The sequence below is a fragment of the Chaetodon auriga genome, chromosome 2, assembly GCF_051107435.1.
Source record: "Chaetodon auriga isolate fChaAug3 chromosome 2, fChaAug3.hap1, whole genome shotgun sequence".
In the NCBI taxonomy this organism is placed as follows: domain Eukaryota; kingdom Metazoa; phylum Chordata; class Actinopteri; order Chaetodontiformes; family Chaetodontidae; genus Chaetodon; species Chaetodon auriga.
In genome coordinates, this window is record NC_135075.1 from 3,962,545 (window position 1) to 4,033,891 (window position 71,347).

A 71,347-nucleotide genomic window follows, 5' to 3' on the forward strand; every position below is an offset into this window, starting at 1 on the left:
GAGTTTGGTGTGAAAATACACTCAGAGGCCTGGATACACAACAGCGACTCCAATGGAGAGCTCTCAGCCAATCAGTACAGACACACACACACACACACACACACACACACACACACACACGTTATAATTATAATCTGCATGATGGATATGGAGCTCCTGGCCACACTGCAGAGTACAGAGAATCCTACTCACTGCCAAGACGCTGTATACACAACAAACACATTTAAATATATGTACTCAACTATTAAGAGATGAAGAGGAACACAAGCAATAGTCCAAGTCTTGGCAACCAAGACATGTTTTTACAGTTGAAGTTTAACATTTGCTCAAGTTGTGAAAACCTGAAGAAATAACTTTTTTCACCAATATCTGAGGAATATTTGTAAACCTCCTTTAATGTGGTTGAATATTTACTGTCAAACACACATTATGGAGAAATTTATCCCAATTCATTCATCTCATTGCTCAGATAATTAGCATGAATGAGACACTTCCAATTAATTTCTCAGAAATGTTCACTTTGCATTCTACAGCTGATAAGTGGAAGACGTTTAAATGAAGTATGGAAGTGATTTTCCACTTTTAGTAAAGCTGGACTCTAACACTAATTTAGTGTTATACTTTCATATAGTTGGGAGACTCACAAGAAGTAGACTTGGTGAAAGTTCAAGCGGCAAACACAGAAACATCCTGACTTTAGTCCATAGTATGGCTAAAGCTTCAGAAACACTGAATCCTACGTTCCCTGAATGCAACCATTAACATGTTTTTGTTACTGCTCCTTTCGTGATAAATGCCTCCTTACCTTAAGTTTGTAACACAGGCTTTCTGTTAGAAATGTGTCTTCAAACCCAAGACCAAATGACCCTGCTGACATTATCAATGTTACTCAAGCTTAGCTAACTAGCTTTTTCTGAGCTTTCAGCCATATCACAGGGTCTCCATCAGCAGGTGGACTTTCCTCGGTTGACATGGAGTTGATTTTTTGACATGTGAACACAGTAACTATCATGAGCTAGCAGTTTTATGACTTCTTCTCAGTGTTCACTTAAAATTCAATTAAATGACAATTGAGTGTATTCTATATGATGATGAAGATCATGTGATATGACTGAAAGCTCCAGAAAAAGCCAGTATGTGTATCTTTACTTGGGATTGTTTTGACAAAAGGTTATTTCCAAAACGGACTTTTCATTCATCATTTATTAAGACAAGTACACTGAGTTTCATGTGAACAATCTGTGGATTGCTCCTTTAAAGTTGCCTCATCTGAGGCCAGCTGTAAGAGTTACTTCACTCACAAAAACACAATAGTGTTATTGTTCAAATACAAAGGGGTGTTATCGATAGCTCGCCATCTGCCCATTTTAATCCAAAACTGCACATTTTGTTCCAAATGAAAATCTCTCAGGAACTGCAGACGGATTGTCATGAAATTAGATTTGGATATTCTTGGTCCCCAGAAGATGATACCTAATGATCATGGTGACCCTTGTGATCTTTCTTCTTAATGGCATCATCATGCCAAAATTTCCTGCTTGTGCTCAACAGATCTGACAGACTGCTTCAACAACTAAAAGACACTGTGGCCTTTGCAATATCGCCACCCTCAGGACAAACGAAATATTTGTAGCCCCACAAGTGGGAAGACTCCAAGGAGCAGCTGAATCATCCATGTAGTGGTCATCACCTTCGACATGTCTCAAACAGTTGTTCATTAATGGAAACTTGAACTTTGAACATGAGATAGGCAAATTCAGATGTCTGAAAATTCTCTAGTTCACTACCAGAGTAAACTAAATTAAACTACTAGAGCACCAAAAAGTAGTTAAAGTCCGAGCCCTCTTGAACACAGGAGCTGCAGTCTGAATGGCAGCTGTTTTATGGTTGAGTGCTGCCCCCTTGTGCATGAACAGAGGAGAGCCTATAGAGTGATGTAAAGACAGTAACTTCTTACTTCTCTCCTTTAACTCTTTGATGCAGTTTGAGAGGATTCAATAAATAACCAGATAACACGAAATTAAAATATTCTTCAGAAAAGAAAAAAACAAGATGAAAAAATAAATAATAGAAAAAAGATACATATACACACACACGCACACACATGCATGCATGCACACACAGACACACAGACACACAGACACACTTCCTCAGAAACCACTATCCAACGTCAGTGTTTGCAGTCCTGGTCCGATGATCATCCTACTGAGTGGATCATTAACATGTGTGATAACTGAGGACCAGAATTAACCAGTTCAGATTAAACTAAGGTACAGGCACTCGCGCGCGCACACACACACACACACACACACACACACACACACACTGAGGAAACAGCACATACAGTAGTTGCAATAGTTCTTTAGAGGGAGGTCTAGAGATGCTTCGTCTTGTCTGGCTTGATGATGATTTTTTTTAATACTCAGTCATAGGTTAGGTTAAAGCTGCAGCTATTGGGACCAGATCTGATCATTCAGAGTTGATATTCTCTATGCTCAGTGCAGGAGAGGACAGAGCCGACTGTACTTTTTCAGAAGGCTGGCGTCCTTCAACATCTGCAAAAAGATGCTTGCATTCTGTTTGCACTGGACATTTAAACTCCGGACATCTCACTTAAACTCATTTAAACTTGAATTCTGTTGCATTTGACATTTTCACTTTTAATTCTAGTTGCACTGGACATGTGGACATTTTTACATTTTTTGCTTTTAACTTGTAATTTTTTGCTTGCTGTGCTTTTAGATAATTTATTGAATGCCTTTTGCTTAAAATTTGTGGAAAATGCTGGAACTTGTGAATTACCCTTGTGGATCTATCTGTCTATATTCTTTCAATTGCTGGTACTGCAGAGGAGAAGACAAATTAATGCTGGCCAGCTGAAGAAATGTTGTTCCTGAGGTTTGACTTTTTTTTTTTTTTGTTGTTATGCAAATGTCCACATACCTGCAGGCTCAGTCTAGAAATCAGTAATGAGCTTTCTCACAGTACACTATTAACTTTTGACCTTTCATGTCACTAAAGGCCTCAAAAATGAGAATCCACTGACAGGAAAGAATTCCATTGGGTCAAAAGCAAGCAAGACTGTCCTAGTGAAGAGCTGTTAAAAACAAAAACGATCCACTAACAAATGACATAAAAGAAAATCAAATGCAATCTTTGAGCCAAAATGCTTAGAAATAGTCTGAACAATGTGTGCTGTTATATGAGGAGTCATGAGGAGGGGTAAATACCATTTGGCTGAGAGAAGCCAAAATGACACAAAACACAGCAGAGAGAGGTTCAGAGAACTGCCTGGAAAACACCTTAAACTGACAAGTGAGACTAAAGGTAGATTAAGAGCTGATGAGAAAATACAGAAAATGACACAAACTGAAAATGTAAGTGGCTTGCAACGAAATGCAGATGGCAAAACTTGACCATGACAAAAATCTCACTTTCTCCTGTGTGAAGCATTATTTTCGGTGTTGCACTGAACGTCTGCAGGTTACAGTGAGTTGTTTTGCTGCCCTTTGCTGACTCTCAGACTTTGACCTTCCTGTCCTCTGACCTTTCTGAAATCTCTTAACAGGAGCAACAACACCCACAACAACCATATGAGTTAGAGAATTTTTCTTTTTCAGCACCTTAGGGAGCTATGAGCCTGTGTTATGAGTTATCTTTTATGTTAAACCTTCTGATCATTTGAATGATGTGTTTGCATTACTATGGCAATAGCGTGAAAGTTATTTAACATGAGTCACTTTCTATCTTGTGGATTTTTGAGCAAATGCTAATGAACCTTTTTCGGGTTTATGGCTGCCGAATGACCTACTGTGACCGTCTGTTGCAGCCTTATCTCTGTGTCATTGTAAAATACACTTTTATGTGCACACTGCTGTTGAGAAAGGATAGAAGTTCAATACTGTGGTCTCATTTTAAATGGAGCACGTCTTTCATGGAAATTCAGCTGGAAAACAACAGCTGCTTGCTTTTGGTCTTTTCTCTCCTGATATTGGTTTTATCTCATTTTAATAACTTTGAGATGCATTTCTCATTTTCCTTTATTAACCATTTTTGATTCAAAAATATCACAGATTACTGCAGGAATTGTTGTTCTCATAGCGTGGAGTACAGAAACACTGTAAGGCCACAGCAATACCTCCATAATATTCAGAATACTCCCTTGCTATTTGAACACGAAAAGGCCCTGTGGGAACTGCAAAAATGATGGTTATATCATAGAGAAGTCATGAACACACATTTCACTGTTTACAAAGGTAAACTTGCTTTGCTGGGAAAACACAGCCCTGAGTGATTTGTTGTAGTGATTAGTTTACTTTCCATGTGGTTGGGCTCGTTCAAAGACATTGGCAGCTGATAGGCCGCCCCCTGCAGCCAAGGCCGTGCTGTCCAATCGCTTTGTTTATCTGCTTGTTATGTAATAGGGCGTCCTGCATGTGTGCCTTGGGGGGAGGAAATTAAAGCAACGGTTTGCGTCGGATTGCGCTTTCCAGGCAAAGGAGTAGCACCGGGTCTGCAGGCGGAGGTAAGGACGCACTTAACTTTTCTACTTCTGTTTCAAAGTTCTATGCATGATGCGTAATGAGAGCGCAGACAGCGGATTGGTCGCCCACACACATACACAGACACGTGCACGCACATTGTATTTGAATTAAGAGCCTGTTTGTATTTGCAGCGACCTCCAGAGATGTTGAAAAATAAAAGTTCCACGTTATGGCTGCACATGTCTTCTTAACGGGTGGCGGGATACTGTGCGGTTACTGCTACTCATGTTAGTTTGTTCTTGAACTTTCTTCAAAGTGTCTGTCTCAACTCGAACCTTCAGTGGGCTCTCAAAGCCCTTCACCTCCTGCGTGCTTTTGATTGGTCAACACCAGAAGCATGAGCTACACTTAGGGATTCCATTGGTTGACAGGGCGATAAGGCCCGGTTCCGTCTGTTCAGGGTCAGTAAACTGTCAGACAGTCATGATTACTGAGCACTTTTTTGTTCTCATTTACTTATTTATTAGAAAATGCTGTGTATTACTGGCGCGGTAGGAATCATACTAGTGTTTTTATGCTGAGTTTATTTATATGATGTTATATAAACATAGGCAAACTAAAGAATGACAAACATAATATGCAATACATCTTGAGGAATATATTCCAAAAATGTGCAAATCTATTCAAAATACTACTATAGTGGACATATAAATACATTCTTGCAAGTGCTTTTGATAAACCATCTCCAACCACATCTAAAATGCATTTTATTCATTTTCTGACAATTGATTTTAAATTGCTGGTCATCTACATGCACACATACATTCTGCCTGTGTAACATATCTGTACACAGTCATATTCCTCAAACTGTTTCATTCCATGGTGAAACCACCACAGAGTTTGGTCTTTGGACCTACTCATAGGCTACAGGCGAGACTTTGGCATGTTTGCATAAAGTGTGAGGGAGTGTCTTGTGACTTTGCAGTCTTTTTCAGAATTACCAAACAGACAACACAGAGCTTTATTATGAAATACCTGCACAAACACACATTTGTCAGAAGCACAGGTGTGTCTTGTCTGAACGTTGCTGGGTGTATCCTGAAGTCAGTGTGCTGTCTGAATGAAGGTGATGGTCTCTTGAAACTTTTCGTGCTCTGTAGCCAAATAAAAACTGGAACAAATTAATATGTGTCAGTTGCATCATAGTTACAAAATATGTGACATAATCCAGAATTGCTTATACTAATTCCTAAACTTTTTGGTTGTCCTGGCCTGTTTCTGTCTTTCAGAACACAGTGAGGTGTGAGGATGAAGATTGCAGTGATTGGTCAGAGTCTGTTCGGCCAGGAGGTTTACAAGGAGCTGAGGAAGGATGGCCACACCATCGTCGGAGTCTTCACCATTCCTGACAAAGATGGCAAGGCTGACCCACTGGGTGAGAACATTACTGGGTCTGGAACATCCAAACTTCAGTTCTGACATAAGAACATGGCTGTAAGACCAGTTAGAATGAATATTAATGGAAATACTGTCACTGTTACTAAAGCCTGATTTGGTGTGTTTTTCTAAGCAAAGTGAGTCAGGTGTTCAGGCACACCTGCCATGAATAGACTCACAATGGTGCCAAATGAAATTTGGACTCCTCGCACCACTGGCTATATCACTTTGGTACCCTAAACTCCAAAAAAAGGTCAATGTAGCTCTCCTGTCAAAGTTGCAAAGTCATTGTTGTTGGTGTCCAAGTGCAGTGTGTCATCACCTGTTCACTATCTTTATATCTGACAATATCAGCAGTAAAATCTCTATATCTGGATTTACAGCCCTGTTAAAAAGCACAAGGAAGAGCTAGAAACAAGTGTAGTTTTGATTGGCTATGTGTTAAGGAACTGCAAATTCCAGCATTCTCCTTGATGTAGAAAGTATACTACATCTAAATGTCTAAATACTGAACTATGATTGTTCAGTTTGAGCTGGATGTGTTTACTCCTCCAAGTTTCTAACAAAGGTAGAGATAGCTGAGAGTGAAGACAATATGAGGCAAGCTGATAAAGGGCTCACTGTCTTATCAAAATCCTATTGCAACACTTGATGAGCTCTGGTCAGTGGTTTCCTCCTGTACGTCCTCACACACTCAAAACATTCCAACGTCAAGGCCATTTCAGCCAAAGAGACACTACTTATTTTTCATTGATTTCTCCCTGTTAATGTGAGAAAAAGTTACATTTTGGAGCTACACAATAACTGCAGATTTAGTTTTCATAACTTGTACAAACGTGCACACTGGTCTCTCACACTGATATCTCGAGGAATATACTCCACATACAGTCATGAATGATAGTAGATAAAGGACAGCAGAATCGATGACTGATTAATCATTTATTTGCTGTATGATTTCAGATTTTCTCTGTTTTCTCATTTATGTCAGTGTTTATTTTTATAAATTGAATGTCTTTTGGGTTTTGGACCCATCAGTCAAAACAGCAATGTGAATGCATTACCTTGAGGAATGATCAGTGGTCATTTTTCACTACTCTGATTACTTCAACAAATAATAGAGATTAGAATTGATGATTTTAATCATCTTTAGATTTCCTAGTGTCTGTGTATAGTTGTGATTAAAACCACTTTTGTATGACACACTTTAAGAGTTTGATTATTCTTTTGCCTGACAGCAACTGAGGCGGAGAAGGATGGTGTTGCCGTCTTCAAATTCCCCCGCTGGCGGGTGAAAGGCCAGGCCATCCCAGAGGTAGTGGCTCAGTACAATGCCACTGGTGCTGAGCTCAATGTCCTGCCCTTCTGCTCCCAGTTCATCCCCATGGAGGTCATTGACCACCCCAAACATGGCTCCATTATCTACCACCCCTCCCTGCTGCCTCGTCACAGGGGAGCCTCTGCTATCAACTGGTGAGTGATGCACGGGTTAGGTTCATCAGGTTGGGGTAAGCATAGTCCAGTCTTTTACCTGGTTTTTCTGACACACAGGACCCTGATCCATGGTGACAAAAAGGGCGGGTTCACAGTGTTCTGGGCTGATGATGGTCTGGACACCGGACCAATCCTGCTGCAGAGGGAATGTGACGTTGAACCCAATGACACTGTCAACACAATCTACAAGAGATTTCTGTTCCCAGAGGGAGTCAAAGGCACAGTAAGTGCAGTGATGGGGCAAAGCATTGTGGATGGAGAAAACACAGGCAGTGTTGAGGTGGCATTGACTGAGTTAGTTGCTAAAATAAAGTGGAAACAATAAGGTATGCAGGAGGCAGGAGTGTCAGTGTTTGTGTTTAACTACAAAATACATATATTTACATTAGTGAAAAAGCATTCCAAGCTCTCATGCCTTTATCTAACAAACTGTTTTTACTCTCACCTACTATAGTTAACCTTCAACCTCTCTTTGTTTAGCCTCAGGTTAGAGCAGGTCATCTGGTTTTGTGTATTTTTACATCTGGTTCTCAGTCTGCATAAAAGGGGTGGTGGGAGTCTACACAGAAAGTAGCTACTTGATGACTTTCCTATCTATCTTTATGTACATTTAATGCCACTGGGGCAGACATTCACAATCACCTGAAAATCACATTTGTTTGATATTATTATGGCCACACAAAGTTCATATAGCTAACATATTCGTGATTTATTGCTCTTGCAGACATGGTACAACTCTGATATTCAGTCTCCTTTTGTCGTCTTGGCCATCTCCTTAGAATGATAATATATGGGATGGTAGTGTACAGTCGCTTCATCAGAGCTTTTCTGACAGAAAAACTGCCTGCGGTTGTAAAACTAGTTTGATGAAAGCTGTGAGGGTGAATGAAAACATTAAAGTTATGTGTCATAAAATGAAAATTCTATTTCAATTCAATGTATTTATTTTGCCCCAAATCACAACAAAGGTAATCTCATGACACTTTCATTATTGAGGTCTAGACTGTTACTCTACAGAGAGCCAGCAGTTCCCCCATGAGCAAGCATGTGGTGACAGCTGTCAGGTAAAAATTATTTTTAACAGGCAGAAGCCAGCAGAGCCAGGCTCTAAACATCTGCCACGGACAGTAGGGTGTAGAGAAAGAGAGATATGCACAGCAATTAAAATAATAATAATAACAATCATGATCATAACCATAATATTAGAAATATCACCACTAATAAAATAATATATGATGGTATAAGTATATGGTATGTATATGATAGTATATGTATATTACAGCAATTCTATTTATATAATGATAATAGAAATATGACTAATAAAAATAACACTAGCAGGGAGAATCAAGCAGGGCCACAGCAGTTGGCACAATCATGATCCACAATCCAGGCTCAGCCATGATCCATGGATGCATGGGAACCTACGAGATGAGACAGTACAAAGACTTCAGGGAAGAAGCCCAGTTAGTAACCAGTTAATGGGACATGAGTGTATACAGATGGAGAATGAGAAGAGAAAGAGAGAGGAGCTCAGTGTGTCATGGGAAGTCACCCAGCAGTCTAAGCCTATAGCAGCATGACTAGGAGCTGGTCCAAAGCAAGCCTGAGCCAGCCCTAACTGTAAGCTTTATCAAAGAGGAAAATAATAATTTAGGCCTAATGTAGAGAGGGTGTCTGCCTCCCAGAAAAGAGACTGGAAGATAGTTCCATAGGAGAAGATCTTGGTAGCTTTTGGAGACTTTAGGAACCTCAAGTAAACCTGCAATCTGGGAAGGCAGTGTTCTAGTGGGGTAATACGTTAAATTCTGATGAAGTGAAAACCGCGACGGATGAGATGAACCAAACTTATTGTGATAGTTTAGATGAAATTATGAGAGGGAGGTACAAACAGAAAATCAGAACATATGTTGGATGTGACCATTACGTTATGAAGAGGAGCAATTTTTCAACTCAACTGAAATATTTGCCTGCTGTTGAGGCAGTAGATATGACAACTACCTGGTCATTCAGATGTCGCTCTACTCTAGAAAACAAATGAAAGCATATAAAAATATGGAGGCTTACAACTTTCTTGTTAGCGGTTGGGTCCACGACCTCGGGACCAGGGTGCTCCAGGATGACTCATTTAGTTTTTGCAAGGGTGCGTAGCTTTTAATGTCCTGTGGATTAGCCTAGCAACAAATGTGCAACGCCGCAGTGCTGAATGTTGACATTTATGTTTGCTACATTAACCACTTGGAAAAGTCCGGTGAAACTGATTTTATAAGGGAAATGCTAATGGCTCTTACCTATTGGTGAATCCAGTTGAGACCCATTAGCATTTCCCTTAGAAAATCTGTACCACTCAAAATGACAACATGAAGCTGAAGAGAAGTTTACAAGTTTTTTTAAATAAATAAAAGAGTGCATGATGTAGTGGACCATTCTGTGTAACAAATGGCAAAGATAAATCATAAAAACAGCACACGTTTTACTTTGACTTGTGTGCAACTTGAGTGCATTGTCTTGTTTCCAGGTGGAAGCAGTGAGGCTGATTGCAGAAGGGAAGGCCCCGAGGATCACCCAGCCAAAGGAGGGAGCCACATATGAGTGTATTCAGAAGAAAGATAATTCTAAGGTAATATACAAGGACAAAAAGACACATCACTTCTCTCTAATTCATAATCCAGCTCAGTAGAAAAAAAAGTCATCTCTAAGTGTACATTTCATGAGGAAAAACTGTATTTCCTTAAAATGACTTTTTATTGCTTTGAAATTGTCTTTAAACTGCTTGGAGAAGGTCACATAATTCAGATATTTTAAATATTATTGTAATGATACTAAGAAGTAGAGGAAGAAGAAGATGGCCCCTTTCACAATTGGGTTGCTCTACACAGGGATGCTGAGATCTACTATAATTGATTAAAGGCCAAGATAAGGACAAAAAGACAACAAATGGGATAAGAAGACACTTGGAGCCAAATGCATTCAAGATAAATAGAATACTTAACCAACAGAACAGTAAAACGCTACAACTGAAGTTGAGTGGGGGGCATTTTATTTCTATTACACAACAAAGAGCTGGCTGGAATTAGGGGGAGAGATAGGAGCTGGCATGTAAGAAATGTCCTCAGCCAGATTTGAATCAGGAGTGTTTGGTTACATTGTCACCATATTAGACCTCTAGATCAGGAGGATTCCCCATAAGAACAATGTAAGGTGTAAGTAGAGCTGCAGAGCTCAGTCGATTAATAGTTTAGGCGACTGACAGAAAATGTATCAGCAAATATTTGAGAATAGAATAATCATTTTACTAATTGTTCAAACACAAACTGGCTCCAGTTATTCAAATATGAAGATTTGATGTTTTTCTTTGTCATTTATGATGGTAATCTGAATATTCTTGCTGTAGTTTTAGGCATTACCAAAATTATTAATAGATTAATCAAGAAATAACTGACTGATTATTCAATAATGAAAGGAATCATTTGTGGTAGACATAGGTTTAAGGTGTAAAATAGGATTTGAAATATGTCTTTGAATCTGCAATCTCATATTCAGATCAGGAGCTCCAGAGCAGAGGGCCTTTAGATACCTTTACTCCTTCATTTAGGAACTTTCATAAGAACTTGATATAAAGAATCAGATACTGAAATTGTCTTAGCAAATATTATTTGACAATTCAGTCAGAAAGCAACAATCACACTTGGAGTTTTCCTCTTTTGTGACCCAGCTAACAGAGATGAGGAGGAATGTCTTGTTGATGCCTTCACACAACAGAAAAATGAGAACTGGGTGTTAAAACCACGAGTAGTTATAATACCAGATACATTAATGCTGATGTAAAACATTGTATAATATGTGCTAACTTAATTAACTGAAATGAATATCTGATCTAATTATAGCAAGAAGTTATGTGATCGTTGGTTGTAGTTATGCTAAGTCTGTCTACTCTCTGTCAGAGTTTATAGCAATTGTTGCTAGTGTTAACAACAGCTTTCTATGAAATCATGTTTAACTTGGCATGGTTTTCTATGAATGTGGTGATTGACTATGGAGGCAAAGACAGGGATGTCCCTGAAGTACCTCATATTGTAATTTAAGCACCAATGAATGTATAACATTGAACTTTTACCTTGAAAACCATCTATCTGAATTATTGATTTTATGTTTTGCAATTTCAAAAATGTGATTTCAAGTTTTTTTTTTATTCACAAATTGAGATAACAAGTGTCCAATCTTCATATTCAAGATAAATGGCACCACTGAGGATATGCAAACAAGCCTGAATGGAATCTTATCAACCACCTGTGCTATCACCTTGGATACCTGAATATTTGATTTGAATTTGTGAACCTGCAAAAAGTTAATGCTTTATATTTTTGTGCATTGCACCTTAACACACAATGAAACAGACTCCTCCATGTTTTGGCAGATTGACTGGAACCAGTCTGCTGAGGCTCTCCACAACTGGATCCGAGGTAACGACAAAGTGCCTGGTGCCTGGGCAGAAGTTGATGGACAGGTAACAGAGAGCAGCAGATCATTCATCTACATTCTTTGTTTCTTTGTCCCTTGACTGGACTGTATTTCTGAATGCTCAGTAATGTCCTTTAACCTAGATAATGGTGTCAGTTAAGAGATGATCCAACTGGATATCTTTGATAAAAATGGTTTGTTCTAATTGGCAGGATAGATATTACATCTCAGCCTGTTAAAACAAAAGGCCTCCTTGTGGCAGATTCTAAGTTAAAATGATCTTATTTGAAGGTATTGATGGGAAGAACTTTGCATTGAAAACTGATTTTCTCAGTCATCTTACTGTGAGCGATGGAATCTTACATGAAAGTCTGCTAAATTTCAAATAGTTGTGGCTTTAAGAGGCCAGGAGAGATTACTGTATTTTTCTCTATGCTCTTCTAATTATTTGATGTGGGACTTATGTGCACCAGTCAAAGCATTGTTACTAATTTACTCATGACTATTTGATAATTAAGATAATAATATCAGAGAAGAAGAAAAATTAGGATTTTGGCTGCTGTCAAACAACACACACATATTTCCAGTAACAGTAACAACTGTTGAGTTCTACTAGCTCTGCCTTCATCAAAGTTGTGCTTTTGTGACTCTCTCCCGGCAGAAAGTGACTTTCTATGGCTCCAGTCTGGTGGATAACGGCACCACGGCTAACGGTCAGCCCCTGGAGATCCCCGGAGCCTGCAGACCCGGCATCGTCACCAAGGCAGGCCTTGTGCTGTTTGGCAATGATGGCAAGACGGTAAGTCAATTTATAAGGCTGGGAGGAATTCTCCACTAAATTTCACCAGAAGTTAAAACCAGTAATTGATGATGGGTACCAAAGTGCAATATACAAGGAGTTTATTATTGTGTATATAGCTGCTCCAGAGTCAGTGATGTCATAGGTCTCTCCTCTGAGAGAATGATGTCATTTTTCAGATTCAGCTGGTCAATTTTGGAAAACAGTGATCGATTTTTACCCTGTTGTGTGGCTGATGCATTGAAACATGTTCCTATAGCATGTTCCTACACACAGTTGTCAGAGTGCAGTTTAAAGCTGTGGTAGGATGAACAACCAGGCTTCATATCAGTTAAAATTACAAGATGTGGCGATAAGAGATGCCATAGATGGAGGCTGTGTTCTGAAAGGCCTGTTGTTCTCTTACTTTTATTCTTATTTTCCTTACACTAAAGCCCTTTGAGAGTAACGTCATGGAATAGGTGACATTGCTGGCTTGGTCTGTCTGTTCTTACAGTCACAGCATTTTGTCATTGAGACAAAAGGTGTCTTTTATGTTAATGTTTCTTACGTCTTCATTCAGACTTCACAGAACATTTAAGGAGAGAGCTGAATGTTTGTGAGAGAGGGAGAATAGAAAGAGTGACAAATTAAGACTTGACCTGGACTTCGGCAACTAAACCCCTTCATCACCATCACTCCACCAGATCACATGGTCTCGGTCATTGTATTGGAATGTAACCCACAGCTGTTTTTCTTTCTCTCTCTTGTTGCTCAGACAAAATCTCTACAAGTGACAGACACACTTCAATAAGTCTGAAGCTAATTTCCACACCAATGCCATATCTAAATCTAAATGTAATCCTTCCTAAAAACTGGGGTTGCACTGCTACATTACATAAATATGTGATGCAGAAAGAACAATAGATGACAGTGATGTCTTTGTGGCATACATTTTCACACCTGTGTTTCTTCAAGCTTTATATTTTCATGTTCACAGAGCTGGTTTACAAAAAGTTCAAAGCACGACTGAACTTTGGCAAAAAAAAGAAAAAAATTACAACTGATCTGTACAATGTATATAAATATATAAAAGAATTTGACAGCGGAACATAGGTCTCACTAGTTGACAATGTACCACAGCTGTATGCTATTGTGGTGCACATGAATTCATCTGGAGTCGAGAGAGGCAGTATTTAAAGTCCTCCAGTGCAGCTGCTCCCACAGCAGCATGGAGAGTCACATGACCTCTGCATTTGGAGAGTACAGATAGTGCTCCATTGTCTGTCTGTTTTAAGTGGATTTCCCATGTTTGCTTTCATCTACTGAGTCTCTATGAGGGCTAGAGTTTATTGAACCTTAACACATTTTGGTACAGACCAAACTTTGTGTAGCACAGAATATGGAAAGCTGTTAAGTACTGAAAGTTGTTATCAGCTGCCTCTTCAGACTCATTATCTTATTTACTTATTCTTCAATCAGATTTATATTTCCTGATTTAAAGGAATAGTTTGGGAGTTTGGAAAAGTGCTCTCTTGCCCAGAGTTAGAGATGGTTGATCACTCTCATGTGGAGTGAGTGTGGAGGTAGAGCCAAGAAAATGTTTGCCTAGCTTAGCATAAAGACCGGAAGGAAGGGGAAACTGCTAGCCTGGTTCCATCCAAATTTCAATAATATGCCTATCAGCACCTCCAACTATTATCTATGATTCTGTTACATACCTTGAACAGTGACGTGCGGTGAGGTTCATGACTGGTGAGGCACTGACTCCTCTGGAGTCAGATGTAAAAATATATGAAGCCAAAATAGAAGCTTATGTTTCAATTTTGATCTCAATTGAAACATTTAGTTGTTTTAAAAGCTTTTAATTATGCTGTAATCAATTCCACACTGATAGCAAGAGGAACAAAAGAATATTTCATATTGGGTCAAATTCGATTTTTTTTTTTTTTATTTAAATTTTTTTGGGGGGGCTGATCTCTCTTTTTTTAATTAAAATTGAACACTATCGCCCTCTGCGTAGGAGAGCATGCAGCGACGTGCATTGCGCCAATGGAGCTCAGCGCTGCCACCTATCAGTGCAGCACAGTACTGTCTGCCTCACCAGGAGCATTTTCACTGCGCATTCATGGCCGATATAAAGAGAGAGAGAGAGAGAGAGAGAGCAACCAACTGCCTGCGTCAGTCAGTGTGTGTGGCACAGCGCCGTCAGAAGTGAGCCTCACCTCGCCCTTCTCCCATGTATTTGAACAGGAAATGCATAAATTTAGCGATTTTGGCCATAGAAATGTTGGAATCATACAGAAAACAAATTCATAGAACAGTCATGAGCTTAAGTCCAAATTTTCTCCTTTTACTGAATTTATAAACCACAGCAAGTTTTTTTTAATTATATTTTAACAGGTGAGGCACTGCCTCCGCTGACCGCACATCACTGACCTTGAAAAACAACAGTTTATCCCTCAGCAACGCTCCAGGAAGTCACTGTGCTCAGCTATTGTTCACAAAAACAGTTACAGCACATAGCTTTCTGTAAAGCTACAACTTCAGGCAGGACCACTCTAGTCTTTTTACTAAGCTAGTCTAATCACCTCCTGGCTCAAGCCATGAGAGTGAGATCAATTTTCTCTTCTACTCAGTCAGAACGTGAAGAAGCATATTTCCCACAGTGTCACACTATTCCTTCTCAAATCGTAACTTTGCTGATTCCAGACTGTATTTTATTAAAGTAAAGATCTCATATGGCTGTTTGTTATACAACATTTAGCATCTGATACGTTTGGCCTCATGTGAAACAAGAATTCTGTAGTATAATTAAAATCCTCAAAACAACAGTTTGAAAGACGTATCGTATCTGATAATGGAATGAAAGTCACTGGCTTTAGCATGGACAGATTTCGCCCATTTTCTGCTCACATGCATCGTTAATGATGTCTGTTCTGAAGTTCTAGGCAGGACTTTGACTTGTGGACAGTTTGACACCGTGCACTTTTCGCATGTGCCTCTTCATCAGCAGCCTTTCGGTGAATAGCTCATCACAGTTCCCACATTTGTACGGTCTCTCCTCTTTATGTTTGGCTAAAACATGTTTCCTCAGAGTGGAACCTCTGTTGAAAGATTTGCTGCAGATGTGACAGCTGAAAGGCTTCTCTCCTGTGTGGGTTCTTATATGTTCTGTCATGTGTCCTTTCAGTTTAAAACACTTTCCACAGAAGTGGCAGCTGTAGGGTCTCTCTCCTGTGTGTACTCTCATGTGGTTCTGCAGATTGCTCTGACATGGTATGCGTTTGCCACATATGTGACAGTCAAAGTTTCCCTTGCCATCATGCGACTTGCTTTCGTGCGTTTTGAGGTGCCATGTAAGCACACTTTTCTTGGTGAAGATGTAGTTACATATGTGGCAGCGGTATAAGGTAGTACTCGTCGTCTCTTCAGAGTGCTTTGGATCCTCTGCAGGGGCTTCCTTTGACTCCCTGCTCTCCTCTGCTGCTCTACAGTCTTCTAACTGCTGCACTGTTTTGATGAGTTCTTGCGTCAAGGCGTCCCCATCATCGCTGTCCTCTGCTGAAGGTTGCTCGTCGCTCCCGTTGATCCACAGTTCCTCTTTCTGCTCCTCCTGCTCCTCTTTAATCTGGGAGGGTCCGGGCTCCTCCTGGCACAGACCCGGGATCCAGTCCTGCTCTTTAGGGAGAATCTCCTCCATAGATATCGGTGAAGTTGACTGTTTGGCATCTGCAAGGATGGAAATGGAAATGCATTACCTGCAGTGCACATCAAAGTTTTCAGCGCCAAAGTAGTGCTCCCATCAATCCAATCCCATCAGAAATTTTACCTTTGAGATAGTTTTGATCAGCCGCCTCAGAGCCACATCACCTTCATGAAGGGACAAACCAGTCAGGAGTGGAAAACTGTTCTATGCAATGTGAAAGGGCTCAAACAAGGAACCAATTTCCTGTGAATGTATTACACCTGAACATAACAATGACAATCAAATAGAGTTTCGTTCAAAGAGTGAATTTAAAGGACGCGTGAATTGTATGTGGATACATGACGATGTGCTGCCTTGTAACCACCTTGTATCGTCCACACAAATTTGATTGCTGGAATGAGCAATCAGTGTTTATTCTCTCCAAACAGCCAAGCATTTTCAAATGACATGAATGCATCTTCACCTACATTTGATTCATTCCGCCTTGAGCCAGTTTGCATCTGTTCAACCACTTTTAGCTGGCATATTTATATGTTGTTAGCAAAACACAAGCTAGTTAGCAAATGCTGGTCAAAGCCTTCTATATTTAAACATGTCAGATCAGTAATTTAAACTTTTTCGTGTAGCACCTTAGCATACAGGTTAGTGCAACTGTGACGTATGAAATCACAATCCACTGCTGATGCCTTGTTTTAGAGCACAGCTGGTACACTGGCACATTAACAGTCGAACCTAACACACACGTTGGTACACATCGGCCAATAAGTAACAAGAAATTGTAGGACAGAAATGCTAAATCTATTTGACATAATTTAATGGTGTTGCCATATCTTGGTCCCAGTCTTTGAAAAAGAACTCCATCAATATAGCATTTGATTCCTATAGCTTTATCTTTTTATAAAAGTTTAAAAATCGACGCAGCAGACCCAATTTAATTTTTTTAAATTCCACTCATTATTTTTCCCTGTCAAAAACCTGGTGCCAACATTACCCACATTGCAATACTCAAAATTTGGGTTGGACATTCTGGCGTGTTATGCTAACAGCAGCTAATGTAGCCTCAAGCAGAGATGGAAAGCTACAGAGGTCCAGCAACTCCACACCCCCAGATTTTTCTCATTTCCAAACTTACAGTCTTCAGCCCCAACAGACACTGACTCAAGTGAACCAGGTCCCTCTGGAGACAACGAAGGCTTTCACATATGCAGTAGTACTCCCAACACCTGGAAACACACTTTCATGTGTTCCCCTTCACAGTCGCTTTATAACGTCTTGGAAAAAAAAAAAAAAAAAAAGTCCTTCATACATCTGATTACACTGACTGGTGTGACCAGACCATACCTGAAATGACACCCAACTGTGATGTTACAGTGTACTAACACCCTGGAGTACATGTCTACGGGAGCCTTCGTGAAAAATGTATTTGTGTTCATGTCAAAAAGTGCCATCTGCCAGCATGTGGCTTTAAACATTTTTATTTTGAAATCATGATTTTAAAACTACTGATCTCTACACACTGCTCATATGTACACAATGAAAAAAATGCAGCAAATGAACATGCACTGTAACTTAAATGGCACTGCAGCTTTCAAAACAGTACATCACAGTATAAGCCAATAGAAAGAAGAAAATAGAAGAAAATAAAAAGAAAAATTAGAAGAAAAAAAGTCACATATGAATTAAGGGCACAATAGTCTGTCACAAAGTTGAAAAACACAGCACGAAAAACTAATTATGAAAACTTAAACTCTAAACTAATAATGAAAGCTCTTGACATGCATTTTCTATGCATGTGTAGCTTTATACTATATTTATGTTAAAGGCCAGCAGTTGTTAACTAGAAAATTTCCTCTGGGGAAATTTGGCTACTGCCAGACTGTCTACATTATGATGAGATTCTTCAGAGATTTCAAACAATTAATACTAGTAAAATTAAGATATTATATACAACGAGTACACCTACAACAAACAACAATGTCAGTTTGTGCTGACATTGAGGGCATGTGTACCCTACCCTACCTGTGTGTGTGTGTGTGTGTGTGTGTGTGTGTGTGTGTGTGTGTGTGTGTGTGTGACTGATAAAGTTACCTGTGTGTTGGTGTTTGTGTGTGTATTTGTAAACATACACAGTTTACAAATACAAATACATATTTGTATTTATATTATTATATGGACTGTCAAATCAGATGACGGATACATGTCATTCGTGGAGGGGGAAAAAAAAGTCACGTGATGAGATCCACACACACACACTCTGACACAGGTGCACACATGCGCCCGCTCTCAGCGCAACAGACACACACGCCTTTGCACTGGTCTCACATTTGGGCTTATGCTGACAAAACGGTAGCTCCTATCAGAAAAAAACAGGCCGTCATCGCTGTAAGGACTTCCTGAACGATTTGGTGTGATTTCGGTGTTTCTACAGAAAATATTTTGTAGACACTTGCGAGTTTAAAACAGGGGTCCTGGGTCCTCTCAAAGCTGTAGGACAAGTAGCGAATCGAAATTTGACATGGAAGAGGAATAATGAAAAGAAAAAACACGCAGTATAACAATAGTGCTCGGTGCGATTGCCCCGTGGCCCTAACTATTCCCTTGAGTGTTTTTCTGTGTATCTCTACAGTGAAGTTGCATTAGCAGAGTGGATAACAAGTCCTAGCTTGGCGAAGCATATCAACTGCAACTTCAATAAACATACAATCGTAAAAATAAACCTCCAAAGACAGCAATCACCCCTATATTTGATTAAACAAAGGAGGTATGCTGATTAAGACTCAGTGTACTTTAACAGAAGTCAGCACTGCTCAGACGGAGTAGGTCACTTGATGCACCATCTTCATGTGCTGTTTGAACACAACGAGATGAGGAAAGCACTGGCTGCACTCCGTGCATCTGAAGGGCATGTTCTCCTTGTGTTTGATCCGGGCGTGTTTTCTCATGGCCGAAGATCTGTTGAAGCTTCTCCCGCAGATGTAGCAGGTGTAAGGCCTCTCCCCAGTGTGAGTCCTCAAATGTTCTTTCATATGGCCTTTCAGTTTGTACTTGTTACCACAAACGGGACAGGCAAATGGTTTCTCGCCGGTGTGAGCTCTCATGTGGCAGATCATTTGACTCCTTGTGTCTGTTACTCTGTCACAGACATAGCAGATGAATGATTTACCGGTGGTCTTTGGTGAAGGTTCTGTTAAATGGGCTGCAAGGTGTAATTTTAATTCTGTTTTTTTCAGAAATGGCTGACAGCAAACATAACAAAAATACGTGTTTTTCTTCTTTGCGTATGTTGGAGCTACTCCTATGGATGGAAACGGTTGCTCATCTGGTGATGGTGTCTGGTCTTCTACGTGCTCTCCGACTGTACTGACCTGAGTTATGCTGTCTGATGCTTCGTATTCGTCGTGCTCTCCAACTGTCACAACTTGCATTAGGTTGTCTGACATATCATCTTCTTCATGCTCTCCAACTGTGACAATTTGAGTCAGCGTGTCTGTAACGCTGCTGCATGGTGAATGTACAGGCGTCTGCATAGGCCTGGTCCAGGGTTCAGTCACTTCCTCTTTAATTGGCAGGATGACTGGCTCGTCTTTGACCTCAGTGGGAATACATCCCTCCTGTATCTGCTTCTCCTGAACACAAACCTCCTGTGTCGTTGTGGGCAAATCGATCTGCCTTGAATCTGTAACAGTGGATAGGAAAATGTTTTTGGTAGCAGCTAGAAAAATCACGTCTTTGATCACATATGAACTAGATGTTGGGAGACTTGAATGATCCCCAGTGGTGATGCTTGGCCTATCAGCTGCAGAAGTAAAATCTCTTGTGAACAGTGAACAAACACTTGAATAAAAATGCACTGAAAGCACACCAAACACTAGAAAACACAGCAGAGTACATGTTATGCCATCATTACTGCACATATACATTATGAGCTAATCATAATATAATCAGGCCTAAAAGCTGAGAACAGAACATGATGTTTTATGTTTAGACTTGTACCATTCAAAGCTTGTGGTTGGGACGATTTGAATTGTTGCTTTACACACAGCTAAGGGCAGTTATTGAAGCCAGGAACTGTAAGTAAGTGAGACTGCAAGTGTCGTGAGCTGGTGGAAGCTTTCCATATCAATCTATGCTTTACTAAGCGTTTGAATACTTGAGCTCTTTCTAATAACCACCTGAATTATTCCTAAATAGCGAGCAAAAGGTGAAAGACCTACACTCAAATGGTAAATATGAATTTACATCATGAAAGGAATCAAAGTGATTGCTACACAGGAAGTAGTAATCACATACCTGAGCAGGTAGGAGGGTACCTGCACAAATGGCTCCTTATTGTGATTGGGTAAAAATGCACCTAAATGCAACAGGAATTCTGCTTCTCCCTCTCAGTGTTGCACAATTACGCTGTAGTGAAAAATGTACATTTCACAGTAGGATTCAGCATGCTGACTGCTGTAGCACTGCCACAGCACAGGATGGATGGGTCAGGCATTTATTATACTGTACAACCAAACTGTACTGCTGCTGGTATGATAATGGTCATCATACTGATGGTTTGTATTAGGAATGGCTTTCCCAGATCACAAGAGAGCATCTGCATGTTGCTACCAGAAGTTTGACATGTACACACATGCATGGAGTTTGGAGTAGTTTTCAGAAACGAATCTTTTACAGCTAGGAACCGTCAGCACTGATCATACTCATGCTACGTCACATGGGATGGATTGGAAAGATGTCATTCAGATGGTTATAACACCATATCCATTAAATTTGGGTTTGATTACAGTGAATGACAGTATTTGGCTGATATGAGTTGTCCATATATGTTTGGTGATGGTGATGGTGTTGGCAGCTGACTGGTATGCTGTTTACTAGTCAGAAAGCCAAAATTGTGACACTAGCCTCATCTGGATGGGCCCTTCATCTTGATTCAAAATACAGTTTCCTGCTACTTCCATGCTTTTTGTAGTTTAGTTATGTTGGCTTGCAACCTAATCATGTTCTGTTGGTGAGAATGTATTCCAGCTTGTCAGCAGTGTTTTGTTCACAGACAATGAATCATCATCTCCCTTTAAGGTCATTCAGGTAAAAGATGATTCAATAGTGGGAACAAAGGACATTCATCACCCACCAGCATACATGCGCTCTCTTTCACCAAACTGTAAGCTGGGACACAGGAGAAGTGCTAAATTTATTAAAACTGGGCACTGTTTGGTGGATCAAATGTATGCCGAATCTACCAGTGTATCCTACAAAAATATATAGTCAAATACATACAGATGGGTGACAAATTAAAGGAAAATCCAACATAGTGTCTTAGTAAGATGTTGCACCAACACATGTTGCCTGGACAGCAGCATCAGTGCACCTTGGCATTGATTCTTCAACTCTCTGGAATTCTGCTGGAGAGCTGGAATGCCATTCTTCCAAAAGATATTCCCTCATTTGGTGTTCTGATGATGGTGATGAAGAGCACTGTCTGACACAGTGCAAAATCTCCCAGAGGGTTAGGGTTAGGGTAGAGGTCTGGTGACTGCAAAGGCCACAGAACATGATTCACATCATGTCCATAATCATCAAACCATTCAGTGACCCCTCCTCCTGCCATATGGATGTAGGCAGTGTCTCCCGGAAGAGACAACTCCCATCAGGATACAAATGTTTCATCAGAGGATAAAGGTGATCACTCACAACGACTCTGGATTGATTTGCAGTGACCCTTCCCTCTAAAGGGACGAGTGGACCTAAATCATGCCTGTAAAATGCCTCCCACAGCGTAACAGAGCCACCAGCTCCCCTCACTGCAGGGGTCAAGCTTTCCGGCCAGTACTGTTCTCATTGTACGCCACACACGCACTCTCTCACATGTCGAGAATATGGTGAAGGATGAATCATCTGGCTCTATCAACTTTTTTTCTACATCTCTGTAGACCCTGTAGGCCTCTGCACCGCTGAACTCTCAAATGTGCCTTCATCTTTGTAATGAGAGGTTTATGCACTGCAACCCTACTGTAATATCCCTCTGTGAACTGTCAACTTGCTGACTGTCTGCTCAAGCCTGCGTTGACATTCACAGTCACCTGAGGAAGAGTTGCTCATCTGTTCTTTACATATCGCACTAATGCAGGAGAATCATGGAATGTGCGCTGTCCACTACAGCTTCTATTTACTGATGTCCTTCCCATAGATCTAAACGCAGATGTCACTTAAGTCCCCTTTACTACTAAAACACTATCTGAGAAGTCTCTGTTCATCTCTGCTCAAACTCAGATCTTTTCTTGTTGCCATCAGAATCATCTGGGTCTGCTCAGCATCCGTACTCATGCCACAGAGCATCCTTTGATGTCACTGAATTAACTATACCATGCAGTGCACCTGTGAGGAAGCTTCTGCATTCCTTATGTTTGCCACCTTTTTTCTTTCATTTGTCACCCTCTGTGTGTATCCTGGACTGTAAAGTCGTTTTTACTAAGCATCATTTTGGCGTGTCCCTCTACACAAAGTAACCTCTTAAATCAGACTTGTGTTAAGATTAAGATTACCACAGATTAAGTAGTATTAAGTAGTAGTACTTGGTCGTACTGAATTGAACATTAATTTGTGTCTTAATACAATGAAAACTGTATTTTCCTTACAGAGCTTTCTATGGTTCCTCGCGTGAAGTGTAAATAAAGTTTTGTTTTGAAATTTGACCGGAAACGTGATTCTCGTTTAGCTTATTAGCTTGGAAGCAGTAGCTAAAATAATACGTAGACGCCTCACAGACTGACGCTGCCTATTGGAGCTTGTCACTGCCCGATTTCCGAAGCTGCCCGATTTGCAGTGTGGCCCGTGTACGCATGCGCGACCGTGCCGCCATCTTGTACGGCAACACCATTTAGACAAACTTCATTACGTCGCTGCCTTACTTAGCGCATAGAACTTTGTTCGCGCGAGCTTGCACTTAGAACTGCTAAAATATTACTCATTTGTAAGTAAAAGATTTATTTCTCTATTCAGCAAGACAATGCAAAGATTATGCACTAATGAAGGTTTTAACAACTATTTTAATAGTTTTAGTTTTAATATCTATTACTATTTATATAGTTATAGTTATTAAAACTAATTATATATATTTAAATATAAGTAAAAAAGAAACACGGTTAATAAAGGTTTTAAGAACTATTTTAATAGTTTTAGTTTTAATAATTATAACTATTTATATAGTTATAGTTATTAAAACTAAGTACATATATTTAAATGTAAGTAAAAAAGAAGCACGGCATGACAGCCATAAGTTTGTCTAAATAGCTTTGCCGTACAAGATGGCGGCACGGTCGCGCATGCGTACACGGGCCACACTGCAAATCGGGCAGCTTCGGAAATCGGGCAGTGACAGAGCTGACGTATCAGCGCGGTCGCCATCTTGGATGGGTCTCCCATGCGCCCCCAGTGCATTTAGGAAGTTGTATGCCCAACTACAATAATCAGAACTCCCCGATTTTTTTACCCGATTTTCACACGGTTTGGTACGGAAACGTATTGCTGCCACACCGAGGAAAAAAGGGGGCTCAGTATCACGTAAATACGTAAAAAGTTTATCGTTATAACAATATCTTTTCACGTTATTTCGTGATAAGATGTTTTCACGTTATAAGGAAAAATATAGAAAATATAGAATATCACTGGACATTTTTCCTTATAACGTGAAAACATCTTATCGCTAAATAACGTGATAATTGTTTTTCACGTTATAACGTGAAAATGTCATATCATGAAATAACGTGAAAAAGATACTGCTATAACAACAAACTTTTCACGTAATTACGCGATACTGAGCCACTTTTTTTTTCCTCGGTGTGGCAGCAATACGCTTCCGTACTACGGTTTGTTACAAACTGCAGAGATGTAGTTACGATACAGGACGCTGTCATACGTGATTTCATGCTGAAATGCTTTGTCTTTGTTAAAGAGCATAATACAGACATATGGTATGGCATATTAATAAATGTATAAATTAATTAATTTTAGATTTTAACAAAGAAATAGTTTGACTGTTCATTTGAATTTATTTCTCTCTCGCGCGCGCGCACGCACATAACACAAGAATTTCTTCATATTTTTGTTTTTGTGCGTCGAGTATATTTAAGGTAACTATCTCAGGCACATGCACGCGCGCGTGCGCGCACACAAAACACACACACAAAAACCAGACATCTTATATGACCTGTTGACATGCGTTTTAAACTTTGAGTAAGTTTTTTACTCAGTTGTGTTGGAATAGAACTTCACCAAAACAAGGAAGGTTTTTTTCTTTTTGGCCAACTCCAAACACACACACACACACACACACATACATACATACATACATCTTCTGGCCTGACATGTCTAAATTTAAACTGTTCACAGGCTTTAGGATGACAAAGACTCCACAATAGCCTGGACTGAAACTGCTGATGTCTGTGATATACACTGACTTTAACACATATACATACATATATTTATATGCTCTCTTTACGCTGACTTCTGTTGGCTCTGGTGCTAGCCTAGAGTGAGGAGATCCAACCAATATGGCGGCGACGCTGGATTACGCTCCAGCACGTAATGAGGCGTTTACGTATATTATGTCTGTGGTAGCTAACATGGCTCGCCGGTGTAGCTAAACGTGGTGAAATCAGGCTCCTTTACCCCCACGTGTGCGCTCTGATGTGCTTTAGTTCATGGCTGATCTAACGCTGAGGGCACCATCAGCTGAAAAGCGTACCTGCTCTGTGCAGTTTGATCTCTGGCTTGAACACCAAATCCAGCAGCCGCTGCAGCCGCTGGCTCTCCAGCTTGGCTCGGTACGCCTCCTCCTGATACTCAATTACTGTCTTTTCAACGAATCCATAAATTTCGACGGCAGCTGCGGTCAATCTCTCCGTCAGAAACACGTTGAATGACTGAAGCGTCGTGTGAGCCATCGTGCCGCTTGAGCGTCGTCTCCCCGTTTGCAGGCTGTGTGCGGTGCGCGGTGAGGGAGACCAGCCTGAGACAATGGAATAGTATCTCACAAGGGTCACACCACCACCTGCTGTCCTGGAGTGCGTATAACACGGTTCTAATCTCTCTAATCTAAACTGCAGGACCAGGCATTTTAAAGCCAAACCTCACATCAAATTTCACCTGACACCACTTTTTACATTACTACTATTAGACATACTTAAGAGTAAACTTGTAAGCCTGGACGGTGTCACAGATAAAGAACTCATAAGTTTATTCAGATTTTCACACATTCGGGGTATCAACTCAGGAGGGATGACTCTGTATATGCATGTTTCCTGCAGGTCCTTAAAATGATCAAACATGACCCTAAACAAATGTCAGCATGCTGACTGTATTTCATAAGGATATTTCTTTCCACTCCAACGTCAAGTGTCAGAACACATGAGATGATTTGTTGACTCTGTGTGACACCTGTACTGTCCACATACCTCATACACAGACTGAGAGCTTATTTTAGGTGAAACTGGTTTCACACGTTGTTCAGTTGTCATCCTTTCATGCTCTTTCTCTGCAGCTGTTGGTGAAGAATCTTCAGTTTGAGGATGGGAAGATGATCGCTGCAGCGCAGTACTTTCGCTCTGGGAGCAGTGCTGCTGTGGAGCTCACAGAGGAGGAGAAAACCTTCGCTGAACAGATGAGGGTGAGGCCTCCTCTCCAGCTAGTTCTAAGGAAGCTGTGAAATGTGTATTTGTCCACAAAAAAACATGTCCCACACTGACCTTTGACGTTTCCTCACAGGCAGTGTGGCAGAGTATTCTGACTAATGTCACACAGATTGAAGACTCCACTGATTTCTTCAAGTCTGGTGCTGCTTCTATGGATGTGGTCAGGTAATGAAAAGAGGATAAAAGATCTCCTTAGAATAAAATTCATTTCATTTGTCTTATTTGGTACACAAAAGTTAAATCAGACATTGAGTCAAATTTGATGGCAAAGCTTTGAGACTCAATGCTGGCAAAAGCTTATGTACATGCAGTTATGTACATGCAAGTTCATTGTGATATAATATTTCTCTGCCCATTGTGCAACAAGGACACTTTTTGTATTAATGAAATTGGTGCATGACACATCTACTAAAATATGACACATCTACTAAAATAAGAGCATAAAAATAACAATTTAAATATATATACACAAGTCTGTTATTGTTAGAAACACAGTACTGTTTTTCAGAAAGAAGTCCCAGTTGAGCGTTAATGTAACGCATAGAGTTATATTTATATCAGTCAGTGTGACAGAATGAGTCCGAGGTGGAATGTGAAGAGTGTCAGGGGGGGTTCCGGGCCTTGTTGGTAAGGCTGACAGCAGACGGGAAAAAACTGTTCTTGTGGCGTGAGGTTTTGGTCCTGATGGACCGCAGCCTTCTGCCAGAGGGGAGTGGCTCAAAGAGTTTGTGTCCGGGGTGAGAGGGATCAGCCACAATCTTTTCTGCACGCCTCTGGGTCCTGGAGGCGTACAGGTCCTGAAGAGATGGTAGATTGCAGCCAATCACCTTCTCTGCAGACCGAATGACACGCTGCAGTCTGCCCTTGTCCTTGGCGGTGGCAGCAGCGTACCAGATGGTGATGGAGGAGGTGAGGATGGACTCAATGATGGCTGTGTAGAAGTGCACCATCATTGTCTTTGGCAGGCTGAATTTCTTCAGCTGCCGTAGGAAGTACATCCTCTGCTGTGCTTTCCTGATGAGGGAGCTGATGTTCGGCTCCCACTTGAGGTCCTGGGAGATGATAGTTCCCAGGAAGCGGAAAGACTCCACAGTGTCAATAGTGGAGTCACAGAGGGTGATGGGGGCGGGTGAGGCTGAGTTCTTCCTGTAGTCCACAACCATCTCCACTGTCTTTAGAGCATTTAGCTCCAGGTTGTTCTGATTGCACCAGGTCACCAGATGGTCAACCTCCCACCTGTAGGCGGACTCGTCGCCATCAGAGATGAGTCCAATGAGGGTGGTGTCGTCCGCAAACTTCAGGAGCTTGACAGACTGGTGACTGGAGGTGCAGCTGTTCGTGTACAGGGAGAAGAGCAGAGGAGAAAGAACACAGCCCTGGGGGGATCCGGTGCTGATGGTCTTAGCGTCGGAGAGGTGTTTCCCCAGCTTCACGCACTGTTTCCTGTCAGACAGGAAGTCTGTGATCCACCTGCAGGTGGAGTCAGGCACGCTCAGCTGGGAGAGCTTCTCCTGAAGCAGAGTTGGGACGATGGTGTTGAAGGCAGAGCTGAAATCCACAAACAGGATCCTAGCGTAGGTTCCTGCAGAGTCCAGGTGCTGGAGGATGAAGTGGAGGGCCAAGTTGACTGCATCGTCTACAGACCTGTTGGCTCTGTAGGCAAACTGCAGGGGGTCCAGGAGAGGGTCAGTGATGTCTCTGATGTGTGAGAGCACAAGGCGCTCAAAGGACTTCATGACCACAGAGGTCAGGGCGACGGGTCTGAAGTCATTAAGTCCTGTGGTCCTTGGCTTCTTGGGAACAGGTATGATGGTTGAAGACTTGAAGCAGGCTGGCACGTGACATGTCTCCAGTGAGGTGTTAAAAATGTCTGTGAACACTGGGGACAGCTGATCAGCGCAGTGCTTCAAGGCAGATGGGGAGACAGAATCCGGTCCAGCTGCTTTCCGGGGGTTCTGTCTCCTGAAGAGTCTGTTGACATCCCTTTCATGGATGGAAAGAGTCGTCACTGAGGTGGGTGGGGAGGGGGAGGGGGGGGCCTTTAAGGTGGGCATTGGTGGAGGTGACTGGAGCTGGAGCTGTTCAGAGGTGTCGTGGGGGATGGTTGCTGGACTGTCCCTTTGTCTTTCAAAGCGGCAGTAGAACTGGTTCAGGTCGTTGGCTAGGCGTCGATCGTTGATGGAGTGGGGGGCTTTAGGCTTGAAGTTAGTGATCTGCCTGAGCCCTTTCCAGACAGGGTTAGGGTTAGGGTTAGAAGAAAAAAAGAAGTATAGCAAAACCCACTAGACAATTTAATCTGGGGAAATTTTGAAAGGGCCACAGGGGCTACTGCCGGAGTGTGTACATTATGATGAGATTCTTCAGAGATTCAAAACAATGAATACCAGTAACATTATGATATTATATACAAGGAGCACACCTACAACAAACGTTCCTTTTTCAAGTATTTATTCATACAGCAACATATTCCCTTTCAACCTCGAATGTGTGGGAGTGTGGGAGAGGAGTGCTCAGAGAGGAACTGAGGTTCAGAGGTTGCCACGGCAACTTGAGGTGGTTGCCACTGACGATAGGGGCCCCCCACACACTGACACAGGTGCACACGCACATGCGCGCGCTCTCAGCGCAACAGACACACACGCATTAAGACGGAGAAAAAGAGCCATTTTCTGCCTCTGCGCTGGTCTCACATTTGGGCTTATGCTGACAAAACGGTAGCTCCTATCAGAAAAAAACAGACCGCCATTCCTGAACGATTTGGTGTGATTTCGGTGTTTCTATAGAAAATATTTTGTCGACATGTGCGAGTTAAAAACAGGGGTCCGTTCTGCTTCTCTCAGAAAATCTTTGTATTGGTGTCAATGAGGAGCAGAGACAGACGTGGCCGCGCTTAGAGGCTGCTAATTCATGTAGAGTGTAAATTTTGGTTGGGAGGAGTGTTGAAAGAGACAAAATCTGGAATTTTTTAGGCTCTCTCCCACTCTGACCGATGATGTCACGCACTCTGCCATGAACATTACATGCAATACACACCCATTATAATCTCAAAATTTCTCCAAAAATGATCATGGTCATTGAACAGTGATTGGTCAAAAATTATATGACCTGGGGCGCCCCTATAGCTCAGCAGGGAAGGTGTGCGCCCCATATATTGAGGCTGTCAGTCCTCTGCAGTGTTCGACTGCTGCCTGCGGCTGCGTGTCGTCCCCTCTCTCTACCCCCTTTCCTGTCATGCCTTCCAGCTGTCTCTATCATAAAGGCTTAAAAAGCCCCCAAAAAAATAATAAAAAAAAGAATATATATGACCTATCCAAACGTGGAATAATACACCAATACACAAGACTTGTGTCTACAGTTTGAAGTTCAAATGGAGTTTCTAGGTGAAAGTATGTCGGAGCTGTAGACAGCAGTAGGCAGAACGATAAGTGTTCGTTTTTTGACCTCCTCCCATTCATTCTCTATGAGAAATTTTTGAGAAATTCACAGTTTTTCGGAACTTAACGTCGCAAAAAATTCACCCTATTGCCCCGTGGCCTTAATAATAAAAAGAAAAAACGCACAGTATAACAATAGGGCTCGGGGTTTGCCCCGTGGCCCTAATAAACACTTCAAGACATGAAAACTGCAGCATAATCCACTTCACATACATCTTTAGCCTTACACACAGCATGGCTTTAGACATGGCGATGTGGCGGTCTGTCAGTTGGTTCAGGCTGAATTAACAGCTACTGGATGTCTTGCAATGGGATTTTAAAGATTTTCATGGTCACCAGAAGATGAATCCTAGTGGCTGGTGACGCCGTGACTTTGACAGTGACACACTGACAGTGGTGTGTGCCATGAAACTAGTCACAGATTTGGCAACCAGCACCAACACCAGCAGGTTAAATACCTCAACATCTACCAGATGGACTGGCACATGAGAACCACCGATGTCTGTCCAAAGTTTTCCAGAGAATGTACACGACTGAGTTTGACATCCATTGAAGTAACTAAAAAACTACTGTTGGGTGGATTACAATGAAATTTTTGGTCCAGATATTTATGCTCCTCTGAGGAGGGGTTTTAATAACTCTCCTGATCTTTTGTCCAGCAACATCATCAGGTCAAAATTTATTTTTGTCCAAATCTTTGATTTTTTGACCAAATACTTGCAAAACTAACGACAATCCCTTTGGAGGTTGTGTTTATTGCTAATTAGAAAATGTTTACATGCTACAGAAATGGTAAAGATTTTATATTCATTGCGAGCATGTTGGCGTGCTGATGGGAGCGTTTAGCTCAAAGCAGGTACAGCCTCACAGAGCTGCTAGCATGGCTATAGACTCTTAGTCTTGTTATTACCAGTGAACAGGCTTTATTAGGGTTGAATACATCACAACAATAATAACGGGTTTGTCTACTTCTGATTCATTCCTCTCACCTGCTGTCACTGTCTTCAGGCTTGTGGAGGAGGTGAAGCTTCGGGCCAGTAGCTGTCAGCTGCAGAACGAGGATGTTTACATGAACACCACCTTCCAGGATTTCATCCAGATGTGCGTCAGAAAGCTCCGAGGGGAGGACGATGAAGAGGAGCTGGTTGTTGACTATGTGAGTGCAATTGGCGGTGTTTAATTTCCGAGAACTGCTGTGACTGGCCCAGAGAAGACAACATGTTGACTGTTGTCTTGTACACTGTTTAATTCCTCAGGTAGAGAAGAACATCAACAACATGACCATAAAGATGCCTCATCAGCTGTTCATTAATGGAGAGTTTATTGACGCAGAAGGAGGAAAGACCTATAAGACCATCAACCCCACTGACGGCACGGTAAGGATCAAGAGACAGACAGAGAATGAAGACTACTGGAAAATTGCTTTTATCGTAGGAGTTCTATCACAAGCAAAGTATTCAGTACACTCTGTCATTCATTAAACACCATCTTCAAATTTTCAAGGCCAACAGCTCAACAATAAAAGGTTATTGTTTTAATGTCTGCTCAGCTAGAAAACCAGCACTGGTGACTGTGACTGTTCACAGGTTCACATTAGATATCAGTGCTCATTAGAATGTTTGTCAGCCAGTCGTAGTCTCCATCAGCAGTATCCACAATTTTAAAAAGAAAAATCCTTGTCCCTAGTATTATTGTAACTCTACCTGACTGATCCAATGCTTGCTCTGTGATTCTATGTCCTGACTTAAATTGGTCTGTCTGTCCTGCAGGCCATCTGTGACGTGTCTCTGGCCCAGATAAGCGATGTGGACAAGGCAGTGGCTGCTGCTAAGGAGGCCTTTGAAGAGGGAGAGTGGGGCAAGATGAACCCCAGAGACAGAGGCAGACTCATCTACAAGTCAGTGCACTTGCTCTTACTAAACTGAACTCTGGTAGTACTTATTTTGAGCTTTAAACTCTTAATGCAACAGGCACCTGCAGTATTCACTATTAGCCCCAATGTAAGCGATGCAGCAATGTGTTGTGGTCATTCTGTGTTATTGGACAAAGAAAAAATTATTTCATCTTAGACTCAATCCCAAGTGCCATGATGTCAGCGATCCTGTGTCTTCCCCACCTGCAGGCTGGCTGACCTCATGGAAGAGCACCAGGAGGAGCTGGCCACCATTGAAGCCATCGACTCAGGAGCTGTTTACACTCTGGCCCTAAAGACTCATGTAGGCATGTCCATCCAGACATTCCGCTACTTCGCTGGCTGGTGTGACAAGATCCAAGTAAGACAGCCGCTTTTAAAGTCCTGAATCCAATGTCACTCATAAAACCAGAACACTAGCACCAAATGATAGCAGTATATGACTAATCAGCAGCAGAATATGGATAAATACATGTAGAAAAAATGTGTTGTCTTTTCACAGGGCAGCACCATCCCCATCAACCAGGCCAGGCCCAATCGTAACCTCACCTTCACCAAGAAGGAACCAATAGGGTGAGAGATGGATGAGTAGATTTTTGAGGGACTTCATGTTTGTATGATTAAAGACACATACACACACACACACACACACACACACACACATTTTTAGGAGCTGTGAGCTCTGCCCACTGCTCCTAAAAATGTAGGTGGGTCAGTTTCACAGGATGCCTCTGTCCATGCACATCAGTAAAGAGTAATATATATCACTCACCACTAGTTTTTATGTCCTAAGTAAATAAATGTTGATCAGAAGCAAAAAAAAAAAAAAATAGCCTATTCAACACCTTAAATATATGAGCCTTGAATCACAAATCAAATCAAATCAAATCAAACTTTATTTATATAGCACTTTTCATACATAGTGCAACACAAAGTGCTTTACAAGAGTTAAAAACAATATAAATAAAAACAGAATAACACAGAGCCATTCCAGTGTTTTTTTTTCAGTATTGCATCAATAAATAAAATAGAGTCGCACTCATGTCAAAATCCTCTTCTCAGAGTGTGTGCCATTGTGATTCCCTGGAACTACCCTCTGATGATGCTGGCCTGGAAGACGGCAGCCTGCCTGGCAGCTGGAAACACAGTGGTCCTCAAACCAGCTCAGGTCAGCCTGCACACCAGCAGACAGGCTCTTTCCATACAACATGAAGTGAAAATGGCTGTGCCGTTTGTGTTGACAATATTGAGTGGATGAAAACAAGGCTAAGCATGTACATCCATGGTACCCGCTCTGTGTCGTGGCTAACATGCTGATTTTAGCAGCATGTCAGTGTTAACGTGGTCTTAGTTTTCACATTTAAAAGTGCTATAATTTGCTAATTATCACTAAACACAAAGTGCATCTGACGCTGATGGGAACGTCATTAGTTTTGCAGGTATTTTGTTATAAACCAAAATATTGGACACCTCGAAATTTTGGCTAGATGTTGGCTCTACATGAAAAGTCAGAGGATCATCAAAGTTATTACAATTCATCCCGAGTGGGCATGTGCCAAATGTCATGGCAATCCGTCCAATATTTCGACATTTCACTCAAAACCATAAATGTGGACCTTGGGGTGAAGTCTGGGTATCACCAGTCATTATCAAGTCATTAGGATTCATCGTCTGGTAACCATGAATGTCTGAACCAAATCTTCTGCTGAATTATCTAGTAGCTGTTGAGATATTTCAAAGGCTAGTGATAAAGGTAAAATCAGAAGATGACCAGATTGATTAGGTTTCATCCTCTGGGGAACATGAACATCTGTACAGAATATCATGGCAGTACATCCAATGGTTGTTGGGATATTTCAGTCTGAACCAAAGCAATGGACTGGCTGACAGACCAACATTGCCATCCCAGGAGCCCTGCTGCTACTATATCTAAAAACAAGTCATATGTTTCCAGGTGACTCCACTGACCGCACTAAAATTTGCGGAGTTGGCAGCAAGGGCGGGGCTGCCCAAAGGCGTCATTAATATTCTGCCTGGATCGGGTAAGTGGGCTTTGTCGTCAAGCATCGTATTAGCCTGAGGTGGACTAACAGAGCTTTATGAGCTGTTATTAAAGTCATCCTTCTCTCCAGGTGCTCTGGTGGGTCAGCGTCTGTCTGACCATCCTGATGTCCGTAAACTGGGCTTCACAGGCTCCACTGAAATTGGTAAACACATCATGAAGAGGTGAGAGGTGGAGCACATTTACAAAACTCTAAACACAGTGTAACATTAGTGCTCACCTTTGTGTCCCCGTGTCCTCCTCCATCTAAAGCTGTGCAGTCAGTAACGTGAAGAAAGTTTCTCTGGAGCTTGGAGGAAAATCTCCTCTCATCATCTTCAGCGACTGTGACATGGACAAGGCTGTGCGCATGGTAAGGTCATTCATAGGATCGTAGTTTTAGGTCATTTTTCACACCTTTAAATACTTGCAGAGGCAAAACCACTGTGTTCTATGTTTTTCAGGGCATGAGTTCAGTCTTCTTCAACAAGGGAGAGAACTGCATTGCAGCTGGCAGACTGTTTGTTGAAGACACTATTCATGACCAGTTTGTGAAGAGAGTGGTATGTGTGTTTTTATCTCACACTGCTGATGCTTCTCAATTCAGATTTATCCACTCTAGGGATTCATATTTTTCCTGAAAATTAGACATTTTCTAACTCGGGAACAGAAGCATACTATCCTGGAAATTCCACCAGCTCTACTTGTTTTTAAGGTATAACTTCTGCTTCAGTCATGATGCACTGGTCATATTTCAAGCAACACTAAATGCAGCAAGGAGAAGTATGCACAAACCTATGAGTTCCCAACCTTTAGTTATTTTTTGCTGGCATTAATAGTTATTACGGCAAAAGAAGGCTATTTATGTTAATCAACATTAGAATGAATACAGTGAGCGCATGTCAACATACAGCTGAATGTGTTCATTAATTACAATACACAAACAATACACGCACACGGTCATTACTGAAATGAAGGATTTTTGATCACAAAATCCTTTGCATGTAGACTTTAGTGAGGTTTCTGAGCCTACAGTATGTAGCTCTGGTTGTTTTATTTGGATGCCTTTTCTCTCAGGTTGAGGAGGTCAAGAAGATGAAGATCGGTGATCCACTGGACCGCTCCACAGACCACGGCCCTCAGAACCACAAAGCCCACCTAGACAAACTGGTGGAGTTTTGTCAGACTGGCGTCAAGGAGAGAGCCACTCTGGTCTGTGGTGGCAAACAGTTGCAGCGACCAGGTAAGGCAATGTTATCAAGTCTCAGACCTCAGCCACTGTGTGGTCCACCTCTGATTTGACGGATGATGCAGTTTTACTTGTTACACCTCTGCCTCCAGGTTTTTTTTTTGAACCCACCGTGTTCACTGATGTACAAGACGACATGTACATCGCTAAAGAGGAGTCCTTTGGCCCCGTCATGATCATTTCCAAGTTCAAGGGCAGGTAAGACTAACTGAAGATACTTCACGCCTCAAAATGACTCATGTACCCCTTTTTGTCGTTTTGACCACAGCTCTCAAAGATTTGCACCGCATCACAGGACATCCTCTGTCTCGTCTTCTCTTCTTCTTCTTGTCTTCTCCTGTCTGTCTCCGTCCCTCAGCGAGGTGGATGAAGTCCTGAGAAGGGCCAATGCTACAGAGTATGGCCTGGCATCAGGTGTTTTCACACGGGACATCAGCAAAGCCCTGTACGTCAGTGAAAGGCTCAACGCCGGCACAGTTTTTGTCAACACCTACAACAAGACTGATGTGGCCTCGCCTTTTGGAGGCTTCAAACAGTCTGGTTTTGGCAAAGACCTGGGTAAGAAAAGTGCTGCTGTCACTGTGCAGCTGTGATTCTGTTATTCATGCATTTTAATACAATTAACATTGCAATTAAATTTAGGAAATACAGATACATTTGGGACAAGGTTGCAGTTACAGAATAGTCAAACGTTTTGGAAAAGATGATAATGAAGAGAAGTTCAAGCACTTAAATGTCTGCATGCTAACTATGTAGTTAGTTTAGTTTACCTATATGTAGCTTACATTAGCTTAGCAATAAGACTGTTAACAGGGATGTTCAAAGGAAACTAAATCTGCCTGCCAGCATCTCTAAAGCTCACTAATTGACATGTCTCATTTGTCGAATCTGTATTAAAGCAGAACAAGTTGAAACCTGATATATGGAGAGTTTCAGGGACCTTTTCATCTCAGAAAAAGAACACAGATAAGCATGCTGCTCAAAATGTTGAACTAGTTCTCCAAAGTGGTAAGAGAGAGAGATATCACAGAACATAAAGTAAATATATAAATGTTATTTCAGCAGCTAGTCTAGTATATTTATGTTCATAATGCGAAAATTCAATAAAACTAATAAAGCACCTGAGCTTGATTGAGACCATGTATTTGTGTGAGATCAGTCAAGTGTGTTACAAACTCAACACGTTTACTGTCCTGATGAGCACTTGGTATTGTGTATTACGACAGACCCACTATTGGGGAAATGTCACTTGCTGTGCATGAGAACTTTTTCAAGGGACAACAGATGCGAAACATTTATTTGACTGGCAAAACACACACGGTAGTAACACAGTTTTGTTACTAAGGTTTAAACTGCATTTGAAGTCAGTGGAAGTTTGGATTGTATTATAGTCCCAGTAGCTTCATTGAATCCAAGGTTCCATTCATCTTGTTGTTGCTGATGTTTTGAAACTCAGCTGTTAACCGTGTTGAGTTTCAAACATCAGCCTATGTCGTCCATGTTTCCCTAAAGGTTCACATCCTGCTGCAGAATTTGGACGAAGTACTCAAGTTTGTGGTGATTAACATCGATACTTACTGTCAGTGTCTCTGTCACTCCAACAGGACAAGAGGCTCTCAACGAATACCTGAAGACAAAGGCAGTGACCATCGAGTATTAAGTCAAATCACAGGAGAAAGAAGCAGTGAGGCATCAGCTGCCTGCGGCAGAGACAGCAGTGTGTGTTTGGACACTGACACGGGGAAGAAATGCGGAGAGATGCGCAGCGTCATGTGGATGGTGGAATGATGTCATCTCACTCATCTCAGAAATCAACTCAGACCTGTAGTCATGTCACAAAAGCTGTTCTGTCGTTATCAACCACTGACTGTAATATGTATGCGCCTTAACATGCTCATTGATCACATTAACATGTTAAATTTATCTAACACGTGAATGTTCAGTCCTCTAATTCACACCTCTGAGCCATTTTGTAATGAGTATTGTCTTAAACTATGCAAATGATGTATGTTTTTAGGTAGCCCAAGTGACTTCTGCAATTGTTTTGTAATCAATGTGATTGAGTTACAAAATAGGAAAATGTTTATTTAGATGGCATTCATTTCTAATATTGCTTACATTAGGCTAGAAAAGCCAAAATAAATGTAACATGTCTAATAATAATTTATGGTTATCAATGAAAACTGCTGAGCACCTCACTGCTGTGGACCCCCCTGTTCCTGATCTTTTTGTACATTTGATACTTTGATTTACTTCATGATGCCATTTGGATAAACTGTGTACTGTTAGGCAGTAACAGAAGTAGTATGCACACATGCAGGTATGCAGATCTGGAGACATTTTATTGTTCAAAGTGAGGATTATTCTTCACGGTTTCTCACCCCTCCAAGTGAGCAGTAATGTATTGCTGATTGCTGCCCCTCTCATGTCAGTGTACTAATGGCTGATTTGGAAAAAACAACAGAGCCAGCTGATAACCAGCGTCTTGATTCATTTATCTGTTGCTTTTGAAAAAAAGCTCATAAATTTTAAAAGCTTATAATGCCTATAAAGCTTAAAGTTGCAATAGTAAGTGCTGCATGTTGTAATGATGATAATCTCCCCAGCTTTAGGTCTTTAGGATGGTGAAGGAGTGAGCAGAACACAAATAAACATAATAATTGGCAAATGTGTTAGTGAAACATCTCAATAAAAAGAAACTGGCCTGCTCACACAGAGGCATCAAGTATAAAACACTTGAAATGGTGTATTTCAGCTTCTGCTGAAACACACCACAGATCTCCTGTCAGACCTTAATGGGTGACCACTGAGTGACACTGCATCTGAGAAAACCCACATTCATGTTTTCATGTGATGCACATAAGTGTTCATAGCTTCAAATTACCAAATCCTTGATGTCATAGAGTGGTGTAACATTCTGCCAGTAATATGAATTACAAACCTCACAGTGGCATTCCACATCTTCTTTGAATGGACCTGCAAGTGTTTCATCTTGTCTTTGATATATAACAGTCACTACTACAGTACAACACTCTGCCACATGCATTGACACAGCCTTCACATGTGTATGGCTTCTCTACTGAGTGGGTCCTCATGTTTTCTCAGACACTCACTTTGTGCAAATCTTACACATATGTGTGTATGTAGATGCCCACTAAATATATACTGTAGATATATGTGTGTGTGTGTGTGTGTGTGTGTGTGTGTTGATCTGTCAAGTAAGCAGTTTGAGTATGGGGGAGCTGTGAGTTTATAGTCATGTGAACACCTTAAAATTGACTACCAATCAACCTTAAAAAGTCTACTCCAACTCCATCTGCTGATCCTGCACTCATCCTGCTCCAGCCTCTCTTCCACATTGAGCCAGGACTAGACTTGTACCTCTGGTTCTGAGGATCCACTAGATCTGTCTGCTCCTAGTGTTCTCTGTTTTCTTTTCCCTAGCGTATTGTGTCTGTCTGTCTGTTCCCCTGTCTGTCTCAGCTGGATGTTTCCCGGCACCCAGCTGGCCCCACCTCTTCAGCAGCGCACCTGGAGTGCATGAGCCTGATTAGGGCTCAGTATTTAAGGAAGATGCTGAGCCAGAATGGTCGCCGGGGCAGACAAGCAATGTTTAGTGGATATCTACAGAGCACTTATGAGGTCATGGAGTGTATGGAGCAGCAGCCAAGACAGCACTACAGAAAGTAGACAGATTACAGTACAGAGCGCTTCATATATGCGCTGGAGTCATAAGAACAACCCCCATAAATGCAGAATTTATAGAAGCAGGGGAGACACGCCTGGAGCTAAGGAGAGAAAAGCTGGCATTAGCTTACTGGATAAAACTAAAGGGAAGTGAGGAAGAAAACCCTGCAACAAAAACTATACAGAGATGCTGGGAATACTCCAGAATCCAGAGACATGGGTTTGGATGGTCAGAGGAAGAAATGAAGATTCAACATAGTTTGTTAAGACTTCACAGGGCCGGTGTTGATGTTAATTTTTCTTGGGTCCCAGCACATGAGGGAGTAAAAGGTAACGAGATGGCTGATAAACTTGCAAAAGAGGCCCTGAAAAAGGAAATATCAGTACCAGTTCAACTTGGAAAAGGAGAAGGAAAAGCACTGATCAGACAGAAAGGAATGGAAATATGGCAGACGATGTGGGAGGATGACCTGAAAGGAAGGGCATTTCACAAAATTCAAAAATCAGTCATAACAAGGTATTTCAAAGAAAGGAACAGAAGAGATGAAATTATTATAACAAGACTCAGGGTGGGACACACGGGACTGAGTGACACAACGTTTACCCTGGGGAAAAGAAATAATGACAGGAGTGAGAGATGTGGAATAAAGGTAAATGTTGAACATGTAATATTACACTGTGCCAAGTATGTAACAGAGAGAGAGGCTTCAAGAAAAGGTCCGAGAGGCAGGACAGGAATGGAATGTTGAAGGAATACTGGGAACAGAAGGAGAGGAAATAAGAGACGTCAGGAGGGCACTCTTTACTTATTTAGGTAACACAAGGCTGGCAGGCAGAATATAAGGTTTTGTTATTGTTTTTTTTTCTTTACGGTGCCACTTAACCACCCACCTTTAGAATATAAGTAATTGACATGATGTTGCACACTCTTGTACAGTAGGTGGCGGTATGCACCTTTCAGCTGTTTACAATCCGCCAAAAATCTGAGAGAAGAAGAAGAAGAAGAAGAAGAAGAAGAAGAAGAAGAAGAAGAAGAAAAGAGTAGTAGTAGTAGTAGTAGTAGTAGTAGTAGTAGTAGTAGTAGTAGTAGTAGTAGTAGTAGTAGTAGTAGTAGTAGTAGTAGTGGCCGCATTATCCTGATCTCTTCCATGAGTTATCCAGAACCGAGCCCAGTCAGTACTTCCAGTCTCTGCCTAGTTGCGATTTGGTGCTTTTTCCCCTTGCCTCACTTGTGCTTTTTCTATTTGCAGTGCCTACCAGCCACGTGCAGCCTTTGCCCAGCCTCAGCCTCCCATGTGGGGAAATTGTTTGTTCCACTCGTCGAGTGTGCCTTTTGTTCCTCTCTTCACTCGTTGAGTGCGCTTTTTGTTTTTCGTTCCCACTCCTTATGAGTGCGTTTTTTGTTGTCTTTGTTGTTAATAAATTGGTTTTCTTTTCCTACTTTTGTCTCCTGGTCTAAACATTGAGTCCAGTCACTGCTATATTTGGGCCAAGCCTAACACTGGTCACCATATCTGGCCACTCCTGTGTGCATTAGCACTGCCTGTCTGCTCTTGCATGTAATCACACAGAGTCTCTTGGTAAGTACACGCTTCAGTATAATTGGCTGTGTTCAAAAATATTTTTTACTTCATTCTTTTAATGTAATGTCTTCTTAGGCAATGGTTGTTTATGGTTCAGTTAAGTAGTAATAAAAGCTTTACTGTATGGTTAAAGTGGTCAACATCACCACTGATTCCAGATTTACCAGGTTAACTTAAACTTCAAACTTTATTTATTTATATGGCACTTTTCATACTTAAAAAGCAACACAAAGTGCCTCACAGAGGCTAAAAACAACAAAGAAGAAAACCCAGCCCTCCCGCCCCCATAAATACATACAGAAACACACACACAGACACGTACACACGCGCACACACACCCACACACACACCCATACAGACAAGATAAGGGGTAAGCCACCTCTGGGGGCCATCCACACTGAGAGGGCCCCCGGCTCATGACCGGGGGGCGCCGCTCGAGACCACCCCGACCCAGGCAGACAGGAGACCCCACACCAAGGTGCAGAGGCCTCCATCCAGGCCAGAGCCGTCCCCTCAGCAGCGCCCCCATCAGTGGGCCAGGAGCAGTTCCCAGTGAGGGGGGCCCCCATGAGGAAACGCTTGACCTAAAAACCAAGGACCCCCATGAGGAAACGCTGGAGCTAAAAACCAAGGGACTAAGACATAAACAGAAAATGAGTAAATGAAATAAATAGCAATTAAACATGTTGTTAAAATATGCAACTAAAATAAGATACGAACAAAGATAAACATGCTAAGAAGTGTGAAAAAGATAAATCAAACAAGTCAATTTAAAGCCTGATTAAAAAGGTGGGTCTTGAGCCTCTTTTTAAAAACATCAACAGTCTCTGCGGCGCTGAGGCTCTCCGGCAGGCTGTTCCACAATCGGGGTCCATAATAACTAAAGGCCGCCTCCCCGTGTGTTTTAGTTCTTACTTTTGGAATGGTTAAGAGGCCAGTACCGGAGGACCTCAGGGTCCGCCAGGGTGCGTAGGGTAAAAGTAGGTCAGATAAATAAGAAGGAGCAAGACCATTAAGACATTTAAAAACTAGTAAAAGAACCTTAAAATCGATCCTGAAACGCACAGGGAGCCAATGCAGCGATCTTAAAACTGGCGTAATGTGCTCCCGCCCTCTGGTCCTCGTCAGCACTCGTGCGGCTGAATTCTGTAGTAATTGAAGGTTGGAGATACTCTTTTTGGGAAGACCAGAGAGCAAGGCATTACAGTAATCTAAGTGACAGGAGATAAAAGCATGCATCAGCACCTCTGTGCTGGCCTGAGAGAGAAACGGGCGGACTCTGGCTATGTTCTTAAGATGGTAAAAACCTATCTTTGTTATGTTTTTGATGTGTGGAATAAAAGTAAGCTCAGAGTCAAAAATCACGCCCAGATTTTTTACAGCATGTGTTGGTTTAAGATCTTGTAGTTTTGGTAAAAGTTTCTCTCTCTGGCCTTCAGGACCAATGACTAAGACCTCTGTTTTGTCCTGGTTGAGCTGAAGGAAATTTTCTGCCATCCATGACTTTATGTCTAAAATGCAGTTAAAAAGGGCATCAATTGGCCCTGTGTCATCAGGAGACACGGCAATGTACAGTTGTGTATCGTCAGCATAACTATGGAAGCTGATGCCGTGCCTCCTGATGACGTCCCCGAAGGGTAGTATAGTGACTCCAAACAAAAGTCGGTGTCACTGAGAGGCTGAGCGAGGGAGCATGGCACTGCTGACTCGCTACACAAACGACAAAGACATTTCCGTATTTGCGAGTGTGGCCGTATTTATTTTTAACGCCGAACAAACAGGCTAAGCAAGGCAAAGCTGAGACAGGTCTTTGAATACTTAGTTTTCTGTTAGATCATGCGGTCAACAAAAAATACACTCTCCCTACTCACCCCCTCTCCATCCGCCGCCGCTGTGAACAGGTGAATATATGTCGCCCCTTCATTCATTCAATCACTCAATCACTGCTCTAACCACACCCCCCGTGACATGCGTGAACGGTGTCAAAACTGACAGCTGATGCCAACACATATTTTCGCATATAGCACCTACAGGTAGCATGTACAGATTAAAAAGAGTTGGACCTAAAATTGACCCCTGGGGAACCCCACACTTGATCTCATTGGTTCCTGAGGTACATGCATCCCAACTGACAAAGAAGTGTCGGTCAGTGAGGTATGAGGCGAACCAGTTAAAAGCAGTACCTGAGAGGCCGACCAGGTGCCTCAGCCTGTCTAATAAAATGGGATGGTCTACTGTATCGAAGGCGGCGGTTAGATCCAGCAGTACCAAGACTGTGAGCTTGTGGTTATCCAAGTTGGACCTGATATCATTTAAAATCTTTAAGAGGGCCGTCTCGGTACTGTGGTTTATCCTAAAACCAGACTAATGCCTTTCTAAAATGTTATTTTTGTTTAAAAAGTCATTTACTTGGTTAAAAACTAGTTTTTCTAAAATTTTACTTAAAAAAGGTAAGTTGGATACAGGTCGGTAGTTATTAAGAATGTTGGGGTCTAAATTGCTCTTCTTCAGAAGGGGCTTCACCACCACCATTTTAAAGGAGGTGGGGGAGACACCCATCTGAAGAGAGCAATTCACCATGTATAACAGCTGTTCCTCAAAGAATCCATAGAGTGTTTTAAAAAACGGTGTGGGAATTGGATCTAAGAGGCAGGTTGTAGGGTTTACCTGGGAGAAAACTCGACCAAGTGTCCTTGCATCAACCAGGGCAAAACTCTCCAGTGTTTCCTCAGGTAGAACCTGTGATCCAGACGTGTTGGTAGTTAAAACCTGTTGAGATAAAAGACTGGATCTGATGTTATGAATTTTGTACCTGAAGTGGTCTGCAAAGTCTTCGCACAGGGTATTTGTTATTGTCTTATGAGATCTGTTAAAATCACTGTTTGTTAAAAAATCAATGGTGGAGAAGAGAAATTTGGGATTATTTTTGTGGTCAGAGATTAGTTTTTTGAAGTGAGAAATTCTTGCCTGTTTAATAGTGCTATTGTAAGTTTTGAGGTGTTGACGTAAAACTTCATAGTGGACTGTTAGTTTTGATTTTCTCCATTTCCTTTCAGCACTCCTGCAGTTTCTTTTCAGTTGCTTAATTTCCTCATTTCTCCACGGAGGTATAGGTTTTTTCTTAATTGTTTTTGTTAAAAGAGGAGCCACTGAGTCCAGAGTTGACTTCAAATTGCTGTTAAAACTGTCAACGATAAAATCACAGGGTGCTGGTAAAATCTCTGCAGGAGTGCTCTGTAAAATCTGGATAAAATTTGCAGCCACTTCAGGAGTTAGGTAGCGTTTCCTGACTGTTCTCACTGGAGTCCCCAGTTGATTAAAACTGGTGATGTTAAAAAACACACAATAGTGGTCAGACACAGCCAGATCCACAACAGAGGACACACCCACGGACAGGCCATAAGTTATGACCAGGTCCAGGGTGTGTCCCCTGTTGTGGGTCGGCTGCGTAACGTGCTGTTTAAAATCCAGACAGTTTAAGAGGTTTAAAAATTCTCTGGATACTGGGTCCGAGCTGTTGTCTATGTGTAGATTAAAATCACCAGTTATCAAAATCCTGTTGTAGGTGGTGTGAATGATTGATAAAAATTCAGAGAATTCGCTGATAAAAGAGGATGAATACTTGGGTGGTCTGTAGACGGTTATGCAAAGAATAGGAGGGCTGCTAAAAACAAAGGCATGGTGCTCAAATGATGTAAAACTGTTAAAAGAGACTGCATTTGCAGACGTTGTAATTCTTGTGATGGATGCAGTTCCGCCTCCTTTCTTGCCCCCCCTAGTAGAGAATAAAAAATTAAAATTTGGTGGGGAGGCCTCAGTAAGAACAACAGGTGCATCGGTGCCAAGCCATGTCTCTGTAAGGAGAATGCCATCTAGCTTTTTGTCTAAAATCAAATCATTTATGATAAAGGATTTGTTTAAAAGAGAGCGCACATTCAGCACAGCTAATTTGCTGAACGTGCCCTTATCATGGTGTTTTAAAGGAATGTTAAGAACAGTACTGGGTCTAAAAACATTCCTGGATTTTAACTGTCTGTGTGAAGTGATGGTTCTAATGGAGTGAATGTCCTGAGTTTTTGGTGGCTGAGAGGAGGTTACTGATGTAAAGGTGTGTATGGTGTGGGTGAAACATGTGGTGGACGAGGGTGCGGGTGAGTGTGGGGCAGAGGGCCCGTGTGCGTGAGTCATACCATTTAGTCAGGAGGTGGCTGAAGTGCAGGACCGGACAGTGAGATCAATGTTGACTGATAAAAGCCGTGAGCCCTCCTGGTTGGGGTGGAGACTGTCCCGTTTAAAAAGGCAAGGTCTGTTTAAAAACGCTATAAAATTGTCCACATACGGGATGCTTTTACTCAGGCAGTATCCCTTCAGCCACAGGTGCAACTGGCGATTATAATTATTGCCCATTACAGTGTAAACATACGTATTTATATGACAGCCCAGTGAAGTCCCAGGTAACATATTTAGGGATCTGGATAATTAAAACTGATGAACAATGCAGTTTGAACCTCAGCTGCATTGTGGGTGAAAAGATTCAGTCTGTGGATCATCTGTTGATAAGGTGTCATTTAAGTCTGTTCAGAAAGACAAAAGCCACTGCAGTGCATTAAGACATCTCTCTGTAACCAACAAGCCATTTGGAGCTTTATATTTTATGTTATTGTTATGTGACAATAAAGAGTGTTCTTCCTCTCTGGTCCACCCCTCTGCTCACCTGGAATGAGGATGCCATGTCCTGTGTCCAGGAATGTAACGAGAAGATCGGTGTTGCAGTTACCAAGGTTGGCGTGGTGATGGATCATGCCTTACTGGCTAATGGCACCAGTGGCCAGTAATATTCCCCCTCTTTTGACGAGGTTAAAGTGAGCCTCATCAATACAAACATAAACGTGCTGAATTACAGCGGCAACCAAGACTCTCTGGCACAGACATGTCAATATGAGAATACATACATGCATGCAGTACTGATATGGCAGTAAATGATACTTGCACATTATTTGTAATGCTGTTCTTTAACCCCCTGAGTTTCACTCAAATGGCACACTATACATCTGTTTCATCTGGATTTGGTTGTGCTGTAGAACAGAGTCCAAAAGCTGTAGAAAAGCCCATCTGGTGGACGTTTTTTGTCTACTGTGGTTCTGGATTCCTTCTAGTGTAATGGTATTATGTGCCTCTACCACCATGTTTACAGTAGTGGTCTCCACAGGCCTTGGCCAACAATCACAGAGTAACATAGACCTACTGACACGTGTCTGGCTGCAGGATACTACAGTAGACATACCTAAAGAGCATTAGCATCATGTAGATAGTCGGTAACTTACCAGTTCTGAATGTAAGGATGATAGCTGCAAACCTGCAGCAGCTCAGGTTGAGCTGAACTCTCTGCCAAGCCTCCTCCATACTCTTGTTGAACACATGGTCTACTAATGTGGTCATGATCTCATCTGAGACAACTGTCCTTCCTTATCCTCATCCTCCTCTTACTCTCACTCCTTTACCTCCATTTTCCTCCAAAACAGGAGAGCTCATCCGGAGCCTTAAGTAGTGCTAAAGCTCTGATTTCTAAGAGAACAGCAAAGCAAATGTTGTTGACACCTTGGTCAGTAAAATTTGCCGTTGTGATTGCTGTTGCTTTCCAAAGGAACACAGGAGGTTTGAATTGTGAATGGTAAGCTGAATGTAAAGAGCTGTGTGTAGTGTTAAAAAGTGTGTAGGCACTTGTGACAAACTGCACAGCTGTCTGCTGCTCTCAGCCAGCTCTGACCACAAGATGTCACTCTTGTCTAGTAGTCCAGTTATACTCATTAGCGTGTGCATGATTTTGCATCAACACATATTTTGGGTATGTTGCACTGGACATTGAGCTGATGAGTGTATATGGTTGAGATGGTACATTTGAATTCAGGACAGAAGTTCAACAGACCTTCCAATGACTTGTTCCTCTTGAAGTCTTTCGTGTCATTAAGCTTGATCCCCTTACACCTGTTTGTTCGACAAAAAGTGACCATCCAAACGTTCCCTAAGTGTTTGTATTTTATTTATATTATTTTAACTTTTGATTTAGAACAGTTGACTGATGCTAATGCTAATGCTTTTCAGACTACACACACACATACTACACAGAGTCCCCTCAGGGCACCTCTTCAGTGCATAAATCAGCTACGTCAGGAGTGAGCCTGAGACCAGCAGAGGGGTGGTCCAGAAGACATTTATCACCTCAGAAACAAAAACATCATTATGAAGGGACAGAGTCATTAAACACTCAAACATATGAAATGAGGAAATCTTCCTCTCAGACCAAACTACCCGACAACACTGTTCGTCTCTGGCGTTGTTGTGAACTTGCGTCTGAATGTGTGCATGTGTGCCCTCTGGCACTGCTACGCCACAGAGATTTATCACGGGGCATACCAACGGTTTACCTGGATTTATCCTTCAACTACAGGAGAGCACTCTCCCTTGAAATAATATCCTGCCAAGAACAACTTCTGCTGAATGCTGCAGACAACAGCCAGACCTGCTGCTCCATATGCACTGCAGCATCAAGGAAAAACACACATATAGAAAGCTTGGCAGTCAACAATCTAACTTTTTTCTGTGCTTTACTACTCTCTGTTAGCATTTAATATAACATACCAGTTATTTGGCCCGAACCGTGGTCATGAAATCTTTTACAATTACTGTCATAAACCCCCAGAGTTCAAAAGTGAGGTAGAAAATGCTAAAGATGTGATTTGTCTCATGTAGCACACAGTCATTAAAAAAAACCCCAGACAAACTTGGTAGTTAGGAAGGCATCATGGCTGTCAGCACAGCCTGCCACCCGGAGAAAATCCAAAGTGAAAGACGTCACAGCACTGACCACGCTGTTTGACTGACAAGCGATTTCTGGGAACAGCAAAGCACAAACAGCCACAGTAATGACTGAACCATACTTACCAACCAGTCACAGGAAAAAGGTGGTGCAGGTGCAACGAGCGCCTGCTCAAAGTTACAGTTGTGGACAAAAAATATTCTTATTTATCTTAGTAGAGATATTATGAGTTTAAAGCTCAAAGAGTCAGCTCATCTGCTTCATCAGGACTGTGTGGGTGTAGACTGATCAGATTTGACACTGATCTGGCAGCACAAGCAAATAACCCACCAACTGTCATCACATATTCATTCAAATATTGCTAAATTTCAATTGGTGCATGGAAATATGTGACATCACCTTTTTCTAATTTCCAATCACAAACAGAGCAGAGACTGCATGATCATGTAGAAACCCATCACTCATTAATAAGCTGATGGAGGAAATAGATTTCCAACGCCTTTAACAGCTTTTTTCACAAGATTCTCAGGAAACAAGTTGCTGAATACAAAAATGTAATTGTTTAAAATGTCTTTTTTGTTCATAAAAAGATCTTAAAACATGATTTAGCTGAAACAAAGGTCAGTAATTATTCATGACCTTTACATGTTAGGTCAAAGGCGAACATAATATTGGTCTGAAAATGAGATAAATGTTTACAGTTCAAATGCTAATTCTCTTTGAAATAAGACTGGCTAAAATGGGAGTTTCTTTCAAGCTTGTCTCATCCTCTGTTCATCTTTTTTTTTGACTTCTGCTTGCTGTGTTCCCTGTACACAGCGATTAACTTGTTGAGTACAATATTATTATTAAAGACAGGAATAATGGCCAAAACTAGAAAAATAAGATTTAAATTTTAACTAACCAGAATTGTTCTTTATTTTGGCCAACATGTCTTGTACTTTGTGCGATGTATAACCGACCTGGGCCATATATCCCACAAGCATCTTAAGGCTCAGATCATCTTAATCGCATTGTAAAAGCCCCTTTACACTGTGTGGCAGCCGGAGATGAAAGACATGAGAGAAACGTGTAAAAAGACAAGTGCACCAATGGCCGATTCAGAGCTTAGCTGACTAAAAACAACCAATCAGAACATGATGTGAAGTGAAGCAGAATGCAACATTGGCGTGAATTAACCAACATGACAATGGCCAAGAAGATAGCTGAGAGGTTTTTGGCTGCCAGTGGCGACCTATTACTCTTTTCTCTTTTAATAGATGCTTTTATCTTGATAACATTTGCTATTCTGTTTCAGATGTTGTTCAGAGAATGTTCACCTGCAAGTTATGGCAGTGGACGCACTCTGTATTTTGAAAGTAAATGATCAGTCATGCAGTGCAATGCAGTTGATGATGGAAAGGTGGCTAAGAGCTGGGAGGAGCTGAGTTTGGTCTCTGTTTCCTCCACACTGACCAAGAAGGCCATAGATGGTGGGGTGATGAAACAATAGGATTTGCCTTTGACGAAAGCTCTTGCAAATTGTGTCTTTTCTGAATTGCTGCACATCTTCATTTTTTATTCTGCATCTCTGGAAAGTTACTGTTGCAGTGAACACTGGGTAGTGTAGGAAGGCTGGGGAAAAAAGCTTTTTTTTTCTTGGCTTGGATTTGGATACACAAATTGTTTTTCACTTTTTTAACTCTGTGAGAGAGGGCATTGGGCCTTGGCAGAATAAATGCTGTACATCCAAACATCCAGTAGATGGTAGTAAAGCTGAACAGTGACAAAACAGCCAATTGTAGAGATACAATGACTTCATACCACAATCCACATTCACAGGTACCTGTAATCCTCTGGAGTAGCAAGGAGCTGCTCAACCTTCATACAGAAAGCAGTCCAGGACCAGTACAATTGATATCATGCAACTAATTACACTCTTATTCACATCCAAATGTTAAATTCTCATTGTTTTGGAAATATATTCAGACATATATAGTGGCTGCTCTTGCAGATTTGCATGTCATAGAAGGGTGGACTATTAGTCTTAGCAGAGGTCGGCCCTGCTTCTTAGGTCGAGTTGTATTTTGTTATGGGTCAGCAATTAATGCTATTAGTACTCTTGCAAAACTGTTGAGGAAGCAGCCACACTTGTGTTAGGATCAGTTGTTCACTTTTCTAAATGCTGCTTCAACACCAGTAACAGAACACGCACAGCACTGTTGTTCTGCTGCTCTCATCCTCGCAGCAATTTAACAGACAAAATATCACTCTGTCAGTGTTCAGTCTGCGTTGAGGCACAAAATGACTTTGAATATTGTGTTGCTCAAGAGACAGCTTTTTGTGTGCCCAGTGGAAGTGTAAAAACTTCAAAACTGTTGTGTTAACTTCATGTTCAGATTTGTCTTAGCAACACAGTGTTTGTGCCTCTCTAAAGGATGCACCTACATAGAATATTCTTCCTTCATCAGGCATCCCTCACGTTTGTGTCCACATCAATAAATCAGATGAGTTGGTTTAATGAGCAAATAACTACTGCTTTTTAGCAACAATTGTGTTTTTACTACAAACTTCAAATGTAAATCAGAAAAAAACAAAAAACTAAAAATAGGTCTGAAAATAAGTTATTTTCATTATCAATCAATCTGCTGATTTTTTTTTATTATTATTAATCAATTCTTTAGTCTGTGAAACTTAAAAAATGTCAATTTCTTGGGTTTGACCAAAAACTCAAAAATATTCCATTTTCAGTGATAACGGAAAATGGTAAGTGGACTGTATTTGCATAGTGCTTTTGACAATCACTCAAAGCGCTTTTACAACAAGTCTGCATTCACCCATTCACACACGCTCATTATGAGTGTATCCATTCACACACACTCACACACTGATGGCACAGCATCGGGGACAATTTTGGGTTCAGCATCTTGCTCAAGGATACTTCGACATGTAGGCTGCTGAGGCCAGAACTCGAACCCCCAACCTTCTCATAGCTGGACGACTTCTATCAACCTCCTGAGCTGTACAAAGAAAAGTAGTAGTCATCTCATTAAGATGCTTCAATCAGAGAGTGTTTTTCATTTTTTAAGGATTTTTGCTTAACTGAAATGTAATCAATTATCAATATAGATGCCAATTATTTTTCTGTCAATCGACTCGTCGTTTTAGCTCTAACTAAAACTGATGTCAACACAGACTCAAATTATGTGTCATGCAATAAGAGTGTAAAGGGTGATCCTACCTTTGCAAGCCTTTTCCCTCAGTCTTTGTAACACATTGAAGCAGCAGTTATGGATTATGTAACCAGGGCTATTGAGCCATTAATTGAAACCAGTCTCTCCTTGTGTCTTGTAGGTACCTGGTGGGTGAATGAAATGCTTGGTTTTCATGAGTTAACACCACAATTAAATGTTACAATTTGAAGATGTGACGACAATTATTGAATAGTTGCTGATGCAGTGATTAACTGATGTAAAAAGTTCATTTGACAATCCCAAAAATTCTAAAACTGGTCACATTTGATTGGTAAGCTGCTATTCATCTGGAAAGAACAATACTGTCAACTTACCTGTTGTCCTATTATCTGCTGCTAAATGTGCTCCCTGAGGTGTAACAGCCATCCCACATTATTGCATGTAAAGGAGCCCATACAATTGCTAATGTTACTTCTCTGCTGGAGTAGGCAACCAAGGGACCAAAAACACTGATTTAATACAGGTTGAAACGGGCTGTGTGATCTCAGCAATCAACCTGTGTGATGTTTGTGTGTTTGTCAAACTCTCCTAATGTTATCTCTAAGTCCTGGACATGAAAAAGAAGGGCACAGAGCAGAGATCAGCCCTGGTTCATCTCCATGTCGCAGGGGGGCATAGTTCCCTCACCCTAAGCGCCCAGCCTTAGCTCACCTGAGTTCGACTTATTTAATGAAAGTGTACATTTTATCATCCTAGAGGTTGAAGTGTGCAGTATTTTGTTTGTCTTGTTTAGTGTTGAGTTTGTTGCCAGTCTTATTTGGGTAAGTGATATCTTTCAGTTATGGCTGAAGTTTCCTAATAATTTAATTCACTTGCTTTTAGATACACTGAATGTTGTGGACATTTCTGCAGTTGTGTTTTCTTGCTGAGTGAAAGAAAATTGTGTTTCTGTGACTGAATGCTGAAACTACAAATAGAAATTAAAGCATTTTTTATACTCTCGCTCAGTTGCACTCTCACTCTTTCCTGCCTTGAATAAAATCAAGTGTCACAAAGATCAGTCTCAGGATTTGCATGTGAAACGTTTTGATGCAACTGATGAACAGTTGCAGTGTTTAACACCCCCTAACAGTAACTGTGCAACTTTATCACATTAGAAACCAAACTTACTTAAACTGTAAACATAGTTAAACACTGGAAATCATGTCATGTGAGAGCCAACTGATAATTGGTACTATCATCTGATAACCTAAACAACAGAAATGGATGACTAACATGTGATATGGACTTCTGCATGTAGTTATTTCAGTTAAAGTGTGTCTTAAAACATCACCAACATGCCCATATATAAACTGAAAGAGTTATTGATTTTTGTAATCATTCCTCCAGTCCTTACTAGCAAAGAGGAGATCCTTTTCTAAAGGGATTCAAATGTACGTGATGGGGATGGGCCAACATTTGCAGCCCAGTTCTATGAAAAAATACATTCTGAAACACAGCTGAGGTGGAAATGGAGCCTCAAATGGCTGAATTTGTCAAATTTGCCAGTGGGTGTTCTTAGTGTGGAATTTGTATTTCATCTGATAGTTCATGAGCTGTGACAAAGCCTTCACCCGAACTTTGAAACTGGTATTTACACAGAACAGAAAATTAAAACCAGCCCATTCCTTGTATGTCCACACATACTAGATGAATGATAAGTGGGAAGGGATCTGTTCAGGCAGTACAGTCAGCAATGGTTACAGTCAACAGTAATGTTTTCATCATATCATGTGGACATTATGAGCATGGTTGTAAGGTGGACTTGAAAAAATTTGAACCAATCCTTTAATGTACTGAAACTTCTCAGGAAATATTAGACTTTGATAGATTTGTTTGTCTTTACGTTGCTGCCGCAGAGGTTTTGATTGTTTTGATTGTTGCTATGGAAATTAAGAAAATAAATAATAACCACGCTGAGCAGTGACGTCATCTGCGACGAACAATTCACATTTATGGAACGTAGAACATAGTGACGTTCAAAGGACTGGAACACTGGCTTTGATCGCTAGACCATAAAAGGGTTGTCTTCGAGGGTTTAACGGATTCACTTTTAAGTTTTGGTGGATTCACGGGAACCGACCGACGCCGCAATTTCAGTCGACCGCCGGACGAGAGATAGGCGTCATCCGCACCCATGGAGGAGGAATTTAAAACAACGACGAAGTTAATTTATGGGATATGTTCCTGCCAATCATCCAAAATACTAAGCTACGAGAAACTACAAGATAAGTTAGGACAAACTTTGCCACAAAGGAGATCTGTGCTGAACTGATTTGGTCTGCTTGTTTTGATCAGCGATTGGGCGCAGACACTTTCATTTACGCTTTTTTTTTTTTTTACGTTTTTTACGACGTCATGTATGGCAAGCCGTTCCTGCCAGAAATACGCCACATTCAGTCCCGTTTCAACTTCATTACGGCGTAAAAAACGGCGTTTTTCCAGGTTTTACGCCGTTTTTTTTTACACCGTAATGCGCAAAAAGAACGCCGCTTTTTACGCCGTAATGAAGTCCTCCAAGAATTCTCAGTTACAATGCATTTCACCCTAAAAACTTCCCCCTTCGTCCTCTTTCCCTCATTGAATGCTTTTCTCACCTTAGTGATAAAAGGCCATAAAGACAATTTTACAATTTTTTACAATTTAGGCTGCTGTAATCGGCTGGCGACCGGTTCAGGTGTACCCCGCCTCTCGCCCATTGCTAGCTGGGATAGGCTCCAGCCCCCTTAGTGATAAAAGGCCATAAAGACAATTTAACAATTTTTTACAATTTAGGCTGCTGTAATCGGCTGGCGACCGGTTCAGGTGTACCCCGCCTCTCGCCCATTGCTAGCTGGGATAGGCTCCAGCCCCCTTAGTGATAAAAGGCCATAAAGACAATTTTACAATTTTTTACAATTTAGACTGCTGCAATCGGCTGGCGACCGGTTTAGGTGTACCCCGCCTCTCGCCCATTGCTAGCTGGGATAGGCTCCAGCCCCCCGCAACCCCGAAAGGGATATGCGGGTATAGAAGATGAATGAATGAAAGCTTCTCAGTTACAATGGATTGCACCCTAAAAACTTCCCCCTTCGTCCTGTTTCCCTCATTGAATGCTCTTCTCACCTTAGTGATAAAAGGCCATAAAGACAATTTTACAATTTTTTACAATTTAGGCTGCTGTAATCGGCTGGCGACCGGTTCAGGTGTACCCCGCCTCTCGCCCATTGCTAGCTGGGATAGGCTCCAGCCCCCTTAGTGATAAAAGGCCATAAAGACAATTTTACAATTTTTTACAATTTAGGCTGCTGTAATCGGCTGGCGACCGGTTCAGGTGTACCCCGCCTCTCGCCCATTGCTAGCTGGGATAGGCTCCAGCCCCCTTAGTGATAAAAGGCCATAAAGACAATTTAACAATTTTTTACAATTTAGGCTGCTGTAATCGGCTGGCGACCGGTTCAGGTGTACCCCGCCTCTCGCCCATTGCTAGCTGGGATAGGCTCCAGCCCCCTTAGTGATAAAAGGCCATAAAGACAATTTTACAATTTTTCACAATTTAGACTGCTGCAATCGGCTGGCGACCGGTTCAGGTGTACCCCGCCTCTCGCCCATTGCTAGCTGGGATAGGCTCCAGCCCCCCGCAACCCCGAAAGGGATATGCGGGTATAGAAGATGAATGAATGAAAGCTTCTAAGTTACAATGGATTGCACCCTAAAAACTTCCCCCTTCGTCCTGTTTCCCTCATTGAATGCTCTTCTCACCTTAGTGATAAAAGGCCATAAAGACAATTTTACAATTTTTTACAATTTAGGCTGCTGTAATCGGCTGGCGACCGGTTCAGGTGTACCCCGCCTCTCGCCCATTGCTAGCTGGGATAGGCTCCAGCCCCCTTAGTGATAAAAGGCCATAAAGACAATTTAACAATTTTTTACAATTTAGGCTGCTGTAATCGGCTGGCGACCGGTTCAGGTGTACCCCGCCTCTCGCCCATTGCTAGCTGGGATAGGCTCCAGCCCCCTTAGTGATAAAAGGCCATAAAGACAATTTTACAATTTTTTACAATTTAGACTGCTGCAATCGGCTGGCGACCGGTTCAGGTGTACCCCGCCTCTCGCCCATTGCTAGCTGGGATAGGCTCCAGCCCCCTTAGTGATAAAAGGCCATAAAGACAATTTTACAATTTTTTACAATTTAGACTGCTGCAATCGGCTGGCGACCGGTTCAGGTGTACCCCGCCTCTCGCCCATTGCTAGCTGGGATAGGCTCCAGCCCCCCGCAACCCCGAAAGGGATATGCGGGTATAGAAGATGAATGAATGAAAGCTTCTCAGTTACAATGGATTGCACCCTAAAAACTTCCCCCTTCGTCCTGTTTCCCTCATTGAATGCTCTTCTCACCTTAGTGATAAAAGGCCATAAAGACAATTTTACAATTTTTTACAATTTAGGCTGCTGTAATCGGCTGGCGACCGGTTCAGGTGTACCCCGCCTCTCGCCCATTGCTAGCTGGGATAGGCTCCAGCCCCCTTAGTGATAAAAGGCCATAAAGACAATTTAACAATTTTTTACAATTTAGGCTGCTGTAATCGGCTGGCGACCGGTTCAGGTGTACCCCGCCTCTCGCCCATTGCTAGCTGGGATAGGCTCCAGCCCCCTTAGTGATAAAAGGCCATAAAGACAATTTTACAATTTTTTACAATTTAGACTGCTGCAATCGGCTGGCGACCGGTTCAGGTGTACCCCGCCTCTCGCCCATTGCTAGCTGGGATAGGCTCCAGCCCCCCGCAACCCCGAAAGGGATATGCGGGTATAGAAGATGAATGAATGAAAGCTTCTCAGTTACAATGGATTGCACCCTAAAAACTTCCCCCTTCGTCCTGTTTCCCTCATTGAATGCTCTTCTCACCTTAGTGATAAAAGGCCATAAAGACAATTTTACAATTTTTTACAATTTAGGCTGCTGTAATCGGCTGGCGACCGGTTCAGGTGTACCCCGCCTCTCGCCCATTGCTAGCTGGGATAGGCTCCAGCCCCCTTAGTGATAAAAGGCCATAAAGACAATTTAACAATTTTTTACAATTTAGGCTGCTGTAATCGGCTGGCGACCGGTTCAGGTGTACCCCGCCTCTCGCCCATTGCTAGCTGGGATAGGCTCCAGCCCCCTGCAACCCCGAAAGGGATATGCGGGTATAGAAGATGAATGAATTTGACAGGCTGCACGGGTCCATTTTTTGACGGGCGGGGCAGGGCTGGTTTGACATTTGATGTAATCACGGGTAACGGGTCGGTTCACGGGTCTGATGATTGACGGGCGGGGCGGGCACGGGTTTTGAAAATTGGACCCGTGCAGGACTCTGGTCTGTAGTGCAACCGGCGCGAGAAACCACGGAAACGCAAACACAAAGAAGAAGAAGAAGAATGAACGGCGGCGTATAAACTGTAAAAAAGGAGACTGAGCTAGCTAAAAGTAAAAAGTAAAGTTAAACTAAATGCTGCGGTGGTTGGGACAGACGTCTGGGGGCGAGAAGAGGAAGGAGGCAGGGGATGAGAATGTCGACAAAGCGTGCGAAACGAAGAAAAGAAAGTTAAACGCTAAATGGCTGACAGGTCGTGAATGGCTTGTGTTTGATCACGAAAATGCCGTCATGTTTTGTAAGGATTGCCGCATGTACACGAAAGAAAAAAACAAGACGAATAATTTTGTGGTGGGGACTAATAATTTTAAAGTCGAGGCAGTAAAGGACCATGAGAGTGCCCGAAGTCATCAGGAAAGCCTAAGGAGTCTGCAGTACTGACTGCTGCAGTATTTGTGTTTTCTAGTTGTACATACATAATTCAATTTATTACCAATGCAATTTTTTGCAAGTGTTTAAGTCATGGCTGTTACTTATATATATTTCTTATTAAAGAAGGAAAGTAGAAACACTTTAAGTTGAAAGGAAAAATACATTTTATTAGGAATGTAATGATACTAAATACTTACTGGAAAAATGTCTTTTATAAAATAATAAATCTGACAGCATTTTTTGTTTGTATAAATTAAATGTTTGCACTTTCTGTGTATATTTTGTTTCATGTGTTGTACATTCTGTGCATTTTTCATGCCAACAATGTAAATAAAATGATCAAATGTATTCAGTGGCACTCCTAATCTCTTATTTTCACCGGGAAAAAATTTGGCTAGTGGAAATTCTGATTGGCTGGTAACTTTAGAGGGTCACCAGCCACATTGGCTGGTGATCAAAAAAGTTAATTTAGAACCCTGGTTATATGATATATGTTTCTGTGACTGAGAGAACACTAAGTTTGTATAACTGAATAACGCTGCTACTACTAAGTGAGTCCATCATCTCCGGTGAGTCCAGAAGGTTGCTATGGCTACTTAGGGGCGAGAATTCATGTGAAAGTTTCATGTGAAACGTTTCTAATTAACTTGACATGAACTGTTTCAACTTTATCTTATTTTATACTCCACCACCCTTCAGAGAGAAATATTACACTTTTTACTCTGTAAGGCTATTTTTTTTTTTTTTTTTTTTTTACATTTTTAATATTAAATATCATCAACAAATGAATTCTGATCTATTAGGTTAAGTTATCCAGCAGTGTATTAAAGCCTTAAAGTGATGCCTACATATTAATCAGTAATTAAATTATAATCCGGTTATATACTGTATAGAAGATGAAACCGCTCTGCTCATGCGTACTTTTACTTTTGGTACTTTAATTTTGATGATAATATTTTAGTATTTCTGAATTTTGAATGAATCCTTGTATTTGTGGTATTTCTACCTTTAGGGTAGAAGCAATGTAGTCAGCATGAAAGATCTGAATGCATCTTCCACGACTGAAAACAGCAACAGATTAAACAAACACAGCCTTAGAATTATAACCCAGTGTTTTCATCCTTTCCCCTGAAATTTACATTACAGTTATCACTTCTTTAAGTCACTCTATACGCTGTGTACTAGAACAAGCACATACACAAATGCACATATGGGCCGATTCTGCCTGTGCCTGTACCTTTGTGTGGGCATACAGGCATAGATGACTCCCTCCCTTCATCCTTCACGGTGAGCAGGTCGTCACACTGTCGGGATCTGCAGTGCGCTCTGCTGGACGGCAGCTGAACCTCTCATCAAACGTATGGTTTTTAAAGCAGGGCGACGCATTTTGAGCATTTAGGCCCCCACTCATTATGATGACAGCGCCGTGTTTCGCGTGAACAGCCCACTCGCCCATTTCATTGGTGCCTTCTGTGCGCGGGGATGGGCACAATTCTGCAGGAGCGAGTGCCACAACAATGTCTGGAGAGGGTTTTCATCAGGGAGAGGGAATGGAAGAGGAAGGCGTCGTGGACCAACAACAGGCCTAATGTGGTCAGGTAGCATGAGCTGCTCTGTGTTTGTCGTCAGAGGCGGTGTGGACAGATGTCGCACTGTCCCTGTAACGCTCTTCAGAGCTGCACTGTCGCGTCGGTGGCGACGCCGAGATGCGCGTTTGTTCGTGTATCCACTTTGATCTTTCAGTCTATGCGTTTGTGCTTCAGCCGAGTTATTACAAAACAGAGCCGTCATGTCGGCACTGCCAATTACAGGATATATTCTTGTTTCTATGTTGCATTTGCGCTTTCCTTTGCAGTTTTATTTTGCCGATTGGTTATGTTTAATTTTTAATCCTATTCTATTTTTTGCAGTAATAAAATGGGTAGGCGGCAGCCACAAAGGAGGTCACTGCAGCAACAGTACACGTTCCCAAGCCAAGAAAACAGTATTGACAAGGTAAGTGTGAAGTGAACAGAGAGGACGAGTTAATTAATCGATTATTCATTTTTCAAGCAGGAATACCAAACATCTGTGTGCTTTTTCTCTGCTTTATCTCACAGCCTATTAATTAAAAAATATGTTTATTTTTATTTTATTTTATTTTATTTTATTTTATTTTATTTTATTTTATTTGCAGAATTAGTGGAAAAGTATTGATGTGTGTAAAAAATGTACATGTATTAGTGATAAGTAGAAAATGTGTGCAGGGTTCATCGTGACTCTTTGTAATCACAGAAGCTGCAGCAAAGAAGAAAGCAGAAGTCCAACACACCCTCAACCAAACGCAATACTTCTCTGCACAGGTGAGGTTGCTGTTTGTGCAGATTTCATGCCATTCTGTGCTGCCTTGGTGCTAAGACAGTATCATTTGTTTTTTCCTCTAGTGCTCAGGTAACCTCAGATTCAAAGTCTCATCCGCTGGCCCCTGCAGGGCACAAGATGGAGTCAAAGGTGCAGTCGGCTGGTCAGCACTGCAGCCGCAGAGAACAAAAGAACACAGGTTTCAGAGCGAGCAGGCACACACCAGCTTTTCCCTGCCACCGCCTGACTGATTCGAGTCCTGATCTGCTGGAGAGACCATCATCAAACCCAGAGGTGGGGAGTCTGAGGGGCCATCAGGAAGGCGACAGTGACACTGACTTGTCTGAGTCAGAGAGACTTCCTGTGTCACCCTCTGGTCGGGTTCCTCCACAGCTCGAGCTCAGGCCAGAGGTCATTACAGTTGAAGAAAACTCCACTTGCAGCCACAGGCCCAGAGGACGCAACCATGGTGGTTTTGACTTCCCAGACTTCCTGCCTCCACCTTTTAACTCCTGGAGCCTCAGTCAGCTGGCCGTCTTCTACAACATGGAGGGCCGGGGGGCCCCACGGCCGAGGCCTGTGGGCCCTTTGGAAAGGTATCTGGACAGACTGCTACAGCTGGAGTGGCGCCAGATTCAGACCTTCCAGGAGGAGAGTGGGAAGTCGGCGGTGTCAGATGTTCTGTCCAGCTGCCACAGGTCACCCGCTGCTGCCTCGTCACGCCTCAGCTCTCCAAAGTGTATCCTCCAGTGTCAGCGTGCCTTCCCCCTCACCTTCCTCTCCTCTCTGGCCAGTCACTCTGCCCTGCTGTCCGGCTGTGCCTGCACTCTCTGCCGCATCCGCTACTCCACCTGTAGCACGTCGTGCTGCCGCTCCACCCATAGCCATGCACGTCAATCCAGACTGAGTCCCATGCTGGAGCGCAGGGGACCTACGTCACTCCCCAAGAGAAGCTACAGCGAGAGCCGGGTGCACTCCTCAGACAGGAGCTCTGCATCCCAAGGGCAGAGGTTCAGCAGCCCTGTGAGGACCAACAGCCACCTGAGGAGAATGCAAGCCTCAGGTAACATCCGCAACCCTGCTCAAGGTGCTAACATGAAGCCTCATTCCACTGCCAGAGACTCTAGTGTCGGGGCTGGGAGGGACCGTTTGGGGTCAGGGAAAGATGTGTTGGTCTACAGGACAGATGGGTATAGGAAGAGGAGTGGCTCGGAGCAGAGAAGAGCCGGAGTAGAAAGACAACATGGTGCTTCGGAGAAAAGACGGAGTGGTTCTGAGTGTAGAAGAGGAGGAGCTGAGCGGAGGAGAACCAGTGAGCTCAAGGAATGGGAGATAAAACCAGATGCCGTCGCTGCAATAATGGACAATTTACCTGGGTCCAAAAATTCTCCTACAAACAGACCAGGCAGAGTGAAACAGGTTGAATTTGTTACATAACAGCAACTTTAGTACTGTAAGTGTAATCTGTATGCCACAGCTACAGTCATCATTCATATTTGATGAATGTATATTTTCACTCATTTTTCCTTATTTGAACAGGTTGACAAATAAGATTTTTTTTCCACAGCCGGATGTTATATTTTGCCAGATTTCTTTGTTCTAAGCTAATTTTAGTTACATTATTGTGTTTAATCCAATAGTTTGATTGCAGTCAAATAAGCTAAAGCAAGAGTGGATGGTCACATGCACTAGTACTCATACAGAATCGTAAGAGTATGTGGATATTTATATAAAAGTCTGTCTTTTTAATCAGCCCAGTAAGCCTCTGTCAGCACAACAAATGATGTATATATTTGTATGCATTTTTTCAACATTTTAATTATTTTTGAACACACTGCCAGTTTTACAAGTGACTGTTTTGGTTTGTCAACAAAATAACTGTATAATAAATGTTATTAAAGTTTCTTCAAAGTCATTGGAACAAAGTGTAGAAACATTGTTGTATGGGGTTTCCTCTCTTATTTATCTCATTGCAGTTTTGTTAGTTAGACCAAAATAACAAATTGCACCATTCTGTCCTGAACCAGGAGTATGCAGGCTTCACAAGGGTGATGCACTGTGGTTAGGGCTGTAATTTGTGTTTAATTTCAAAATTATTATGATTATGCAATTTGTACAGTCATGGAATGGGTGTGTGTTTTTAAATAGAATGTGTCACACTGCCATAATCAAAGCCATGGTCTGATGAGTGTGTCTGTGATGGATATATGAAGCAAAGCACTATCCAGGAGGCAACAGAAACAGACTAAATATCAAAAATAATAGCAGCAACTCAGCATCCCCACAATTACACCTGATGGTGGCAGCACTGTGCCAGAGGGATGTTTCTCTGCTGCAGCAAGACCTGCAGGGGAGGGACAGAGGGAAAGTCTACTGGAAACCCCGCTGCATTCTGCAAGGCAACTGAATTGCTGAGATTTTCCAGAGGGATAGTAACAACGAGCATGAAGCCAAAGTTACACAGCCATGACTCCAACATGCCACTACAAACTTAGAAGCAGGACTTGCATATTGGTGTTCAATCGCAGTCCCCATACAATTTAACAGTGCCCGAGCATCTTTAGGAAGAGTGGGGGAGATTTTACAAAGCTAACAGCTACATACACAGGAACATGCAAAGGGTAATCAGTGCCGTGCTCATGATCTGTGGCAGTGGTCACATCTGTAAGCCAGACTCATCATCGAATCACAGTCTTCTTTAATTTCTATCAGCTGTTCTTTAACAGCTTTAATGGCTTTAATGTGCAGAACAGCACAGACAAGATAATAATACAATTTTACATGTATTATTCTACTTATAGGCCAGCAGGAGGATGACCAGCCATAATGTGAAGAAGCCACCAAATGCCTCTAAGATCCAAGACAGAATTTAAAATCCTTCTCCTTACCTACAAAGCCATAAATGGTCAGGCATCATCTTACCTTAAAGAGCTCACAGTATCCTATTGCCCCACTAAAACACTGTGATTCCTGAATGCAGGTTTATTGTGGATCCTAAAGTCTCCAAAAGCAGAAGGGGAACCAGAGCCTTTAGCTATCAAGTTCCTCTGTTCTTCTCTCTGTATATACAGTATATGTTGGAGAGGTTGTTGGATATGAAAGTGTAAATCTGCCTCTCACATGAACAGCGCCACTAACAGCACCGTCCAAAGTGGAGATGCTAGTTGAAAACAGTGTTGTGGTCCATGATATGTTCACCACCGCCCTCCCGCTGGTGAATCCAGCTAAAAAGATCATTATAACAAACTCACCTCCGTTCATTGAAAATAAGGAGTTGGCCAAAGAGCTGTCGCGCTACGGACAGCTAGTGTTCCCCAGATGGTCCTGCTGGGCTGCAAGTCTCCTTCAACTCAAACACGTCGTGTGTCACAGGTGACAAGTTTTCATGATTCTCAAAGACAGAACGAAGGAGCTGAATCTGACCTTCAGTTATAAGGTGGAAGGCTTCAGTTTTATTCATCTGAAAGTATGAAATGTTTCAGTTGCGGTGCAGAAACATTCAGTGTGGTCGGGGAGCGCTCAGCCTTGGCTGACACGCCGCAGCCTGGCTCAGACTGGCTCGGTGAGCAGCAGTCTGCTGAGAAAGCACAGGAGACAGAAGCAGATATGAAAGACAGGGAGCAGAATGTGGACCAGGTTCAAACTGAGACTGGAAACACAGTGGAAAATAAATGTCCAGACCAGTGAGAAACCAGAGAAAAAGATAGAGAACAGATATAAAGGAAGCTGCAGTCCAGTTGTTGAAAGTGTGATCAGTGAAAGAGAACGTGTCTGATGAAATAAGTCCACCTAATAATCCTGGCAAAAGAAAAAACAGCAGTGATGAAAAACAGAGTGGAGCTAAGACCAAGAGAGCGATGGAGGAGCTTTCTGATAATGAGGATGAATGTGAGTGGATGGCCTCACAAGAGGACGAGACAGTGTTTTATCCTCTGGAGAAAATGAAGAGATTCCTCATAGAAACTAAAGGCCAAAGCAGTTAAACCTGAACTGTATTTGTCTGATTTAAGAGGTTTTGTCAGGTCTGTGACTCAGCTGAGGAAAGGGGCTGATGCCTTCAGTGAACAAGAGGTTTAATGGAGTTGTGGCCAGAGTCAGAGTTCAGCTCATCAAAGACGATGATTAAATCAGAAATGTCTGTCCACATACTGCTGGTGTGTGTTTTAGTTGTAGTGACAGTTTTTTTCCTTCCTCGTGTGTGATTTAAAAATAAGTTCTTTGAAAATCAATGGAGCCAGAAGTGACGTGAAAAGAGCTTCTCTGTTCAGACTGATTGAAATCAAGAAGTGAGATGTGGTTTTTGTGCAGGAGACCCACAGCGACACGGAGAGTGAAAGGGAGTGGAGGAAGGAGTGGCCTGGACAAGTCTTTCTAAGACATAAACTGTCCAACAGTGGTGGAGACAGGCTGCTCTTCTCAAAGGGCCTCAGTTCCTGTTCTGTAGAGGTGGAGGAGATAATGTGTGGTCATATTTTAAAAGTCAGAGCACAATATGAAAATGGAAAAATGGTCTTTATAGTTGTTTATACTCCAGTTTTGAGCATTGACAGAATGAGATTTTTAAATGTTTTATTTGACGTCCTTCATAATTGCACTGATGAGTTCTTGTTTCTGGAGGTGGTTTTAGCTGTGCAGAAAATACCAAACTGGTCAGGAGTCACCTGGAGCCTCATCCTGATGCGTCTGATTAAAACCTACGAGCTAAAAGATGTTTGAAGAGGTTTTAACAGGACTTCAGGCAGTACACCTGGAGTCACTCCAGAGACATCTTGATATCATTAGCCAGACATGACCGGTGTCATTGTGTTAAACATCATTTTAAATTGTGTGAAATCGTTCCTGTTGGCTTTTCTTAACATTGTCTCATTCTGTGCTCCTTTTACATACAAAACGTGAAGGTACGCAGCGCATATTGGCATTTTAATACTGGACTTCTACATGATAAACCTTTTTGAGAGGCTTTTGAATATTTATGGGTTTTGGCGTAGCTACACTGATCTGATCGAGGCTTGTCCTCTATCAGTCAGTCAGACAAAACAGGAAAGGAGGAGGCATTGCAGCCGTTTGTCTAACCAGTCTGTGTGTAATGACGTTGACCTGGGTGAATTTACATCATCTGAATATCTTGCTCTTGAGCTGAAAGCAGAGTTATGCTCATAATTATGTTGAGCACCAAGATATTCATTGCTGTTTTTGCAGGAATTCTCAGAGCTGATTGCACTTAGTGTAACTAAATATGACAAATTAGTCCTGAATGGAGACCTGAATATTCACTTCAACAAAAAGAGTGAGTCCAAAGCCATGGAGATTATGAATTTATTGGAGAGCTTTGACCTTATCCAACATGTAAATGAAGCTACTCATCAGCATGGTAACATTCAGGACTTAGTAATAACAACAGGGTTAAACACTGATAATGTTTCAGTATTAGAATGACCTAGTTCTGACCATTACTGTCTGTTTTTTGATACCAAATCTCAACAAAGACTAAATGGGAATTTCTGGCTCAAAGACGATTCCTTCTTCATATCAAAGAACTTTATACTTCTATATAGTACTCTCACAGGTGTATCTTACTCAATGTTATGCTTACATAGTAAATGTTATAACCATAAGTACATGTGGAGTGTGTTTGTTTGTTCTAATAAATACATACAGTATTAACGTTTCGGCGTGAAGAAGTAGAGGATGCGTACAGGCTGTTCGTGGGGAATTATTATTAGTCGGCTTCCTGTCGGACCGTTCTGCTTTCAGTCGTTGTTTCAGACCGGGAGTATTTTTGTAGCGACACAGCCGCCATGGACGCTGAATCTCAGCGTGTTCTGAAGTATTTGACAGAAGTTGAGGAAGCAGCTGAAGATGTTCTCACCACTAAACAACAGGTAACGAAATACTTGGTGACAGTTAGCAGTTTGGCGCAGAGGGAGGACTGATACATGAGCTAACCGAGCTGTACTGAGAATGTTAGCAGCTAAGCTAACTTGCCAAATTGTGGCGTCGTGGTTCAGAGCGAGTTTATTTTAAGAAACTACATTGCCTCTATTGTCAAATAAACACACATGCTCTGGAAAAAGGTCTTGGTTGCTCGGTTTTGATATTGGTAGTAAGTTAAAATCATACATACACTGACCAGATTTAAAAAAAAAAAAAAAAAAAAAAAAAAAAAGCACATTGTACAATGCAATACAAAGCAAAACAGCCCAACTGTTGTCAGAGTTGAATCGCAAGGAGACTCGTGCATACTCAGATACATTGATATAACCTAGAGGCTAATAATATGGAGGAATAAACTACTCAACACTCATTGTGGGAATCCAAAGGACGAAGAGAATTTATTGTGGCGCACACACGGTTTTATACATATGTGCCACATGTCCCTATCAACACATGATTGGCCGTCACCTACTCAAGATATCTTTTATAAAATAAAACTTCCTACTGTACAATTGAGGGCATACCTATTCCATACATGTTAACACTAACACTACGTTAAATAACTTAATAATTTACCGAAACGCTAAATATAATAATAAAAAAAACACTAATTTGCTTAAAATGTTTGTTTTTTTAAGACCAATTATTATTAGTTAAATGCTACCAAAATAGCATTCTTTGATAAAATGATAAGTTCAAGTTCCATAGAGTGTGACCAGCACAGAATCTGTTTTCCGTTTCAGCTTTACAAAAAGTTTGATGAAAGAAGCCTTAAATGGGAAATTACACCCCCCCCCCCCCCCCATTTTGAGCAATGGGAGCTTTTGTAACAGAAGCTAACACGGAAATGAGGCTTGAAACTTCAATGAACTGAAACTGGTTTCTAATAATTCTAATTAATATCTAATTGTCCACCTCAATTACTGATTGACAGAGCATATCAGTAAATGTTGTATTGTGCTAGGATGCGCACATCATGCAGTAACAGACAGTTAATTTAATAATAATACACTGTTCTGATATTGCATATTTCTATTATATATTCTGTAAACCTTTTAAACATGGCTGGTGCAGCATCACCTACTGTAAATGTTGGTGTTTCAGATAGTGGACCTGGACACAAAGAGAAACAGGAACAGAGAGGCATTGAATGCACTGAAGAACGAAATGCCAGATTCAGGTGAGTGACCCTTCATGACGGGATGTTCTGCTCATCTTGGCTCAGACGTTCAAACAGGAGTGTCATGGACACGTTCAATCAATATTCCTTTATTTGTCCCGCGAGGGGAAATTTCAGAATACAGCAGCATCAGTAAAGATTAGTAAAGATTAATATAAGAAGTGCAATGCAGATTAGAAACAAAACAGTATATACAAGAGAGTGAGGATTTAAATACAAATAAAAAGAAAGAAATTGTAAAAAAAAAAATTGTAAGAAATTGCAGATCGTATTTACAGATTGTTATGTACATGTATTATTGCACAGCTTATTGTCCAGACTATTGCACTGATTACTTGGGGTTGTTTTTATTGTACAATCTGACAGCTGCAGGGAGGAAAGACCTGCGATACCGCTCTTTCACACACTTTGGATGTAGCATCCTGTCACTGATGGAGCTCCTCAGTGCAGTGAGTGTGTTTTGGAGGGGGTGGGAGTCATTGTCTGTCATGGAGGACAGCTTGGCTGTCATCCTCCTCCCCAAGCTGTCCTCCATGACAGACAATGACTCCCACCCCCTCCAAAACACGTTGGTTTAGGTTATGAAAACAACTGTCCCATTGATTCTACAGTGGAAGTAACAATTCAGTATGTTATGATTCAGGTGTATAGTTGTAATTGTGGATGTTGAGGTTGATGTAACTCTGCTATCATTTGCAGAGAAAGTGAAGGTTTGCTTCGGAAACATGTTCATCAAAATCCCCAAAGAGAAGACGAGAGACATGATTCAGAAAGGTAAACAATTCAGGTTAACCCAATCTAAATGTACCGGGTGGATTTCCACTACAAATGTGAGTATAAATAGATTCGTTGTAAATGTGTTGTTGCTACATATGAGATTATCCTAAACTCTTTTGATCTTTATTTCTCATCTGCAGATCAAGAGCAACTGGACAAGGAGATAAATGACCTTCGCAAAGGACTGAAAGCAAAAGTCAGTCATCTCAATGAGGTGCAAGGTACGAAGAGTATTTTGTCTGTTCGACTGGCTAAACACTTGCAACATGCTAAGCTAAAGGAATAGCTTGGCATTTTGGGGAATATGCTAATTTGTTTTCTTACTGAGAGTTAGATGAAAAGATTGACTCTCTCCTGTCTGTGTTAAGAGCTGGTGTTAAGGAGACAATTAGCTTAGCATTATGATCGGAACCACGTTTAAATCTAGCTAATTGTACTTTATTCAAAGCATACACAAAGATATATGTCAAAAAAACAGCGCCTGGTGGTTTGGTGGCAAGTCAGTAATATAATAATAACAATAAGCGGAAACATTTCAGTTGCTACTATTTTGTGAACTATATCTCTCTCGTGATACCTGAAGTCAAAACAGGTCTGTCAGTACTCTGAATATCCTCCCAGCAGTCTTCTCAAAGGTGACTATGATATGTGTCTTTTTGGTTGTTTGCAGGCAAACCGGAGCTGAGAGGCTACAGTCTCTCTCCTCTGTCCTCTGATGAAATCAAAGCTATTAACAGCCTTTTAAAGAGATGACATCAGACTGCAATGGTGGAATATTTCTGAGGACACAAGGACAAAGAGAGACTATTGATAAGAGTCCCATCTGCAACTCTAATGTGCTAACCTCTGGATGAGCTGGTGACTCTAAATTATTCACCCGGATGATCGACCGTATGGATGTAACTGACATCTTCATAAGCTGTCTTCAGGACATTTTTTTTTAAAATTCATGTCAAAGATCATATTCTAGGTCTTAAATTTACAAACAGCAAATTTAAGACAGAAATTGCATTTACTCATTTCCTCTCAGTTGTTCAGGCTTTACTCCAACCATTTTCAGCCATCTTGATGAGCTGTCTGCTTTAAAACAGCCGCTTACCAGAGGCAGTGGTAACTTGCATTTGTAAAACCATCACAGGTACTGAAAAAGCAGAGGGCCAGCACAACAGTCTTGTCTGCTGTGTTTAATTTTGCAGTTTAACTGCTCAAACCATAGCTGGTGCTGTTGTATTTGTGCTCTGTAGTCACTGGCTGCAGCTTGATGGTGTTACAACGAGCTTACTGCTGGCCACGGCCACAGCAGGTGTTGTTCCAAGTCCTAAACAGTTCAGATAATCGAACTGAAATGCAAATTTAAGGGTAACTGTAAAAAAAATATGGAAGGATAACTACAGCTCATTGCAAACTGTTTTTTTTTTTTTTTAACTCCAGCCATCAGCTTAATCAGTCATGAGAAAACTGCTCATTAAAGAACCTGCCAACATCTAGATATGACCTCCAGTATTAAGTGTTGTTGGTGAATATCCACCAGGTGGCAGTGCAGTGCAAGTGCACAGAGGAAGGACAGGTTCGTCTTTGACTTCCTGCCTCCATGGCCTCACTACCAGTCTTGAAATGCCCTGGTATTAGTGCCGCACTGCTTTATAATAGGCTATGTAATACACACACAATTGGGTCTTGGAAATTAAACAAAATGCCTAACCTGTGCAGATGACCTGCGTGTCTGCCAGTGCATAATGCAAAACGTTTATGTTTTTTTGTCCTTACAATCTTTTCTATGAATAAATGGTACTTGGAGGAGTCAGTTACTCACAGTGCATTCAGTATGTGTTTTTGTTCTATGTTTTGTTTCTCTTTGAATGAGACATACCATACATCCTTAGTCACAATATGAGTGATAAACAACAAGTGTGCTGTCCTGAAGAAGGAGAAACTAAAAAGGTGCTTTGTGGCGTAATCCCTTGGTCTGACATGCCACTGAGCATGAGAGGACATGAATGTCCTCAGGCAACGGGAGAAAGGGAGAGACGACAGTCACACAGTAGGTGTGATTACTTGTGTGCGTGGATGTGGTGGTGGTTTTGGTTCACTCTCCTCAGACCTGGGTTGCGTGCCACAGCTCTCAGACCTGGAACCAGCTCTGAGTGATGAATTTATGAGTCAATGGATAGGAACCTGCTGATTGGCTCAAATGTTCGATAATTATACCAAACAAGACACGCAACAGTGCTATGTTAAGAAAGTGACACGCTGACAGTCAGCATCTGTCTTCCACCTGTGAACTACAAATCAAGACATTCTGAACTGATGATTGATTATATGATGATGTTGTTTGCCTCTGCTTGACTACAACAGCGAAAGTATTCACGCCCAAGAGAACGAAAATAAATCCATAAAATATATGAAATTTGTGGGTTTGACAGTGTACAGTGAAGTTGGATCAAAGGCTAAATATATGCGTCTAATTCTGCCTTAGCTGCATTGATTTATTAATCACAGATTGAGGGCCAGACACCAGTATATGTGCCAGAAAGCAGTGATATTGGTGCAACAGCTGGATTAACAAGATCTATAATAAGCATGTCCAGCTGTCACTCTTAGAGAGAGAATTTGAATTTATCTGCTATTGATTTCAAAAGTACAAACTCTAAACTCCGCACATGGAGAGGCTTGGTGTTTTTCTTGGCATATTGGCAGTGTTTGTGTGTGGGAATGCCCCCTTCCTGCTGGGAAGCTGAATTTTTTGATGACTTTCAGGAGAAAAAAATCTAATTTAGCTGTCATTCTCATGTTATCCCAATAGGCAGAGCTGGAGTAATATGATTTACTCTACGTTATTGGCTGTTTATGAGTGCATAAATCTCAGAGTACGCACTGTTGCAGAGCTAAATGTGAAGTCAAATCTTGAGGAAATAAGTACAGGGTTCAATTTCATGTGTGGGACAGACATACTTATTTTGACTGACAAAGCAGAGAGTCGTGTGTCTTATCTTGAGTGGAGGAGACTCCAGTTAGTGACTGGGAGGACGTAAAGTGAGAAGATTAGTTCCACATTGTGTTCTATAGTAATGTCAGTTCAACTTCTGAGCAGTTCAGACAAAGGTTGGTACAACCATATAACCCAAAAGACATAAATTCCACTCACGCTTTGTGGTATCTCTGCTACTGCCAATAGCTCCAAGTTTTAAACCTCAGTTCATCTTGGATACCAACAGAATTGTGTATCGAGCTGTCAGGTACTTGAAACTGCCACACGCTTGATCCGATTCATACTCCTCTATTCTGTAAACCTGCAAGTTGTTTTTAGGCCACTATTTGGCTGTGGAAAATAACATTAAAATGTCACCTTTAGTTATTATCGTGAACTTGTAACAGTTGCTTATTTACACATCCGGCAATTAGTGTCTGCGTCTGTGCTAAACTGCTTAAAACGATGCAGTGAGAGCAGTGGGGCTGAACTCAAGCTCCCACCGTGTCACATACAGACATTTGGTCAGTGGCTTACGCCTCAAACCATAGTGCTCTGACAGAGTACCCCTCTAGCATCAGTTTCGCATGTGCAGGGCAGGTAATACATGTCTTCAAAATAAAGTGGCTAAACAATTTTAACCAGCCCAGCATCAGGGGCGGGGCTTGCGGACAGGCAAGCCAGGCAGTTGCTCAGAGCCCCCAGCCATTAGGGGGGCCCCGGCCACTAATTTACAGCAACGAATATCGATAGGCCTGGGCTTTCAGGGACCTCTGTTGGTCCTTGGACCTCACTTTGAGAACCACTAATCTTTTTTTTTCAATATTCATCTCAAATGTCCTGGAAATTGTGCATCTATGTGTGCAAAAACTAAATTTTTGTGGCATGCACAGGTGGGGCCCCAATGATTTCTTGATGAAGCCCCAAGAAACCCTAGCAACGCCACTGCCCAGCGTCAGACGTAAGCATGTAATTGACATCAGAGGATCCACCAGAGGATAGTCAGTGTGACCTTTGCCTTGCTTACACGTGAAATGTGCATGTGTATGAGGCTGCAGCCAAATCATTATCTTTTCCTAAACCTAACTGAACTGTGACCATCACCTGAAATGTTTCTCAGCAAGCTTTATTTTGAAATTGTGACTGGACTTTGCACATTTATTATTGCTAACTTGACTGTGGAATGAGAAGGTGTTGTTTTCGGGCCCAGACACTGCAAAACATACACGGAAGACCAGTGAGGACCGGTGGGTATATTACGCGCTTTGGCGTGATACCAGGTTGAGTTAACATTGTAAAACTGTTGCAGTTGCAGTTTGCTTAACTTTAGGTAAGAAAACTGCTTGATTAGGTTTAGGAAAAGATGATTTGGCTTAAAATAAGCACATAAATTATGCACGTTACATCACTTACAAAGGAAATTGGTGTTCACTTTTGGTTTCTCATGAGACAAGAGCTTCATTTTCCTGAAGGTCCAATATTTGACCCATTCACCCACCCCACCCTACTCCAAATGTGGACTTTTCTCACTTTTCTACTACGTATTTTGACGCTCTGGATGTGAGAACGGGCTGTCTACAGATATCTGTCGGACTACTCTGCACAATGGAAAATGGCACTGGAGGGGTACATAGTACCTGAAGAAAATATGCAAAGGGTTCCTTACCAGATGGCTGTGTGTGATGAGGTGGAAGTGAGGTTGTCAAAAACAGTAAAGTTGTGGTCCAGACAGCCAACGATAAAAACGAGCTGAAACTCACTATAAAGCTCTGTAAAGGGGAGCTGCAGATCCAGGTGCTAATTCTCATCTCATTCTCATCGCAATGCTTCATTCACGTTGTGATTATGTGGACCGCAAAGTAGAAGTTAACAACCCGCCTCTTCCACTCGTAACTGGAAAACTAACACAGGCAGGTGATAACTATGTTCATGGTTTCGATACCCAGGATCAGGACAACAACTCGTGTTATGGAGGATGGCTGCTAGCCAAGTTGTTGAAACTTTTTTTCTCGCCCTGGACAAACTCCAAATAATGAACCTCAATTCAACGCGAGTCATGCTGCTAACAATACTGTTATGCGATGTTGTTTGAGAAGCATAATGTGTCTTCCATAAAGGAATTAATAAGAAACTGATCTTGATCTCCACTGAAAGACTTCTTGTCAGTGGGCCAGTGTTGTCTGTGTGTGCGGTAGGTGACTCACATTCTTTGGCAACCTAGCAACATTTTGACAGCTGTGAAAAAACACACTGCTGGTGTTACGCATAAATCAAAAAGCCCCATAACAGCCCCCTCTCTTCTACTGTTTACTACTTTTTTAATCATGTCTTTCAAGCCTTTGCAGCCTTTAGGTTCAATTTCTGACTAACCTTCCAACCTTTTCATTAGGTTCCAATGCATTTAG

The 71,347-nt window shown here is 41.7% G+C and overlaps 4 protein-coding genes across 7 annotated transcripts; 3 read left to right on the forward strand and 1 right to left on the reverse strand.

Annotated features, from left to right (window-relative positions):
- Positions 1-4,440: 4,440 nt before the first annotated feature.
- aldh1l1 (aldehyde dehydrogenase 1 family, member L1) lies at positions 4,441-36,877 on the forward strand. Its single transcript, XM_076750497.1, has 23 exons — positions 4,441-4,525; positions 5,774-5,919; positions 7,157-7,391; positions 7,470-7,635; positions 9,928-10,029; positions 11,827-11,916; positions 12,532-12,669; positions 25,893-26,018; positions 26,117-26,208; positions 30,486-30,633; positions 30,734-30,853; positions 31,247-31,374; positions 31,600-31,750; positions 31,892-31,962; positions 32,452-32,557; positions 33,344-33,431; positions 33,522-33,615; positions 33,704-33,803; positions 33,895-33,993; positions 34,508-34,673; positions 34,772-34,877; positions 35,038-35,237; positions 36,284-36,877. The coding sequence occupies exons 2-23, from the start codon at positions 5,793-5,795 to the stop codon at positions 36,337-36,339; spliced, it is 2,709 nt and encodes a 902-aa protein (XP_076606612.1). The 5' UTR covers positions 4,441-4,525; positions 5,774-5,792; the 3' UTR covers positions 36,340-36,877.
- LOC143332740 (uncharacterized) lies at positions 12,794-25,370 on the reverse strand. Of its 4 annotated transcripts, none has more exons than XR_013078239.1 (3): positions 25,098-25,370; positions 16,481-20,033; positions 12,794-16,380 (listed from the first exon to the last, which is right to left on the reverse strand). XR_013078239.1 is itself a non-coding variant. In XM_076750530.1 (3 exons), exons 1-3 carry the CDS (start codon positions 25,294-25,296, stop codon positions 16,183-16,185), a joined length of 708 nt encoding a protein of 235 aa, XP_076606645.1. In that variant the 5' UTR covers positions 25,297-25,349; the 3' UTR covers positions 12,794-16,182. The 4 variants fall into 4 exon arrangements, 3 of the variants coding, with proteins under 3 accessions (XP_076606645.1, XP_076606637.1, XP_076606630.1); XM_076750530.1 differs by having other exon boundaries at positions 19,723-20,033; positions 25,098-25,349; XM_076750522.1 differs by lacking the exon at positions 16,481-20,033.
- A 20,172-nt stretch (positions 36,878-57,049) lies between the features above and the next one.
- On the forward strand, positions 57,050-59,998 carry LOC143326706 (uncharacterized). The gene is made up of 4 exons (XM_076740520.1): positions 57,050-57,341; positions 57,654-57,738; positions 58,018-58,085; positions 58,167-59,998. Exons 1-4 carry the CDS (start codon positions 57,226-57,228, stop codon positions 59,518-59,520), a joined length of 1,623 nt encoding a protein of 540 aa, XP_076596635.1. The 5' UTR covers positions 57,050-57,225; the 3' UTR covers positions 59,521-59,998.
- Positions 59,999-63,853: 3,855 nt separating this feature from the next.
- Positions 63,854-67,791, forward strand: pdrg1 (p53 and DNA-damage regulated 1). The gene is made up of 5 exons (XM_076745768.1): positions 63,854-63,965; positions 65,122-65,197; positions 65,897-65,971; positions 66,115-66,195; positions 66,645-67,791. Exons 1-5 carry the CDS (start codon positions 63,882-63,884, stop codon positions 66,725-66,727), a joined length of 399 nt encoding a protein of 132 aa, XP_076601883.1. The 5' UTR covers positions 63,854-63,881; the 3' UTR covers positions 66,728-67,791.
- The last annotated feature ends 3,556 nt before the right edge of the window (positions 67,792-71,347 follow it).

Excerpts from the sequence above, each read along its gene's own strand:
- pdrg1 (XM_076745768.1), top strand. The coding sequence starts at position 63,882 with ATGGACGCTGAATCTCAGCGTGTTCTGAAGTATTTGACAGAAGTTGAG. Across the intron at positions 63,966-65,121 it reads TTCTCACCACTAAACAACAG|ATAGTGGACCTGGACACAAA; the intron begins GTAACGAAATAC and ends TTGGTGTTTCAG. Across the intron at positions 65,972-66,114 it reads GAGAGACATGATTCAGAAAG|ATCAAGAGCAACTGGACAAG; the intron begins GTAAACAATTCA and ends TCTCATCTGCAG.
- LOC143326706 (XM_076740520.1), top strand. The coding sequence starts at position 57,226 with ATGGGCACAATTCTGCAGGAGCGAGTGCCACAACAATGTCTGGAGAGG. Across the intron at positions 57,342-57,653 it reads AACAGGCCTAATGTGGTCAG|TAATAAAATGGGTAGGCGGC; the intron begins GTAGCATGAGCT and ends TATTTTTTGCAG. Across the intron at positions 57,739-58,017 it reads AAGAAAACAGTATTGACAAG|AAGCTGCAGCAAAGAAGAAA; the intron begins GTAAGTGTGAAG and ends TTGTAATCACAG.
- LOC143332740 (XM_076750515.1), bottom strand. The coding sequence starts at position 25,296 with ATGGCTCACACGACGCTTCAGTCATTCAACGTGTTTCTGACGGAGAGA. Across the intron at positions 20,034-25,097 it reads GATCAAACTGCACAGAGCAG|ATTCAAGGCAGATCGATTTG; the intron begins GTACGCTTTTCA and ends CCACTGTTACAG.
- aldh1l1 (XM_076750497.1), top strand. The coding sequence starts at position 5,793 with ATGAAGATTGCAGTGATTGGTCAGAGTCTGTTCGGCCAGGAGGTTTAC. Across the intron at positions 5,920-7,156 it reads TGGCAAGGCTGACCCACTGG|CAACTGAGGCGGAGAAGGAT; the intron begins GTGAGAACATTA and ends TTTGCCTGACAG. Across the intron at positions 31,375-31,599 it reads AGAGGCAGACTCATCTACAA|GCTGGCTGACCTCATGGAAG; the intron begins GTCAGTGCACTT and ends CCCCACCTGCAG.